General features: G+C 32.9%; 4 protein-coding genes and 1 pseudogene across 6 annotated transcripts; 3 read left to right on the forward strand and 2 right to left on the reverse strand.

The window, feature by feature from the left end:
* The first annotated feature begins 14,399 nt into the window (after window positions 1-14,399).
* Window positions 14,400-15,542, forward strand: LOC108472827 (chitinase 10). Its single transcript, XM_017774386.2, has 2 exons — window positions 14,400-14,950; window positions 15,046-15,542. The coding sequence occupies exons 1-2, from the start codon at window positions 14,424-14,426 to the stop codon at window positions 15,410-15,412; spliced, it is 894 nt and encodes a 297-aa protein (XP_017629875.2). The 5' UTR covers window positions 14,400-14,423; the 3' UTR covers window positions 15,413-15,542.
* Window positions 15,543-16,137: 595 nt separating this feature from the next.
* On the reverse strand, window positions 16,138-17,230 carry LOC108472376 (auxin-responsive protein IAA30-like; annotated as a pseudogene).
* A 2,404-nt stretch (window positions 17,231-19,634) lies between these two features.
* Window positions 19,635-23,786, reverse strand: LOC108474049 (protoporphyrinogen oxidase 1, chloroplastic). The gene is made up of 9 exons (XM_017775934.2): window positions 22,965-23,786; window positions 22,602-22,787; window positions 22,381-22,465; window positions 21,708-21,855; window positions 21,558-21,638; window positions 21,267-21,438; window positions 20,606-20,765; window positions 20,398-20,501; window positions 19,635-20,117 (listed from the first exon to the last, which is right to left on the reverse strand). The coding sequence occupies exons 1-9, from the start codon at window positions 23,346-23,348 to the stop codon at window positions 19,818-19,820; spliced, it is 1,620 nt and encodes a 539-aa protein (XP_017631423.1). The 5' UTR covers window positions 23,349-23,786; the 3' UTR covers window positions 19,635-19,817.
* Window positions 23,787-35,523: 11,737 nt separating this feature from the next.
* Window positions 35,524-42,693, forward strand: LOC108471231 (meiosis-specific protein ASY3-like). Of its 3 annotated transcripts, none has more exons than XM_053022353.1 (11): window positions 35,524-35,891; window positions 36,264-36,506; window positions 37,015-38,703; window positions 38,792-38,951; window positions 39,617-39,751; window positions 39,841-39,913; window positions 40,013-40,162; window positions 40,236-40,294; window positions 40,888-41,022; window positions 41,739-41,830; window positions 42,265-42,693. In XM_053022353.1, exons 2-11 carry the CDS (start codon window positions 36,474-36,476, stop codon window positions 42,328-42,330), a joined length of 2,592 nt encoding a protein of 863 aa, XP_052878313.1. In that variant the 5' UTR covers window positions 35,524-35,891; window positions 36,264-36,473; the 3' UTR covers window positions 42,331-42,693. The 3 variants fall into 3 exon arrangements, with proteins under 3 accessions (XP_052878313.1, XP_017628339.1, XP_052878314.1); XM_017772850.2 differs by having other exon boundaries at window positions 35,524-35,826; XM_053022354.1 differs by having other exon boundaries at window positions 35,815-35,915.
* Window positions 42,694-65,880: 23,187 nt separating this feature from the next.
* Window positions 65,881-68,488, forward strand: LOC108474109 (uncharacterized). The gene is made up of 6 exons (XM_017776017.2): window positions 65,881-66,203; window positions 66,298-67,285; window positions 67,387-67,485; window positions 67,572-67,637; window positions 67,763-67,828; window positions 67,919-68,488. Exons 1-6 carry the CDS (start codon window positions 66,133-66,135, stop codon window positions 68,327-68,329), a joined length of 1,701 nt encoding a protein of 566 aa, XP_017631506.1. The 5' UTR covers window positions 65,881-66,132; the 3' UTR covers window positions 68,330-68,488.
* The last annotated feature ends 3,601 nt before the right edge of the window (window positions 68,489-72,089 follow it).

The following is a 72,089-nucleotide window of genomic DNA, read 5'->3' on the forward strand; positions in this document are numbered from 1 at the left end:
TCCACTCACTCTCCCCTACTATGATGTTCGCTCTCTAATTACGACCATTTAATAAAATTTTAGTCTTTTTTATAAAAATCCAATTTATAAAAATAGTAACAATAAATATTTTATAAAATCATTTGACTAATAATTTTCACCAGACAAAACAAGGGATTTTAAGCAAAATAAATAAAATGATTTTTGTGGCCTTTTTTGAAAAACGCCAAAAAGATAAGCAATAGTGGCGTTTTCATAAAAGCATACAAAAAATCATTTTACTTAGAACAAAACTACTGCTTTTACTCTACTAAAACCTATTTTGTTTCTCCTAAACCACAACCCCGAAATCCCTTATTAATTTTATCCCCAAATTTTACCCATTGGAACGTCTAAAATTTCCCCCTAAAATTTCCCCCTAAAATCGGTATCCCCAAAACATATCTAATTTTTCCCCCAAATCGAAATCCCCAAATCAAAATCCTTCCACCATTTCCATGTCGCCATACTGATCCCTAATCCTCAGCATCTCTCTCACTGCATTTCTTGCTTCTTTAAATCTCCATCTCTAAATCTCCATCCCTTTGATTTTCGCCGAAATCTAGTAAGTCTAAGTTCAAATCTTGTATGGGTAAGCTAATCTTTTTCCTTTTTTGGGTATTTGTGGGAGATTTATCTTCAATACATTCAAACTTTGACCTTTTTATTTAATCTATTTCTGTTATGGATATTGCATTTTCTCCTCATTTTGTAATCTTTTACCTTTGGTTTTTGTTATCTGTTCTCTTCTCAGATAGTTTCATGATTGCAGATTTTAAGAAATTTAAAGGATGCTTTCTGGCCATTTCAACGTGGTACTGCTGATAGTTTATTCTTAAGGCAGCAAATGCTGCTAACTGTATAGATAAATTTAATGGCTTTGAAGATAGGTATTTTATCTATATTTCAATTCAATCTGTATTTAGATGTTATTTTGGTGTTCTAGGTTATGATTTCACATTTATTTCATGCAGTGGGTATCGGCTTGCATCTGCAAAGGCTGCTCAACATAGGCTAGATCGGGGTGTCTGGACCAGTGTTCATTTTGGGGATATGAGGCGTGCTTTATCTGGTATGATTAGATGGTGTTGCATGAGTAAATACTTTTTTATTTTAGGTATCACATATCAAGATCATTAAATGTAAATATAATTGAAACTTATTATTGTGCCTTCCTTCTCTCGTTCTCATTCCTTGCAACAGAAAGGGTTCAGAAAATTATTTGCACTATTTCCAGTTTTAGCATTCGATCTTCAGTTCAAAGCTTTTGGTTTCAGCTATTAAGTTCATTATCCTTTTTCTCCGCTTTTGAATTTCCTTTCTCAAACCTGCTTTAGGTAAAATTTCGTCTTCTTTTTGCTCATGAAGTTGTAGGGCTCAATGCATTTCTGATGTAATGTCAAGGTTTATGTACTTCTATTATGATGAAATTGTTACCATATTTCCAGCATGTGAACGCTTTATTCTTCTAAGAACCAATCCGAAGGAAATGAGAGATTATAGCATTCTCCTCTATCATTGTGGATTGTACGAGCAGGCTCTGAAATTTCTCAAATTGTATCAAGACATGAAGGTAAGTTTCATGGTACACCTTAATATGCAACTTCGAACTCTGTTTGAAGAATTGGGACAAACATGTTTAGTGAACTATTTTCAGAGTTCTTCCGCACAAAATCCGTCAACAGATCCAGTTAGCAACCCAGAAGAAGATGCTGTGAAGAAATTGATTGTACGTCTCAATCTCATTGCAATGGAGGAAGGTTGGACCCGGCCATGGTATGTCAGAAATTATCTTGGCAATAACTCTGAGCCATGGTAAGAGCTTCATACATTTTCTTGTGGTGTTTTGAATTTCAACATTACCTTCTCCGAGCTGGATGGTCAACTTAAGAGTGAATTTACAGAAAATGAGTTCACATGTCCCTTAACTGTGCAGTTTAGGATCATAACACGAACCTGCACGTAGCATAAGACAGATTGATCCGTACTTAGGATTCGACCTAGGCATATTGCAAAATGATGAAATAAGGTAATAGATAATTGCATTTGGCCTTGGGTTCTAACATATGGTTAATTTAGTATACGAGTTTTTTAGGCTGCCTTAGTAGTATTATCTTATCCATGTACAGTAACAAAGATTTTGTTGTGGCTTACCTTAAATGGTTGTAAATGATTGTTATTTGGACCTGTTGTGTATTTAACAGTGTATGAAAATAGAAAATATGAATACACCACAAGCTATTAATATCAAACCTATACAGTAACCACTATCAAAAAAATTGAATAATAAGGTCATTGATTTCATGGCAAATATGAGCGTAATGCTCCTTTGGGTCCGATTGTGTTTGTTGAGTAGTAGAGTCGATTTTTCTCCATTATATTAATTGGAGTTCCTATTTAGACTTTTCGGCTGGATTACTATTTTCTTTTATAATAAAAATATTTTACTTAAAAGGAAAATTGTTTTATAAGTCGTGGAATTTTTAACTTCATTAGAGAGTTGACAAACATCTACAAAATTTTGTTTATGGACATGATCACTCATTTATCGTTTTCCAGCTTTGGTCATAGTTGATGAGATTGACATGTTTGATAAAGCAGAGGTATCAAATTTCCATCTAGATTTTTATTCTTTCACTTTGTTTTTGAATGATATTTTGAAATGATTAAAGCTACTGTTGGTATGGTTCGAAATCCGTGTTGTTCTTTGTAGAATACAAGGCCTTATTCAGAGGTAATTCCTTTTAGAGTAGTATTATATTTGTTTGCATGTCCTTATTGTGTGGTTGTCTATGTTTTGTTCAATGCTGCCAACCAGATTTAGTATTGTTAGATATGGCACATAAGAGTATTAGTTTCAAGGTTGTATCTTTGGCTTGGAGAGAAATGATAAGTTTGATGTGCATCCCCTGAACAAGTATGTTGTTCAGGGGAATTAATAGCTAAGTGATATCTTTCATGTGTATTTGGATGTGATTAAATGATTAGAGAAATTATTTTTTATACAGTATCAAAAACCCTTGACAACATAACCACTATCATTTTGATGTTTAAATTACATTTTAAGCTATTAATATGCTTAAATTATATTTTGATGTTTTTAAAATTAGCTAATAATTTATGAAACTGGTAATTTTAAATTAATTTAATTTAATTTAATTTAACTAATAAAATTAAATTTAATAAAATTAAGTTTTCATTGTTTTACTCACTCTCTTCACATGATGATCCTTTTTTTTATGCATTTTTTAACTGTTAGATAATTTTTATTTGTAATTCTTTTACTGTTTTTACTCATTTTTTCAAGTATTTGAATTTAATGTGTTATCCAATTTTTTTGTTATATATGTTTATCTAATATTAATTATCTTATACAAAGTATATAGAAAAGAATAAAAAATTTATTTTTAAAAAATTAAAAATGAATTTTGAATTTGGATGAAAATGAGTCGAAATTGAGATTTAAAACAAAAAAAGCTTGCAAGTTTAGGTTTTGTTATTGAAAAGTAGGTTTGGATGAACTTGAATTTTCTATAGCTAAGTTGTTGGGTGGAGAAAAAAGAAATGTATATATTTATAAGTTTTTTTTTTAGAAAGAAGTTTAAGGAAATAAAATTATTTTTCAGTTAAATATTATCATCTATCACAAAATGATTAGATAAGTGAATTTTTTAATGAATGGGTAATTTGAGTAACATAATGTAGTTTATAAGTTACTTTGAGTAATGAAGTTTAGCTTAGGTATCAATTATGACCAAAAAATTTCAGTTATTTTTTGTGGTTTAAGCCAAAGGATTTCAATTTTCATTTTAATAAAAAATTTCCAATTTCCAAATTACAAAATAAAAGTTAAATTTTATTAATAAGAGTTAGTGTATTTGCTTTTGATTGGTCCTATACAGAAGTTGACTTTCTAACTCTCGTGGTACCAAAGTTGGTTGACTAATGGGCTAAATGTTTATCTTCTTTCTATGATTATATGTGCTTGTCAACTACTAGTTTGAGTGAAAACAAAGACATTTTGTGAGCAAAGTGTCCTTTCCTTCTAAGATGTATTTTAGTGGAGCTATTAAACTTAGTTTGACATAGTGTTTTTAATTGCAAAATTTTGATAAACTTTTTAGTGTTTTGTTTTAGTCTCGATCTTGTATTTGATGGCATGGCAAAACACATTTATCCGAGATGGGAAGGAGATGGCATCGATTGCTTTATACTTATCGCAGGTGTGTCAAAGCACTTCCTCGTATTTTAGCCTTAGTTGATTCTAATTTATACATATTTTTAAGGTAAACAATGTTCTAATATAATCTGCTAGTTTTAGTGTAAAGCAATGTTCTTTTTTATGTGGTGTAGGGGATATGTTGGAATTCACAGTTCGGGATTCAGAAACTTGATGCTAAAACCGGAGCTGCTTCGATCTATTGTGGATTCTGGTTTTGAACATCCTTCCAAAGGCAAAGTTTTAAACTCATGTCTGATGTTAACATTCGTGAATTCTATGAATTAAGTCATTTTGTTTTTCTTGCTTTTAGTGACTTATAATGGTGGGCAGTATACAAGTTTGGTGCTTTATTATTTTGATTCTATATTTATATTTAATCTAATTTTTATTATTTATTTTAGTTTTGATTCTATATTTTTATTTTAATTTTAATTTGATAACGAATTTTAATAGAAAATTTTTATATTTAAATCTTGGACATTATTCTTCTCAATATTTTGATAATGAATTTTAATTTTTTTATATATACATTTTTTTTTAAATTTCATGACCTTTAGCGGCGTTTGTTGGAAAAGCGCCGCTAAAGGTCCTGACCTTTAGCGGTGTTTTTTCAAATAAACGCCGCAAAATTTTGAGACGCCGTCTATAGCAGCGTTTTTTGCGGCGCTTGCAAAAACGCCGCGAATAGTTTTAGTGGCGCTTAAAAGCGCCGCTAAAGGCCTAAAAAACGTCGCTAAAAGTCAGTTTTGCTGTAGTGAACTTTTTTAAAAATGTGTACACTATTTTATGCAATCAACACCGGTTCCAACAAGTGTTTGTAATGAGATAAAAATTTTGCAATCAACACCGGTTCCAAGTGCTTGTGAGAAAAAAAAAATGTCAGAAACTTTATTTAGGGTTCAACAAGTGAGAAATGGAAGCCTACTCTCATTATATAGGATAATTGTTGGTAACCCTTGGAGAATGGGGTCCTTGGTATGAGGAAACTAAAGGCACAAAACAAGTCTTTCATGATGAAAATAGGCTTCAATACATTTACTGACAGGGATTCTCTAAGGGTTCGAGTACTACGGTCCAATTACAAAGTGCTAGAAGGCTTTCCGCAAAGCATTGAAAGATCAAATTGTTCCTTTGTGTGACATATTCTTTGGGAAAGATTTATTAGAGAGATATAGCTGAAAGTATTTTCTGGTCTATTGATGATGGAAAATCTACACGATTTCGGAAAAGATACTTCATTTTTGGACCTTGTATAGATATTTCTTAAACGAAAGCATGCCCATGATTACTGTTGTGTGAGGCAGATGATTGATGTTGTAGCTAGATGGAAGTGGGATAAATTTGATATTCGTCTTCCACAAGAGGTGATCTTGAACATTGTGGTATTTACCCCTTGCGAGAGGGAATTGAGCTGGATAAATGCTTATGGAGATGGTCCACCAATGGAAAATTTTCCTTTAATGTAGCTCAAAAATTCTTATGCAAGGATAGTTGGAATCCTAAGGAGGACGCATGGTTTAACATATGGAGGATGCATGCATATACCTCAAAGAGTTTGAAATTTTCTTTGGGTTTTGATGCATAATAAATTACTCACCAACACAAAAAGATGCAAGCGTGGCATTAACGATATAGAAGCCTATGAAGTATAAGGTGATATATAATGCAATTAGACATTGTCAAGTGACAAAATTGGTTTGGTTAAAACTAATTCATTTTGATAATGGAGGTAGACTTTTCTCTTTACTCGAGAATATGCTTAATAAAAGTTTCATTTATGATGGGGTTGAATGATTCTTTTGGACTGTGATGTTGGAATTTGTGAAAGGAAAGAAATAGTGAATTTTTAGAACAAGAAGCTTTTTACCTCTATGGATATAATTAACCAATCTTATGTATCGTCTAAGAATGTTAAGGTAGCATGGCAAAAAGAGCAAGCTAAGAAGAGAAAAGTTTTGGAATTTCAAAAGCATCCCACATCATTTTGATAAGTTTCTTGTATTCTGTTTATAAAACATAATAAGGCTTTTAACGGCGAAATGAATCACATAGTCATTGCAATAGTACCAATAAATATCATGCTATTTTTAGCACAATAAAAATTAAGTATTGTGTTTTTTTTTTTTTTTATTTCTTGTTTGTTTCTAAAACTATACTTCGGATGAGTTATTTTAAAAATAATATTACGCAAACTATAAAAAGTGATTCTTATAATCGACATTGGTTATTGTAGATAAAACGATGAATGGAGTATCGAATTTCATGATCAAATATTCTATTAGCAATGAACCAGGTTTACATATTTGTTATTACCGTCAGGGGTGAAATTAGAGGGTTGACAGGGGCCCGTCCCCTCTAAAATGAAAATTTTTTTATTTAACCCTTTTAAAATTTTTAAATTTTAAATTAGTAAAGGTAAAATTACACTTTGACCCCCCTTAAAAATATAAAAATTTAATTTAATTTTTTAAAAATTATAAATATATAGGCTATTAAAATAGTGAAAATGCATTTTTATCATCGTAAAAATTACAATTTAATTTCGAACCCCCTAAAACAAAATTTTGATTTCGCCCATGTTTACTGTGACGACTAGTAAACTGGATAATTAAGAAAGATTCGATGAGAATTACTACAAGGATTATGTCTTGTAATAACTGGGGTCTCTTAGTTGCCCTCCTTTCTTTTACCCCCCAAAAAAAAAAGTCACTGATAACAAATTCAATGAGATTAAATTATTAAGGAATTGAAGTTATGGTAATGGTGCTAAATTTTCTTCTATAAACCAATATTCCATTTTATTAATAATAACTAAATTAATCATAAAAAGATATTAACTAAATTAAAAGGATGGTGGAAAATGTAATACTGCTAATTTGGAGAAAAGAATGCTCAAAGTTGCTGGTAAAATACCAGATTGTGAAGCTATGGTTTCCTATTGGATAGAATTAAAATAGATTGTGGACCATTCACTCACCTAATTATGACATTTCATTCAAAAAGTTCATTAAATATTTCTTCAATGAAAAAGATGGCAAAAAAGAGATATTAAAAACTATACTTGTAGCTATGAATCATAAAAATTAGAGAAGCTAAGACTATCTTCCATCCAATCTATAGATATCATCAACATATTATTATATTTTGATTATAATATTTTTTTTTATTCCATTTTGTACATAGAGAAGGCAACTAAGGCTGAGCCATATTTAAGTATTCTATGTTCTTGCTAAATATGTTTATATCCACTCTTTCTGTAAGAAATTATTTTTGTTTTGATTAGAGATTCATATATTTTGATTTTTCAAATTCTTTTTAGGGTGAATTGGTTGGTGGGAATTTTAATTTTATTAGTAAAAGTGAGATTTTGTTACATGTGCTAGTTTAATTTTTTTAAAAGGGTGATTAAGGTACTTAGTTGGATCTATTTATGGAGGAGTGTCGTCTCATTTTTTGAAGAACCGACATGGAAGAAAATTAAGAAACTTCCAATAAAGATCTTGATTAACTTGTCATTAAAAACATGCTCTCTTTTAATTTGATTTCAAGAGAATCATGATATTTTAAATTACACAGAAGAAAATGATTGTCATTCATAATCAGATGAATCAAACCAAAGACTTTCTAAATTTTTTATTTATTTATTTATAATGTGTAATGTCCTATTTTTGCCTGGCCCGAAATGAACCCAGAAACATAAATTAAAAATCAAAAGTCCAATGTTCGTTTACAAATATTTAGGCTTAAACCAAACCAAACCTAAACATTAAATTCAAATCACTAACCCAATACCCAAATTAATACCCTAGCCCAAACCTACTACAAGCCCAAATCTAGACCCAAAGGTTCAAGGCCCAAACGGCCCAAAATTCCTTAGCAATAGAAACCCTAGGGTTCTCTTCCTCGCGCCGCAGCCAAGCCCCAGCCCTCGCTCCGTACGACCGCCACGCGCGCCTCCTTACGCCAAAGACACATTTCAGACTAGCGCCACGCACACCCTGCACTGCAAAAACGATTTAACGACAAAGAAAACAAAAACAAATATTGTATTTTTTATTTATTTTTAATCATTTCTATCTCTTCGGCTATAAAGCCAAGAGATTTCATCATTTGTAAGGTTACGGAGGCAATATACGCACAAAGAATAATAAAAAAAAAAGCAATCAAAATAGCAGAGGTGATTTCTTTGTTCTCCGAATCGCTTTAGCTTTCTATGAACCATTTTGTTTTCTCATTGAGTTATTGGTTGTTGTTTTTGTTAAAAAAATAAAAAGAACAAGATAGTAGAGGGCTTACCTCGCGAATAGGCCACAAATCTCTTTTTTGCTTCGTTGAAATCGAAGCCAAAAGGGGGATCTCAAGGCTGAAAAACCACCTCCCCTAAAGCCCAAATACGCTGGTCGCCGACTGTGGTGGCGGATCGGCGTTTGCACAAAAGGGGATTAGAGTTCGGCCGAATGAGAGGGGAAGGGGAGAGCTTTAGGACTTGTTGGGTTCCTTTTCAAATGGCTAATAGTTAACTTAGGTTTTTTTTTTTAATTTTGTTTTATGAAGCATATGAAACGACGCCGTCCAAAGGGGGGAAGGATCTGCGTGTTGACCCGATGGGTAGGTCGGATCCGCGTTTTTTGTTTGAAAGGGTTAATTGCGCGCTAGGTCCTCTCCCTTTGCGCGGTCGTTCAATCGCATGGTATTTTTTTTTAATTTTTCCTGTAATTAGCGCGTGTTTACAATAAGGCCCGCGTTTCAACACTGCCTTTTGGGGTATGGATTATTTCCAGATTTGGTCCCTGCGCATTAGCACATGTTGCGCGCTGGTCCCTATTTTGGGATTTCTTCCATTTTCAAACTATCCCTCTTATTTTAATTCAATTTTAATTTATTCTTCTATTAGTATAACCTATTATTTTACAATATATTTAACGTTTATACATGTGTTGATTCACTTTAATATTCGTATAATATTTCTTTAAATATTCTATATATATTTGTACATGTATTATTTTAATTAAAGTTTGTAATTTGTAATGTTCATTACGTTAAAGTGCTTAATATTTTATATGTGTGTTGGGCTATTTCAATAACTTTATTTTGTTTTTTTTAATATAAAATCACCATTTTGTAGTTCATTTTATACCACATTATTTTAAATATTTATATCACACTTGTTCAAATTTTTCATGTATATTTGTACATGTATAATAAAAATAATTCAATTCTATGTATATATTTAGTCCCATGCTAAATTATTTTATGAACTCTTTTAAATTTTTCTCTCTATATATATTTTTACGTACATAAGTCATTCTTTAAGAACATATTTTACTAAATATTGTTTTGATTTAAAATCTCACATTTAAATACTTTTTATATGTATATACATCTGTCAACTTTAAATGGAAACATCATCTTTAAAATGTTTTTGTACATTATTTGACTCAAATTTCCTCTTTTATAATATCTATTTCAATAATAAGTTATGTATATACTTAGTTTTTATATATATAAATTATTTCAAATTTTGCATGTGTTATTCACTTATGATTTTTATATGTAGTTTTTATATCGATTCGTCTCATAGTAGTTCTTAATTTCTATATTGTTTTGTATGTTGATATTTTTTATATATTATTCCATAGATTGTTGTTGCATATCATTTATTCTTTTTTTTATTACTATGTCAATTTATTCTCCATACATGTTTGGAAATTGGGTTATATTTTTTAGACTAATTATATTTAATTGTTTATTTTGTTAGTTGATTAAATAAGGCTATTTTATCTTCATTCATCAAGTGTTGTATTTTATGTGTGTATATCATCCCATGTTCATTGTTTTCCTTTTGATTTATGAAATATTACTTTATAACTTCCATTTTTTTAAAACTAAGTATTCCATTTTATTTCAAGTCGAGCTAGTTTTATAATTATTCATTTAAAATATTCATTTAAAAAATTCTTTAAAACGAAGGCAATGTTTGATGTTTGGCAATTCGGGGAATCGTGCCCTATCGTGCTGGGTTGCAATTTCCCGTTTGTTCAAAATAATTGAATATTCCTTTGGAATTTCATTCATGTCTTTAAAAATTCTTTAAAACGAAGGCAATGTTCGATGTTTGTCAATTCGAAGAATTTTGCCCTATCGTGCTGGGTTGCAATTTCTCATTTGTTCAAAATAATCGAATATTCCTTTAGAATTTCACTCATGTTTTCTAAATTCTAAAAAAGGCAATGTTCAATGTCTAGAAATTTGGGGAATCGTGCCCTACTGTGCTGGGTTTCGGTTTTTTCGTTGGAGTAAATAATTGGACATTCTTTTGTGATTTTCAACATATAAACTTTTGGAAGTTGAAATTTATCGGGTTTTCGAGGGTATAAAGGATCATGTCCTATCGTGCTGGATGTGATGTTGTATTCCTCTGAAACAAGAGAATTTTGACGACCAACTTGGGCTATTCAAAGGTTTATAAAAGGGACCACATTTCAAAAAATATTTTTAAATCTCAGACATAAGGACAGTATTTAATCAATTTGGTATCAATTTTGGGCGTAGTGAGGGTGCTAATCCTTCCTCATACGTAACCGACTCCCGAACCCGTTTTCTCAAATTTACGTAGGCCAAAATTGGTTTAAATGGAATAAAATATTTTATTAAGGTGATCCAATCACATCGAAACAATAGATTGGTGGCGACTCCACATTTTTGGTTTTAAAACGTCGATCCTCATTGTTTATTTTCAAAAATAAAAAGGTGATTTTGACATAATGTTTTGTAATTTTTATATTAATTTTGATCTTATATATTTTTAACATTATATATATTTATTAAAATAAATGATGACATGGTATAACAAAAAAAACCTAAACAATTTGATAAAATCCCAATTTAGAAATAAATATGGCTTTATCCTTAAAAATTTTCATAAAGAAATCTAAATTTTGTGATTGAAATTTAAAAAATGAGTATAGACCTGGGGTCTGATATGTTGTGAGAGAATTGATGACATATTTTCATGGAAAACTAGAGAATTAGTTTCATCATTAACATTTAAAATAGCAACTAGATAATTTTTTTATCCAATTAAATAAATGAAAATGTGATTATGGGGATCTCTGTAATTTTTAGAAGACTTGTACCATCATATAATGGAAGTCTTGTTTTTATACACAAAAGTCCCATCTTAATTACAAAATATATGGGAAACTTTGGTCAATGATTGAAAGATACGCCTTTGACACTGATTCTCTTTTGTTTAATTAATAACTGATTACAAGTTGATTTGTGATATATATGAACTATTACTATCCCAAGGGTAATTTTCTAGGCTGAATGTTTACAAGGCTGTGGCTTGGCTTCATCACGATTGGGAGCATGGTATACTATTACTATCCCAAGTTTTAACCTTTTTTTGTCAACAAAATTCAGAAACCCAAAAATCAAACCCATCAAATTAATAATGAATCAGATCATGATTAATGTGTGGTGGGGAAGTTACATGCATGATGCAACGTGAGAGTGGCAGCCTTTACCCTTTTGTTTAACGGTCAAAACATGAAAAAGGGTACAAAAAATGGAAGCCATGCATGGCTGAAAGGGCATTCTTTTTTATTAAAATATAAGGAGGGGTTGTTTAGATTTAGACTCCAACCGAAATGAGATCATTATAATTGAAAGCCAAACCCTAAAGACGGTCCCCCCAATTCCCCAATTGGGAGAGACGATGGATTAACAGCTAGCCCCGCCTACGTTTGGCTCAAATTTAGGTCAACTCACTACACGCTTGGCTCTTAAGTCTTAACGAAACAAGAACTTGTAAATGTCATTACTTATCTTTGAGGATCTCAGCTGATGTCATATTTATATTTGTAATATTAATTTTTCTTGAATATAAAGTAATTTCAGCTTGAGAATAGCTCTTGGGTTTTCATTTCTTTATATGCAGTTGCATTGACCCAAAACTAGGATTTATAAAATGAAACTTTGGTGACTTCATAGTAAATGAAGAATCAATAATTAATGACATAAGTCAACAGAGGATAGATATATAAATCTAATTTAACATTGTAAAGAATTATAAAAATGTTGGCTGGACTTCATCATTTCCCTTTTTTTTCTCTCCTTCCCTTTTTCCTTGTTAAAAATGAGGATTGAAGCTAATTAAGTTGTGACATAAACTCTTCATATTATAAAAACTTTATATTATTATTTGGTACAAAATTTTAAAATTAAGGTTTAAGTGATAACATGTCATTTGAATTAAATTTTAAAATAAATAAATATATACATCATTATCTTAATTTAATTTTTTTTCTTTTAATAGCAACTAACAATATAAGACAGAGATTTTTGAAAATCACTTTCTTTTCATTGTGTATTCAAGGGCTAAGTCAAAAATTTTTTAGAGGTGACGAAATTGAATTGTAATTTTAAAATGGTAAAAATATAATATTATCATTTTAATAGTCTAAATCTTTACAATTTTTAAAAGATTAAATTAAATTTTTATCATTTTAAGGGACCAAAATAAAATTTTACTTTTATTAATTTAAAATTTTAAAAAGTTTAAATGAAATTTTTTTGTGCATCTATTTAAATAACATATTTTTGTGTTTATTATCAAAAATAGAATAAAGTTTAGGTTGTGCTAACAAATACTAGAATTATAAAATTTGGGTTAAACATATAGAAATGTGATGTGTAAATTCTCCAAAATCTTACTACAGACCGTCCGAATATATTTCTGCTTTGGGAACCAATTTTCTTGGGCTATAATAAGTCTTCCCTAGTCTACTTTCACCCTACCTCTCTTGTGAGTTGATAGTACCATGGTGAAGATTCCTACTAGATAATGGACATCATATAATACTTTGGTCTGAGATGATACCCATTTCAGGGCCTATTAGATGTTAGGCTAAGTGATTTCAGCCCCCTCCAAATGGCTTTAAGAAAAAAGATAGCAGATATGAGAGACCCTTTACACCAAAAATATGGGCTGGGCTACCACTTTACAAAAGAAAAAGTTCGAACTTTAACATAAACTGTATTTGGACAACTTAATTAGTGTGAGGGCTACGTTTTTTTGTTGAAAAGTGTAGGGGCTACGTTTTAATCCATGGAGAAGTAGAATCATATTAGCCGCCCCTTTAAGGCCTCGTTTGTTGTGATTTTGAGAAATTATTTCAGATGATTTTGATTGAGATTTAAGTAATATTTGTTATTTTATGATATGAAATTATTGGTATGGTTAGAAGAAAAAAGTATTGTATGAAATTGTAATTTTATGTCATCTTTATTTCTTTTTAATAGGAGAATAACAAATCAAATTTTTTTAGATGAAATTTATCCCCCATTATGTCACTGGCTGACATTAACCCTTGTTATTTTATTGTCATATCTAATATTTAGAATTTGCCTTGATTTAGTAATGCTCTTGTGGCCCGTACCAAAACAATACTTTACCTCTAGATGTCCAATCAACTGTTGTACCCCAACAACTTTCGAGGAGAACCAAGAGAGAATTAACTAACTTGGGATATCACTTAGTTTAGATTTTAACTACTACGGGTTTTATTTTCCTCCAAAGTATTGTTCTTTTCCCTCCCAAATTGACGAATGGTAACTTAAATAAAACCTCTGATCATTAACGACTAATTCCAAACTCCCACCAAATTATTTTTAAAATATAGATTCCAGTACTAGTCAATATAACACCAAAAAATTGGTTGAATCACATATATAGTGGACCTTTGTCACTGTGAATACATTTGACAGAGTCCTCCCAACCCCTTTTACCGATTACATTAACTTGGGTTAATTAGGCAGAATTAGGTTTCCCAGTACCCATCTTTTAATTTCACGATATATTAGAAAACGTAATGAATAGACATTAAGCTTCCCTAGCATTTGCATGTTCAACCTGGAACTGGGAAGAAAGTCATCGTATGTCGACATTTCCACTACATATAGAAATGAGGAATAATTAGTTGCATCAAACCTATCTCTGGAAGTGCTTGGGTCAACTCTTTACATATTACGACCATCTCAAATGGATTGACATTGACTTGTCAAAATATGATTTTAATGATTATTTCTTTTAAGTTTAAAACAAAGTCAAAAGCTCGACATGGCTGGCTGGCTTGTTTATGGGGTTTAATAACCCCCTCCATCTTGTCCGCATGTTCACATGGGACGTATAGTGTGTATAAATAATAGGAGCTGCCTTCATCATCTTCATACAACAAAAACGATTATGGAATCCTCTTCTCTTATTTCCTTCTCATTGCTTTTTTGCTTTAGTATACTATTCTTTGGTTCAAATGGAGTCGAAGCTCGAAGAGCCCCTCCGTCCATCTCTTATTTGATTAGTGAAAATCTGTTTAATTCCATATTTCTACACAAGGATGATAATGCATGCCCTGCAAGAAACTTTTACAATTACACCTCCTTTATTCAAGCCGCGAAATGCTTTCCAAGCTTTGGCAACACAGGGGATAAAGCTACCCGAAAGCGTGAGATTGCAGCTTTTCTTGCTCAAATATCCCACGAGACCACCGGCGGATGGGCCACCGCACCCGACGGACCATACGCTTGGGGCTTGTGCTTCAAAGAGGAAATCAACCCTCAAAGCAACTACTGTGACTCTACCAACACACAATGGCCTTGCTACCCTGGCAAATCATACCATGGAAGAGGCCCCATTCAACTATCCTGGTAATGATATTGCATTTTGCGTGCGCGTGTGTTTTATTGGAAGCTATTAAGCTAAGGCAAGGTTTAACCGAATAGATTGGTGTTATTGATAACAGGAATTACAATTATGGACCAGCCGGGAAGGCAGTGGGTTTTGACGGGCTAAGGAACCCAGAAATAGTAGCCAACCACTCCTTGATCGCATTCAAAACCGGGCTTTGGTTCTGGATGACGGAGCAGAGCCCAAAGCCGTCTTGCCACGATGTCATGGTTGGTAAATATGTCCCGACGGAAGCCGACTTGGCAGCTAATCGGACGGCGGGATATGGTTTGGTAACCAACATAATCAACGGTGGGTTGGAGTGTGGAATACCCAACGATGCACGTGTAAATGACAGAATTGGATTCTTTCAGAGATATGCTCAGTTGTTTAAAGTTGATACAGGGCCTAACCTAGACTGTGCGAATCAAAAGCCGTTTTAACAAAAATGGGGTTCCCTACCTTTGTTTTCTTCTTGTATAATAAAACAGGGCGTGCTTGTTTGTTGTGACCTTGTGATACAATTGTAATTTCTATAATAATAGTAAATGTTTATTCTGACGGAAGAGCAAAGGGTTTTTCTCAATGGAATTTTCTTTTTGTTTTGTTTTAGGGTTGATTCTCTGTGAGATTTTATGAATAGATTATTCTAAAATCTGACGTTAATGATCAAGGCTGAAACTTGCAGGAAAATAACATGGCTATAAGAAGAAAACGTCAAAGCATAAACTGACAATGACGTTCAAATCAGCCAATTTATTTGGTGCAACCACAGCCCAAGAACTAAAAGTTTCCAGGCCTTCACTCTCCTATTCCTTCTAAGTGGACTATTGGGCTGAAGAGAGAGGAATAGAAGACAATTCAGAGGACAAGCAGCTAGTGAAGACTTTATTGTAAATACTAAATACTATTAAAGAGATTGTACACAAGAGACTTATAGGTAAGAATATTAAAAGGCTTTCCTTAAGTAAAACATAACAATCCATCACCAATGAAAGATTTACAACCAAAAGACAAGACTGATGCTTGTTACTCAATCATTCTAGTATGTCCATGATACTTTTTTTTTTCTAAACCCTAAACATATCCCACCATATATTTTATGCATACGCATCTCCTATTGATTTTCACTCCACCAAAAAGAAAAGAAAAGAAAAACAATTTTTTATCAAAGTTCAGCACTTGATCTACTTATCTTCAATCTCCTCACAACTGACAAGAACATCCTACAGTACATGCATATATAGAACAGCTTCAGCTGTGGTGTACTATAAGGAATGACCATCATCACCATATATAAGACATATGGAAATGTTGTTTACTTACTGCCAAGGAACATCACCAACCATCATCCAATCCCCTTCCTTGTCTTCATATGTTAGTACATGATATTCCTCGAAATGATCTCCATTCACCTCAGCCTCAGCCCCTGCATGGATTCGTCAAAACTTCTGTTCAGGGGGAAAAGAAAAAACAGCTGTTGCATTTTTAACGAAGGAAACAAAAGAAGTAGAAAGATGAAACTTAACAGATGAGGTTTGTATTAAACATATGTTCAAGAGTTTTTATCAGGTCACAGTAACTCCGGCGAGCCAACAGGTCTACTTTTCTACCAATAGGAATTCCTTCCATGTAAACTTTGACATAAAAAGTAGCACTGTTGCACTCATCTTGTTCGGCAAGCTCCAGCCTTAGCAGCGGCTTTATTGGCGATCTTTGCTTCCTGATATACATGTATACGTACCAATTTACCCAAAACAAATGGTAGTGTTTCTTTTGAAGATGATGGTGAGTAAATAACTAAACACGCACCTTGCATAAAGAGGAGAGGTTGAAATGCTAAGACCAAGGCTAAGATCGGTGTTATGGTCCCTCTACGAAGAGGAAGAAGCAGCAGTAGCAGTGCTTGAGGAATCAAAGTGGTTGCTGCTCCCTATAGAAGATGAACAATAACTAATTGCCCTTCTCATTTTCTGAGATGTGGGAACTAAGACTGAAGAACAAAAGCCGCCACCTTTGGTTTAAATAACCAGAAAGAGAAGGAAATACTGTATATATAATGGAAAACAGTGGTAGTAAGTATTGGTAGAGAATCAAGAGAGGCAGTTCTTTCATATTCCTCGCCATGGTTGGGATGATATGTCGTCAGAGCAGCCGACATGTATACGTCTTATCTCATGATTTTAACTTTTTGTTTCTTGGGAGTTAAATTCAAGGAGGCTCCATGTGCGGGTTCTGTTTTGCGTTTGCTTCTCGTGTGCAAGTTCAAGGATTCATGCACAACACACGGGTAATTTTATAGCCTTCCGCATTTATATTTAGTCACCACCTCATGGCATAAATGTTTGATTTGTCTTTTGGTAAACCATATCTGAATTGAAATATTAGTAATTTTATATGGTAAAATAGTATTTATTATATAATTTATTTTAATAAAAGATAATTATTATTTATATTTTCCATAAAACAGAATTTAAAAGATATCATGATGAAGTTATGCATTAAAACTCAAATTGTTGTTCTTTTTAAAACAAAATCCTTTTTCCTCACGTGGAAAGGAAACTCTTGTTTTACCTTAAAAAGAAAAGGCTTGGTTATCATCGTTGTGTATCTATCACCTTAATAATTAACTCTAAGAAAAAGGGGAACAAGAAAGATTGGCTTGCACCAAAAGAAACGCCAATTTTGCGAGAAAGAAACTACAGGAAGGAAGATCTAAGATGAGAAAAAGCAAAAGCTGATGTCCCCCACCATTTCTTGCCCAAATCTATGTTAGCTTCGAAGGGCCATGGGATGGGAAACCTATTGTTTTACTGTTCCAAACACTTTTTTTTTTTTGTCCCTTTAAACACAGTACTGTTTGAACATAAAGTTTTTTTAACATGCCAACGAAATAGTGACATCTAAATTCGAATTTTAAAATTTCTAATTATTATTTAAAAAACATTTTTCCTCATTTACAGTAATTTTTTCTAATTATTATTATGGGTCAAACTTGCTATTGCTTTATATTTCAGAATACCAAAATTGTCAAGGATAGGCCCGGGTGAGGGCATTTTCCCATTTTAGGGGTTGCGCTAAAACTTTTTCTTCCCTGGTTTTTTCCCTATAATTTTTTTCAATGACTTATATTTTGAAATTATTACTCCGTTTTTAAAGCGTCGATAAGTTTAGGGGCCTTTGCTAGCGATGACACCCCCAAAAAAAAAAAAAGAAATCTGCCGCCCAGTCTCAGGCTAAACATGAAGCTTTCCTTAAAAACCTAACTGGAAATTTAGGTAATTTCCATGCAGAAGGGAAGTTTAGGTGAGAAATAAAACATAAGGCATGTTCTTCTTGGCACTAATTTTAGAATAACTCCTTATTCGACTCCTAAAATAACAAATATTAAACAATAAAATGGTACTTAAATTATATTAATTTTCTTAAATTAATATCTAAATTATTAAATCGTTACCTATTTTACCCCAACTATTAGCCCATTAGAATATAAAAATTCAGCCAATCACAATTACTGCCCATGTATTGCCAGATTTTCTTAGATGTTATTCCCGTCAAACAATTTTTATTTTCTCATCAACCAAACACCCAACAAAAAATCTATTGCTTCTTGTACAAAGCTTCCACCATTTATTATCTTCAAGTTTCAACTACTTCTACCATTTTCAAGCTTTCAATCTTTTTCTTTCTTCACCTTTCGTTTTGGGGTGTTCTTATTTTTTAAGTTTTTTTTTACTAAAACATTAATGGAATTAAAGGGTCAGATGCTAAAATGGCGTTGACATTTGAATCTATTCAAAAGAATCAAGTTAAATAGCAATAATGAATCGATTCAAACATAAAATAAAAAAAAGAAAAAAAAATTCGAGTCAATCAACAAAACAATCAATTCAAGTAAGCAAAGAATCTATTCAAATGAAATAGCAATGCTTTTGGTGCTCAAGCAAAGAAAAGAGAGAGAAGAAGAAGATGAGCCAAAAATTTTATTTGAACAAATCTGCAAATTAATCTCATTTACTTTTTTATTCTTCAAAAACTGCTTTGTTTTTTTTTGTTTTTTTTTTTACTTAGGAAGTCATTGTATGAAAGTGAAGATTTGACTATTTTTTATACATTCTCTTTTATTAAAGATCTTTTTGGGTTTTGTACTTCATTGTATAAGGAAAGAATATGTGAGAAAAAAAATATAAGAAAATATGATAAAATCAACACTATGACAAATGGGGTAAATTGAATAGAAGTTTACGTGACGAGTTATAATTGTCAGAAAAAATTTTTCTAATTGGATTAACAATTGGGGTAAAATGGATAACAGCTGAGTAATTTTGGTACCAATTTTGACCAAAAAAAATTTAAGTTTCAATTTGGAAAAACTACTATAATTTAGGTATTATTTTGTTGTTTAAACCCAATTAAGGGACTTGGGTGTTAGGATTGCATGAAACGGAAGAGACCAGCAGCAAGAATTCGCTATTCAAGAACCAATTATGACCTATTGAACCTGTCAGCCTGACTTATTTTAGCCCTAACGCAAGCCCTTTCAAGAGGAACAGGAGCAACCTTGATAAACAGCATGTATGCTCAACGGTAAAAGAGCATGTTAGGAAGATGAAATGTTTTGATACGTGATGCCTCAAATGCCTAGTATCGGTACTGATCATGGGATGAGATAATTAACACTGCTATCAAGTATGATATTGCAACATGATATACAAATATGAAGTTCTAATGAAAACCCCAAAAAGTGGTCAAGGAACTAACAAAAAAAAACCCTACCCAATTTTTTAGCTAAAGAGATACTATCCAATAACTGACTTCTACATTTGCAGCCTGACAAGCATTTCAATATTATTTGTATGCATATTGTGACAGGAATTCCTTCACTTCAGCTGCAACCTCGTAAGCACCTTCCACACACCGTCCTAATGCCACACCAGATACATAGTTGCCCCCAAGAAACAGTCCATGAAACCCAGAATCCCTGAGAGCCATTTTTGCAGTATCAAGGAGATCCAGATGACCAACCAAGAACTGTGGAATGGCTTTTGGCCATACTCTTACACCCAAAACAAGAGGATCCTTTGCATTAGGATTTATAAGCATTTTTCTCAAATCACGATCAACTGCTTCTACAAGTTCCCCTTCAGTCTGCAGGAAAAATACAGCATCAGCAAGTATCATGCAAAATCATGGAAAACATTATTTGTAGGTTCATGTGACAAATTATAGTTGGTGAAAAAAATTTGGACCTTCAATAATCTTGACCATCCTATATTTAAAGATTGCTGGCAGACCGGGTAATTATTCCATGATCATACAGGTCTTTAATACCCTCTAAAGGGAGTACATCTACCACAATCTCCGTCCTCATCCAAAATTGTGTTGTCCTCAACAAAAACTCAAATTATAGATCTTAAAAGATGTCTACCTTGGACAAAATTCCAGTGTTGGTAGCTCCTCCTATGTAGTTCAAGAGCAACACCCTGCCAGATGGAGCTCGATTCGGGAAAAGTGATGAACTGTATATCGTCCCTGCAAGTTGTTTTGTTAATTAATCAAATTTCTCAAAGCGAACTTTTACCGCAAACAAGTTCAGTATGATACTAGATATGTTACTTTAGGAAGAATGGAGTTACCTAAAGTTTCTATTCCTTGGCTGCGTGGGTGCAACTGGCCAAACCCCTTAAGTTCACCATCAATCAAACATTCTTTTCGAATGGCTTCTTTTGGATAGGAGACTGTGACTGATGCAACTGGAGGATAATAAAATTGGGATAATGCATCTGCAGCAGCAGCCTGCAAAGAGGACACAAAAATGGATCAAAGAAATAATAGTAAAACTCTGAAGTCAACTAAACTAGTTAAGAACGAGAACAAGGCCTCAATAACTCTTTTAGAGAACAATTTCCTTCAGACATTTTCCCTTGTTGGGAAAAGTTACTTTTAGGTATGAATACACATTACTAGTATACCAAGAAAGTATAGCAGATCCATAAACAACATAGAGTACATGGAACATTTTTCAAGAAAGTGGACTTGCACAAAGTAGAATATCTTCAATCATTCAGCATACTGACACACCACATAAAAGACGCCCAATTCAGTAGTCCAAGCCTGGCCAAGAGTGTGCTCTATCAAATTTAGGAGAAGAACTATATAGATAGAGGCAGACGAACTTGCTTTTTAATAATTTAGCATCCTAGACATTGCAACATAAATGAGTGAATCCTCTATGCTAGATGCTAACAACATCTATAAAAAGTTGTCTAGCAAGGAGTAGGAAGATATGAAACATACCGAGAGAGGATGCAACAAGTTACTGGCAACATGGGATGGAATGGTCATGACAACACTTCTACTCTGAAGAGATACCATTCCTTCAGGTGTTTCAAATGTCAAGTTATACCCTCCATTACCCAATTTGGTAATACTGGAGAGCTTCCAAGATAATTTTACATTGCTACCCAAACTGCCAACTCAAGACAACTAATTAGGACCCTCATTCCTGAAATGTAAAGATGGGCATAAAAGCATATTGACAATTTAGAACCACTACAGAGGCTAAAGCTATTATAGAGACAAGGCCACCTGTTAGCAATTGCCTCAGGCAGCATGGTAAGTCCCTTCCTAAAAGATCCAACTGTTTGGCCCTTCGGTTTTGGCAGACGCCTGCAAGATAACCATTCAGGGTGATGGAAATAAATATCACAAAAGAAGCATCAGTATATTCAAAATTACGGGTCTCTGGGTGGCTTAGGTGTCTTATTTCTCTCCTGGATTGTCTTGAAAGTGCCACCAATGATGCTACCACCAATCTCTTCTAGCTTCCATACTCTTCCAAATGCTGCTTTCATGCTTAATTTTGAAGGATCCCCTGCATAAACACCTGCAGCAATAACAACTTTTCAAGTATAACAATTGAGAAGTGGTTAAAGAAAACAAGACCTTAAATATCAGTTCCTAGGTTCAAGAAATTCTTGATCAGAAAATGCTAAATTGAAGGTGGTTCACTATTGTACCAGTAGTAAACTGAGGGTATAACTTATTGATTGAAAATGTCTTAAGAAAAACAAAATATTAAGTACATCATTACAGATAAGGGAACACATAAAAAGAATGGAATCAACATGCATCTGAACAAGATCCCATGGAACTAACCCAAATATATATATGATAACTGATAACAATGCAAATAAAACAGAGAAATGTCCCAAATATTTTATATGAAAGGACCAGTAGAGCCCGTAGATATTAAGGACAATTAACAAGCCATGATGACAAGGTAATTTAGACTGAAAAGAATATAATAATTGGCGCTCGGCGCAGAAGTGATTAAATAACAAATGTTTCCTACAAGAAAAAACTTGAAAAAAATAAATAAATAATAGAGAATAAAGATATCAATCATCACCTGAACAAAATGGTTCAATAAAGCGTTCAAAAACCTCAGCACCAAGATTACGGCGCACAAACTCCTCCACCGATTCTTCATAACCCTGTCACCTTTGTCAAAATTCTGCTATATTAGAACCTTCAATATATACAAACATTATGCATATACAAGAACGTTATACTTTTGATGCATAACCAAATAAAAGAAAAAAGCTTATAAGAAAAGTAAAGTGGACAAACCGGAGGAGGAGACCGAATGCCAATAGCCCCGAACCCAGCCCTAAGTTTTCCAGCAATGCTCATCAAGTCAAAAAACGGCAAGTCGGTTGGCTTGGAGGGCACAAGCCTTAGTTTTCCCTCCCACAGTACAAATCGCGGTGCATTAGGGTCACCTAAAACTAAATCGTCCTTCAATCCACTATCCACCTACAACAATAAACACACATTCATATGGACACTAACATAATTAGTGACCTGAAATTCACCGTTTAATGAAGTGCGATTGAGCAGCAAAATATAAAACAAATCGCATAATTAATTACAGTAATACGAAAAGAATTACGAAAATGCAATTCGGGAAAATGTGGGTTAAGAGAAACCTACGGCCATGGTTAGAATAGGATCGGAGGGCTGAAAACTGTTGGGTCCTTCTTCCCACAGATATCCATCTCTCTCAACGGTAGTGATGTTGCCACCAACACGGTCTCTGGCTTCCGTCACAATCACATTGGAAGCGACGTCACGGTGCTTGGTGGCGAGAGCTTGAGCAATGCAAAGTCCACTGATACCACCTCCAACGACGACGCAATCCGCGATGGATGATTCTCCCCCGTCGATTTTAGATGAGGAAATCGTGGGACCCTCGGCGACGGAGCATCGGAGCCTGAAAGGTTTACGAGAGCGGGGCGGAAGCTGGTGGTGGGGTATGGAGAAAGGGGAAACGGAGGGCGAGGAGCGGAGAAGAGAAAGGTCGATTAGAGCCATCATGATTGGTGGTGGGGCCAGGCGAGCGAGAGGGATGGGAAGAAAAAGGCGCTGGAATTAAAATAACTAGCGATTGAAAGTTGAAAGTAGGGAGGTTAGCGAGATTGTGTTATCTTCAAGAGGAAATATCGAGTGTGATTACTCGCACCTCTGAGCTGGTAATCAGTCAAATTCTGTGAGTAACGGCGTACGTATTATGGAATTTGTCTTGTGGTTGTTAATGATTTTTTCAGAAGTTGAATTTGGTGGTGCTCGAGTCGACGATAAGATCGATCATAAGTTTCAATTTTCCTTGTTCATCAGATCTGACCAGCTTTCATAATTTGAGTCAAGCACTTCAAAATGTTTTTCTCTCCCCTGCCTCATTAAAAATGATAAAACGAAACTTTGTCGTGATGAAACGATTTCTAGTTTATTATGAAAATGAATTGATACAAGGGTAAACTATATTATTTACTCTGCTAAATTTCATTTTTATAAAATTTATAAAATATAATTTAATTATTTAATTTTATCTTTCCTTACAAAGACGATGGGTCAGTTTTTAAAATTGGTATTATAATAATTTTAATTCTAAATATTTATGCATTGTGTAAATTTAGTTTTAATTCTAAAAAGTTAACTCTAAACATTTACATACAGTGTAATTTAATCCTTTTATAATTTTTCTTTCTTTGTAACTCTTCCATCTAAAAGCTAAAAATATAAATTTATCAACTGAATTTGATAAAAATATACCAAAAATTGAAACACAAAAGAATCCAGTACAATAAATTTCATTTTTTCTTATTGTTTTAAATTCATTCCAGATACTTTAAATGTTCAAGAACTTAATGTCTCTCGATGTTGATTAACTCATTTTTTGTTTGGTAAACTATTAAAATATTTACTTTCATTTGACTTAAGTTACATTATAGTCACTTATATTTAAAATGTTACGTTTTTGTCACTTATGTTGTCGTGTTATAACATTTTAATTACTGAACCGTTAATTATCGTTAATGGTGTAACAGTAAATTAATCTGACACGTCAAATTATAATTTCAAATGAATTTTTTAGGTTAAATTATGTAATAGCTTGAATTTCAACGATGTCAAAAATAGTGATTCGAGACCATCAAATCCGACAAATGAACTCGTAGATTATATTATTTAATATTTACGAGTCAAATGTAGTTTTTAAAAGATTTTTGGAATAGTAAATTGTGTTTTATAAAGATTTATTTGGTCAAGAAATTGAGAAAAAGAGGTATCGAGATCTCGATGTTATAAACCGAGCCATAAATATTTTTATAAATATTTACGGAATGTCAATAAGGTAGTATTAAAATTTCATTAGAAAATTTTGACGTTTGGGTGGTCAATTAAATAAAAATGATTAAATTGGAAAATGTGTAAAAGTTGCTAAAAGGATTAAATAGCTCAATTGTCAAATGAGGAAGGACATAAAGTGAAAATAAGCCCAAAGGAGATATTTTGGGCGGCAATAGCTGAGAAAAATCAGGAAATGGGTGAAATAAGGGCAAAATTAGAAAATTGCCAAAATTAGCTAAATAAAAATAGGACTAAATTGGAATATCTAGAATTCTCTTCATTTCTCTTCATATTCATCAGCTGAAAAACAGCCATGGAAGGGGGTTCAAGCTGGTTTTCATGCTCTAGCTTCATGTAAGTTTAATTCTTGCTTTCTCCTTGAAATTTCTATGTTTTTGGAATTTTACAATTGGGTCCAACTTACTATTTCATTAGTTTTTGATTCCATGGCTAATTTTTAAAGTTTTTATGGATGAGTGCTGAAATAATATGATGAATAATCATATAATTGAAGCTTTACTTTTGGTATATGATGATTTTATCAAGTAAAATTGATGGAAATTCATTTTAGGACCTAATTAAGAAAGAGTTTGGAATTAATGTCTAATGCTAAAGTTCTGATTTTTAGGGGTTATGAAGAATTTTAAAATGATAGACTAAAGTATTAATTAAGAAAAATTATCTCAATTGAGGGGTTAATTGAGTAAGGACTGAATTGTATAAACTGTGAAATTTGGGGCAAAATGGAAATCAACATTTTTCACTAAAACTGTTTTGGACAGCAGCAGTAGTGTAACTTTGGAAAATCACCAAAAATTTTATAAATCGAATTAGAGGATGAATAAAATATGAAATTAAAGTTTATTGAGTGTAATTTCTTATAAAAGAAAAGATGTAAGCAATGGAATTGTGAATCATGAGATATAATAAATTTTATGAGACAAGGTCAGAATGATTTCGGGTTCCCCTATTTTGACTTTAGAAAATCATAAAAAATTGGAGAAAAATAATTAGTGGCTTAAATTTATATGTTTAGAATCCTTAATTATCCTATTTTCCATAGAAATAAACGACAACATCATTTGAATCTTGTACGAGGATATAATTAATTTTTAGTGAAGAAGAGTTGGAACTATTAGACAGCAGAACAGGGGTAACTTTAAAGAATAAACTGTACTTATTGGCTAAACCAAAAATTCTGAAAATTTTATGGTAAGAAGATATATGAGTTTAGTTTCAGGGAAAATTATTGGATCTTAATTTGGAGTTATATAGCTCCAGATATAAATAATTTAGTGACTATGACACAGATGGACAGATTGAATATTTATAAAAGTAAATAATAAAGATTATAAATAATGTTACTTACAATTGTGTTATATACATTAAGGGTGTGGAATGGAGAGGAGGAGGAGGAGGAAAATATATATGAATATCCAGCTAGCATGGCTAATTTGCATGTTTTAGGCTTAAGGACTGAATTTAATAAAAGTAAAACTTCAGGGGTAATTTTGTAAAAATGTCAAAAATGACCAAATTGAAGGGAATGAATTTTTTTTATTATCTAAATTAATAAATTGAATGAAAATTTCAATTTAATATGGGGTGAAAATTGGGAAAATGGTAAATTACCAAAATGCCCCTTAATCTTGATTTTTTTGCAATTTCGCCAAGTAAGTTCGTGTAACTTGAATTATATTCTTAAATGCTTGAAATGCATGTTTTTTTTATATGAATATGATTTGAATGTTCATTATATGGAAATTTATGAAACATTGATATATTTGAAAAAAAAAAAAGGGGAAAAAAAATCCCGGTTGAACGGAAGGAAAATTCGATGGATCTCTGAAAAGGAATTGACGGTAAAAAGGATCTAGCTCGGACGGGTGATCCTATCTTGATATAGCCCTCCGAAGAATATGTGTAAAATAGATTTAGCCCGAACGGTAATCCAATTAGGTCTCAATTTAACTCGACCGGCAATTCGATCCAAACTCATTAGAGTAATTGTCGTTGCAGGGGATTTAGCCTGGACTGGTAATCCCACTATAAGGATGAGGTTCGCGGGAGTGTGCTCTCTGATATGGAATGTGTAAGACCATGGTTGAAAGATACCATGACAACCTGATATGAAATGTGTAAGACCATGGTTGAAAGATACCATGGCAACCTGATATTAAATGTGTAAGACATGGTTGAAAGATACCACGGCAACGTGATATGAAATGTGTAAGACCATGGTTGAAAGATACCATGACAACATGATATGAAATGAATAAGACCACGGTTGAAAGATACCATGGCAACCTGATATGAAATGAGTAAGACCATGGTTGAAAGATACCATGGCAACATGACGGGAAAATGAATAAGACCATGGTTGAAAGATACCATGGCAACGTGATATGAAATGTGTAAGACCATGGTTGAAAGATACCATGGCAACTTGATATGAAATGAATAAGACCATGGTTGAAAGATACCATGGCAACCTGACATGAAATGAGTAAGACCATGGTTGAAAGATACCATGGCAACATGACGGGAAAATGAATAAGACCATGGTTGAAAGATACCATGGCAACATGACAGAAAATGAGTAAAACCATAGTTGAAAGATACTATGACATCATGTCGAAGATAAATAAGATTGAGGAAGAGAAACGCCAAGATATCTATTGAACAATCGATATTCAGGTAATATGTATGAGATGGAATGGTTATATGAAATGGTTGTGTGAAATGTTTACAGAATTGGTCATATGGAAATATATGTACAAAATAGTTGTATGAAATAATTAAGAAGATAGATAAATAAAATAAGTATAGGTACATGGAATTTAATTTATGTTAAGTTTAATACTAACTATTACCAAATAAATATATACAAGATATAAGGAAATGATGGTGCATGAAATATTGATATAACGAAATGAATGATATATGCTTATGAAGAAACAAGAAGAGAATAATATATTTTGTGACATGTACATATATAATTATCTTTGATATGTTGATACAAGGAAATTATGTAAGTTGAGACTATTATTAAACTCAAGTGTGATATGTTGAGAAAATAGGTATATCAATGTTGAATTTATATGAAATATGTGCAAGTATACTAACAATGTTGTTGTTTGACGCTAGACAAGTGCCAAGCTATTGACTGAATGGTAACATGTTTAATTATAAGGAGCATTGAAATGGTAAGTACTTAGATGAAAATATAATTTAAGATTTTTGAATTTTTTTATGATCTCGATTTTATTTCAGTTGGTTTCTAATGTATGTTTTGGGCTTCGAGGGCCCAATAGAGAGACGTTATGATTATTTCAAAATATGAATAATAAATGACTCAAAATTATCTGAAAATATTCAGTAAACTCCTGTAATGCCTCGTACCCTATTCCGGCAATGAATACGGGTAGGGGGTGTTACAAATTATACAATTAATCCCTATTTTTTTTTATTTTAAGCATTTTTTTCTTTTATGTTCTTTTGAGTTTCCTTTTTTTTTTCCATTCTCTTTTACTTTTCCATTTGTTTTCCTTCCTTCTCTATCTCTTTTAACGTGATTTTTTTATGTTTACTATTTGTTAAAACATCTGTTCCGAGGGTTACCATAGTCTTGCTGATGGTGAAGAGGTGGAGTACGTTGTCAAGTCTTTTGAAGGTCGCCCCAAGGCTATTGAGGTTACTAGCCCCAATGGCAACCCTATTCGTTGCTCCTTCAAATTCGGACAAAGCGGCGGCAGTGGTGGATCGATGGAGGGGAAAGGAAAGGCGGTTACGGTGGAGGTGGTGGCGGATGTTATAAGTGTGGTGAGATAAACCATTTAGCATGGGAATGTAGGTAAGGTGGCGATGGTGGTGGAGGCAGATATGACGGCGGCGGCAATGCTTAAATGTGTCCCAGTAGTAGCCACTAATTTTAATTAGGGGTTTAAATGTGTCATTCACATTTCTCCGGTCCATCCTTTTCCTTTTCTACTCATCTGCTTCATCGGTTTCGTTATTGTCGATAGTTTGCTTTTTATGTTTTTTTTCCAATTTATGCAAAACGATTTCTCTTAGTCAATTTGTTTTTATTTTGAAGTTGGCAATAGTTGTAATGGGTGCTTTCAGAGTGGTCTTACAAAGTGAGGGTGGACATTAGTATCGATGGAAACAACGATAAAGAATAAAATGATGTTAAAACTCATCGTCATAAGTGTTTATATAGATATCATATAAAAAAGAAAAAAATAAATTGTTCAAAAATAAAAGTATAGGGTTAGTTTTAACAAATGAAAAACATAGAAAAACTACACAAAGAGAAATGGAGAAGGGAGGAAAGCAAAATGAGAAATAGAAGAGAATGGAAAATGAAGAAAAAAAAAAGAAAGTTAAAAGAACATAAAAGAAAAAAATAAATTGTTCAAAACGGAAAAATATAGGGACCAATTGTATAATTTAACCTAAAATTTTCATTTGAAATAATGATTTAATATGCCACATCAACTTATTGTTACACCGTTAACGGTAATTAATGGCTTAGTGACTAAAACGTTACAACTCGATGATGTAAGTGACTAAAACGTAACATTTCAAACATAAGTTACTAATATGTAATCTGAGGCAAACAAAAGTGACTAGTTTGGTAGTTTACCTTTTTTTTTTAGTCTAATATGACCATGTATATCATATCTCGAATGATATAAGTCAGTACAAACCAAAAGTTACACTAAAACAAAAAGTAAAGTTAAGAATTGTTTGGACAACACAGAGTAATTGAATGATAATTACTAGAGTAGTAATTACAAAAAATTGTAATTCTCTAGACATGTTTATCTAATAGAGTGTAATTACATTGTAATTCTCGTGTCATGTTTGGTAGTACAAATTGTAATTACATAGTTACATAATTTATATTATTTAAAAATATTAATTATTATAAAAATTATTAGCATGATAAAATAATTTATAAGCAAGTAACAAAAATTAAAATAAAATACTCATGGGCATTATTTTAGCCTAAAACAAGAGTTGATAATATGATACTATAAAATAACAAGAAAAATACACATTAGATGCAATTTTATCTAATTGTTTTGGTGCATTTTGTATGATTGTTTCCTTTTGTATTTAACATATGCTCAATATTATCATCTATTGATCATTGGTTGAGTTTATCATTATCTAAATTTGAATCTGCATCATTAATATCATCAAGATTTCCTTCTTCCATGTGCTCTACAAAGTATAGATCTTCTCAATTTCACTTATACTTGAAGTTGGCCAAACCACCTAAGCTCTAGGTCCAATGTGAGTAGGATCACTAAGCCACGCTTCATAACTGGAAATATAATCATCGTGGAAATACATGTTGCTCGTGCAAAGAAAGATGATGGAGAGTTAACCAAAATGGGCACTCAATATTTTAGAGATCTTTTCCAAATCACCGGTATGGCTATCGAAATCGTGAGCATCAACATGTAGGTTCTAGATCCAAGTGGTAGTAGCAGTCCCTTAACTATTGTTCTTGAGAAGTGGCTTGGTCTAACCTATTGCTCGAAAGAAGTTTTTACGATATCCCTATTTACCAAAATTATGAAATATGCAACATGCTAGTATGATTCAACATTTTTTCATGCTATACTAAGGTAAAGTTGTTAATATGAGAAATATTTTCCTAGAACAAAAAATATATTTTCAACCACATTTCAAAGTCTTGAATGTCTTAAATTAAAGAATTTATGAGTTGTTTATGGTGTTCCTACTTGGCACTATTATCTCAAATAGTATCATACTCCATAATACGGTACAAGAAAACATTTTTATTTGCACAATCAATATCGACCTTATAATATAGTTCAAATAGTTTGTAGCTTTAATTATAAAAACTTATATAAATTTAATTTAGAAAAACACTTATAATTATATGCCTTTTATAATACCTAAATTAAATTAAAAATATAAAATTTATAATATATATAACCTTTATAAACTTTCATAACACTTATTATAAATAATATAATTTTTGTCATAATTTTAGAAAATTTTTTTTTATAAATAAATTATGATATAATATCTTTTATGAATAAGTATATATATATTTATAATATATAACAAGGATACATAAATAAATTATGTCCTTGATAATAACTTTTATAAATAAATATATTATAACATTTTTATAACAATTAAAAATAAAAATTTTGACCATAACTTTAGAATTTATTTTAGGATTTAAATAATATATATTGTTGTTATAACTTTATAAATACACACATTATTTTTATAATATAATTATTTTTAAATTTATAATATAATTTTTTTTGCTATAACCCTTCTAAATACTTATATGTGTTTATACTTATAATATAATTTTTATAATTTGCATAAAATAATTTTTAAAATCAGATATAGATGTAATTAGCTGTTTAATTATACTTAAATCAAATTATTAAGTGATTTTCTCAACCCTACTCAAATCTAATTATTACGATGCTTTTTAAAGAAACAAAATTTAGAAACCCATATAGATTATCAATGTAAAATTGGCTTCTTTAATATAAACTCGATTAAATAAAACATCAACGTGTGGAGAAATGAGTAGTTGAAAAGTTAGGAAGAAATGGAGGCTTGCACCAATTGTATATAAGATTGATCGGTTAAAGACAAGTTTTCAGTATTGTAAATTGAGTTTTGTACGCAGGAGTACTAACCAGGCTGCAGACTGGATTGCATCCAGGTATAAAAAGGATATGTGTATTGATAATAGTGGGAATTTGGTCTTCATTCTTGATAAGGATGGTTTACCGGCGCCTCCTGAGAATGTTTGATTCTTTGGTATAGGAGAAGCTTGTTGTCTTTCTCTAGTGTACTTGGTTGTGGTGAGAGTTTAGTCTGTTACTCTGTGGAGCGTTGTTTTCTCTTGGTAATTTTTCAATACTGTGTACCATCGATGTTTGATGATCAATGAATTCTGATTCTTTACTGTTTTGATGATCAATGAATTCTGATTCTTTCTGGCAAAAAAAAATCAACTTAAATTTTAATTCTGAATCTTGATATTTTATGTCGATATTCAGTACTCCCATTTGCGGAGATAAATTAGAATACAATGCAAAATTTCCATTCTCTTTTACTTTTCCATTTGTTTTCCTTCCTTCTCTATCTCTTTTAACGTGATTTTTTATGTTTACTATTTGTTAAAACATCTGTTCGAGGGTTACCATAGTCTTCTTGATGGTGAAGAGGTGGAGTACGTTGTCAAGTCTTTTGAAGGTCGCCCCAAGGCTATTGAGGTTACTAGCCCCAATGGCAACCCTATTCGTTGCTCCTTCAAATTCGGACAAAGCGGCGGCAGTGGTGGATCGATGGAGGGGAAAGGAAAGGCGGTTACGGTGGAGGTGGTGGCGGATGTTATAAGTGTGGTGAGATAAACCATTTAGCATGGGAATGTAGGTAAGGTGGCGATGGTGGTGGAGGCAGATATGACGGCGGCGGCAATGCTTAAATGTGTCCCAGTAGTAGCCACTAATTTTAATTAGGGGTTTAAATGTGTCATTCACATTTCTCCGGTCCATCCCTTTTTCCTTTTCTACTACTGTTTCTGTCGGTTTCGTTATTGTCGTATAGTTTGCTTTTTATGTTTTTTTTTCCAATTTATGCAAAACGATTTCTCTTAGTCAATTTGTTTTTATTTTGAAGTTGGCAATAGTTGTAATGGGTGCTTTCGTAGTGGTCTTACAGTGAGGGTGGACATTAGTATCGATGGAAACAACGATAAAGAATAAAATGATGTTAAAACTCACTGTCATAAGTGTTTATATAGATATCATATAAAAAAAGAAAAAAAATAAATTGTTCAAAAAATAAAAGTATAGGGGTTAGTTTTAACAAATGAAAAACATAGAAAAACTACACAAAGAGAAATGGAGAAGGAGGAAAGCAAAATGAGAAATAGAAGAGAATGGAAAATGAAGAAAAAAAAGAAAGTTAAAAGAACATAAAAGAAAAAATAAATTGTTCAAAACGGAAAAATATAGGGACCAATTGTATAATTTAACCTAAAATTTTCATTTGAAATAATGATTTAATATGCCACATCAACTTATTGTTACACGTTAACGGTAATTAATGGCTTAGTGACTAAAACGTTACAACTCGATGATGTAAGTGACTAAACGTAACATTTCAAACATAAGTTACTAATATGTAATCTGAGGCAAACAAAAGTGACTAGTTTGGTAGTTTACCTTTTTTTTTTAGTCTAATATGACCATGTATATCATATCTCGAATGATATAAGTCAGTACAAACCAAAAGTTACACTAAAACAAAAAGTAAAGTTAAGAATTGTTTGGACAACAGAGTAATTGAATGATAATTACTAGAGTAGTAATTACAAAAAATTGTAATTCTCTAGACATGTTTATCTAATAGAGTGTAATTACATTGTAATTCTCTGTGTCATGTTTGGTAGTACAAATTGTAATTACATAGTTACATAATTTATATTATTTAAAAATATTAATTATTATAAAAATTATTAGCATGATAAAATAATTTATAAGCAAGTAACAAAAATTAAAATAAAATACTCATGGGCATTATTTTAGCCTAAAACAAGAGTTGATAATATGATACTATAAAATAACAAGAAAAATACACATTAGATGCAATTTTATCTAATTGTTTTGGTGCATTTTTGTATGATTGTTTCCTTTTGTATTTAACATATGCTCAATATTATCATCTATTGATCATTGGTTGAGTTTATCATTATCTAAATTTGAATCTGCATCATTAATATCATCAAGATTTCCTTCTTCCATGTGCTCTACAAAGTATAGATCTTCTCAATTTCACTTATACTTGAAGTTGGCCAAACCACCTAAGCTCTAGGTCCAATGTGAGTAGGATCACTAAGCCACGCTTCATAACTGGAAATATAATCATCGTGGAAATACATGTTGCTCAGGCAAAGAAAGATGATGGAGAGTTAACCAAAATGGGCACTCAATATTTTGCGAGAGATCTTTTCCAAATCACCGGTATGGCTATCGAAATCGTGAGCATCAACATGTAGGTTCTAGATCCAAGTGGTAGTAGCAGGTCCCTTAACTATTGTTCTTGAGAAGTGGCTTGGTCTAACCTATTGCTCGAAAGAAGTTTTTACGATATCCCTATTTACCAAAATTATGAAATATGCAACATGCTAGTATGATTCAACATTTTTTCATGCTATACTAAGGTAAAGTTGTTAATATGAGAAATATTTTCCTAGAACAAAAATATATTTTCAACCACATTTCAAAGTCTTGAATGTCTTAAATTAAAGAATTTATGAGTTGTTTATGGTGTTCCTACTTGGCACTATTATCTCAAATAGTATCATACTCCATAATACGGTACAAGAAAACATTTTTATTTGCACAATCAATATCGACCTTATAATATAGTTCAAATAGTTTGTAGCTTTAATTATAAAAACTTATATAAATTTAATTTAGAAAAACACTTATAATTATATGCCTTTTATAATACCTAAATTAAATTAAAAATATAAAATTTATAATATATATAACCTTTATAAACTTTCATAACACTTATTATAAATAATATAATTTTTGTCATAATTTTAGAAAATTTTTTTTTATAAATAAATTATGATATAATATCTTTTATGAATAAGTATATATATATTTATAATATATAACAAGGATACATAAATAAATTATGTCCTTGATAATAACTTTTATAAATAAATATATTATAACATTTTTATAACAATTAAAAATAAAAATTTTGACCATAACTTTAGAATTTATTTTAGGATTTAAATAATATATATTGTTGTTATAACTTTATAAATACACACATTATTTTTATAATATAATTATTTTTAAATTTATAATATAATTTTTTTTGCTATAACCCTTCTAAATACTTATATGTGTTTATACTTATAATATAATTTTATAATTTGCATAAAATAATTTTTAAAATCAGATATAGATGTAATTAGCTGTTTAATTATACTTAAATCAAATTATTAAGTGATTTTCTCAACCCTACTCAAATCTAATTATTACGATGCTTTTTAAAGAAACAAAATTTAGAAACCCATATAGATTATCAATGTAAAATTGGCTTCTTTAATATAAACTCGATTAAATAAAACATCAACGTGTGGAGAAATGAGTAGTTGAAAAGTTAGGAAGAAATGGAGGCTTGCACCAATTGTATATAAGATTGATCGGTTAAAGACAAGTTTTCAGTATTGTAAATTGAGTTTTGTACGCAGGAGTACTAACCAGGCTGCAGACTGGATTGCATCCAGGTATAAAAAGGATATGTGTATTGATAATAGTGGGAATTTGGTCTTCATTCTTGATAAGGATGGTTTACCGGCGCCTCCTGAGAATGTTTGATTCTTTGGTATAGGAGAAGCTTGTTGTCTTTCTCTAGTGTACTTGGTTGTGGTGAGAGTTTAGTCTGTTACTCTGTGGAGCGTTGTTTTCTCTTGGTAATTTTTCAATACTGTGTACCATCGATGTTTGATGATCAATGAATTCTGATTCTTTACTGTTTTGATGATCAATGAATTCTGATTCTTTCTGGCAAAAAAAAATCAACTTAAATTTTAATTCTGAATCTTGATATTTTATGTCGATATTCAGTACTCCCATTTGCGGAGATAAATTAGAATACAATGCAAAATTTGAAGGAAATAAAAGAATACGATGATAAATTGGAATTTTGTTATGATAATATAACAGATTTCCACGGAGGGGATGAAATCTGTTAGGTGGGCCGCCCCATCATCCGTTGGGCATCTAAACCTCGGTTGTAATAAGAAAAGGATTACAGGGACAGTCTAGACAATTGACTGGCCTCAGAAACAAGCGCATTACGCACCATGCATACGATAATACTTTCTAATACGTTGCAATTTTGGCGTTTCCAGTTCCAAGAAGCCCACAACAAGACATAGATTTCCCTTTTCCCGCTTCTTTTCCACATTTGCAGAAATTTACTCGAAAACTGACCATTTTTCCCCCTCTCACCCTACGAGTATTACTCTGCCAGTCCACTTTTCTCTTCGCTTCTTTCAACTGTCGTTCAAAGTCGCCGAGCAAAATCGAAAATCCAGTGCACTTTAATTATCCGCTGAAAAGTGAGCCGTTAGAAATTACATCTCTCTCAATTTCAATTATTCTCGGATCGGATACCCTTCTAAATGTTATTTCACGTTTTCTTTTAGATGTAAATTTAATTATGTTGTGAATCTATGGCGGTGATCTCTCATGTTTTTCTTTTTTCTGTTTATGACTTTCACCTTTTTCCTTGATTTTACTTCATACCTTTTTTTTTTTTTATCTTTCTTATACTGTTTGGATTCAAATTTATGCTGTTGATTTTTCTTTTCTTTTGAATTTACTGTTCATGATCTTTTATTGTGATTGTGAACAATTAGAGTTGAATCATTCGCGTTGTATATTTTTTCTGGTTTTCTTGTAGTATGGGATGATCGATTTTGAGTTAAATATCTACTTTTTTTTTTAATGATTTCCTTTGAGACCTGACGATTTGGTGCTTCTTCCTTTGCTCTAGGGTTTGTTTGGTTGGAGGGAGACAACAAAGTCAGAGAAAAAAACAGCTAAAAGCTTGACATCTCACGAGAAAATAGAGAGATCTCCTAAGATTATATCTCGAACGGAGTTGAACCATGAACTTGAAATTTGCATTTTCTCAATTGCTCACTCCACAGGTTGCTTCTAGTAGCAGTGTCTGAATTGTTCATATCAAGAGAAAATTGTGAGAATGGAAGTAGACGTGAGGCAAAGCTTACGAGAAGTAAGTAGGAAAAAGTGTCAGTTTATTAAGCTTCATTTTCCTTTTATTGAACCATGTCGCCTCTTTCTTGCTCCAATGGTTTGTACTCAATAACTTACAGATCTGCAGTTTTTGTTGCTAGAGGGCCTGCTTATCATAAGTGTGACTGGATTAGAATGTTAGTTTTAGAATATCTATTATTTTATTTAAATAGAATATGATGGTACTTAATTAGTTCTGCTGTTCTATTCAATTACGTGCATTGTCTTTCATGAGTAGATTATTTTCCAGTTATTGCAGTTTGTAGGTCTCGTTTTCCTGGAATGTCTAAGTTACTTCATTTTGACACTTTTGAATACTATTTTAATTTTAATTGGTCTAATTTATAGTTTATAGAGCAAAATTAATAACAGTGAACTGGTATTCTTGTTACTGCATTAAGATTCCAGTAAATTACGGCAACTCCAATAACTGCTGCAAGAAAGTTTGTGTCTGAATTCTGATGCCTAGAAATTTTTTTCCCTTTCAGGATCAGATGAGTGACTGTCGAAGTTTTGGCAGCAATTTTCATCCATCCAGCCAATCTAGAAAGATTTCGATAGGAGTTATGGTAGATTATTTAGCTAAGAGAAAACCTGGACGCACCAAGGAAGATCAGGATAAACGGGCAAATGCAGAAAGAATCAAACCTAGCATTGGAATTTCCTTAGAGGGAAAAAACAAAGGGGACGCTGTCACAACTTCTGAGGGGAAGCAAACTGAAGATGCTGGGAAGGTGAAATCTCCATGGATTACTCCCAGATCCTTGCATAGAAAGGCTCTTGCTCCAGAGACTGCCTCCTTACGGGAAGAAACTTCCAACCCTAGACAGAAGAAACTTAATACAGCGGAGGATGTGCCAGAAACATATTCATTTCCTTGTTCTCCAAACCAAAACTTTAATGCACATAATATTGGTAGCAAGCAGAATAAATTTGATGGCCTCATTAATGGCTTTGCCAACCAAAGGAAAGGCAGGAAGGATGGCAACTCACAGAGGGTGGAGGAGTTAAATTTTGCAAATGCATCAAAAGATAAAGTGGAGTTAAAGCACAAGGCAGGTAACACTCAAAACATACAAACTGAAACTTTGAAACAGAAGCTGCAGGAGCTGTTTGGCACTGTTTCTTCACCAAAAAGTCTGCAATCTAGTTTACAGTCTCATAAGGTCACCGCCAATAATTCAAAACAAGAGAGAAGTGCTGATCATGTGGTGGACACAGCTGTAAAGCCGAGACAAAATTCAGTTACTGTAGAAATTGTTTCAGACAATCCTAATAAGACTGTTAAGACGCCAGTAACCTGTCCCTTGATCCAAAAGCGATCTCCCGCAAAAGTGCAGCTTGCCAACACTAAAATTGGTTTATCCTCCAAGCAGAAACATGGAGATAGCATCTTCTCTGTTGGTGTAGGAAGATCTGCAAAGCTAGATGGTACTGTCAATGGTGGTTCATTGTTGCCCCGGAAAAGGAAAACTGCGAAGAAAAGTTCTAAAATTGATCCACATCAGGTCTGTTTTCCTGAAGAAAACACTGCAGATGAGATTAAGCAAACGACATATAGGACTGAAACTCCACCGCCTGCAAAGCTAGCTGGTACTGTCAATGGTGGTTCGTTGTTGCCCCAGAAAAAGGGAACTGAGAAGAAAAGTTCTAAAATTGATCCACATCAGTTCTGTTTTCCTGAAGAAAACAATGCAGATGAGATTAAGCAAACAACATATAGGAGTGAAACTCCACTTCCTTCAGAGAAGACTTCTATACTTGGTAATAAGATCGAAAGCCTTCTTGATTCCTTTAGTGAGAAGGGGAGTGAAAACTTTGAGAAGGTTCAAGAAAAGGACACTTTTCATCCTCCATTGACCAATGAGAGAAATCAGCAGAGTAATTTTGACAATCCACCATCACCAGAAAAAGGGGATAAACAAGAAGATGAGGGAAATACATCCTTGACGAATTTTGTACAAACACAAGATGATATCCGAAGTCCAACTTTTGGATTCAAAACACCCATTCTAAATACTTCTGCGAGCCCAACACCAAAAATTGTTGAGATAGAGCAAGGTACTTGCAGTCCTGTACCCTTTGAGAGAGGACTTACCATTGGAAATTTTGGGAGCTTCAGGACTTTCCAAACTTCTGGACCTTTTAGTACATCCAATGCAGAATCTCAGTCACCTGTATCCTTTACTAATCTTTCAGGATTCTGATATGGGAGTTGAATTTATATATCTAAACTTGAGTTTGTGCTTCCTTATTGAGATCCAGGAAGATACAGGGAAGCATACTAATTCTTCCCTCGGGGAGCCAATGCCTGGTAAGGAAACAATTGATGCAGTAAATGAGCATTTTGAATCATCATCGGCATCAGAACAGCAGTGGTCAGGAAACTTTGAAGAAGGATCACCCATTATTAAAAACTATGATTGTAAGTATATAAAATGCTCCTCTGAAACACAATATATGCATTTCTCCTAACATTTATTAGGGAACTCCATTTGGGATATGACTTACCAGTAATTACTTCTCAATAATAAATTAATTGGATGAGAAGAATTCATATGTGCCCTTCTGGCTCACATGCTAGACATTCTACCTGATTTATTACTGCTGACTGATTCATTATCAGTTGTTTATTTTCCATAAGTAGAAAGATTGGAAAGTTGCAGTTTAATTTTGGCCTCATTCTTGATATCACACCCTCTGCATGTCTTTATAATTGAACGTTTGTATTCTCTCTAGGGAAACTGTTTAGAGCAAAAATCATATCATAAAATACTTCACCCTTGGGATTGCTGTTAGCTATTTTTAATATCGTGCCATGAACGATTAAACTATTAAATTCGTGGTAACTTATCCTTTGGAGAAGAATTGTTGGTAACCCGTCCCATAATTGCTCCAAGTTTTCTTAGGCTATTTGGCTGTGTTTCCCAATATGCATGCTTAATTAACTTCACATGCTCAACCCACTGTTCATTGTGTATAGTGTTATGCATCAGCATAGATTCTTCTTATTTCTTCTTCTTTTCTGATTTCGAAATTCTCCTTCTTAATGGGTACTCCTTCGATTGTTTATCTGATGATGTTGTCAAGGTCACAGAGAAAATCTGACCTCACCGGAGACTGTTATTTCTGAGAAACCAAATTTTGTGTATTGCCCAATCAAGCGGCTTCGAAATGAAGATGTCAAACTTAGTCAATTGAGTCCCACCTCATCCTCCCCAAAAGGCACAACTTCTTAACATTTGAACATCTACCGCTCTTCCTATCTACCCATAGCTTTCTTTCTAAAGTAGTTCTTCTCTATTTTTCTTCAGAAGGGGCAGGAATTGGAGAAAGCTATTGGTTCCAGGAACACTTGGAACAAGACCAAGAAGATGAATTGACAAGGTCCTCATTTATATCTAAACAAAGATTAAGAAATACCTGCTGTTAGTATATGTGGACCATCTTCTTGATTGAGTTGACTTTTGCTTGGTAATGTTTCAGGGCTATTACATTGTTAGCTTTGGCTTTAGAAACATTTAAACGCAAAATAGACTCATCTACTACAAAGAAGTCCACCGAGATTTTGATGTCCATTTCTGAGGAGATGAAGTCAATGTTGCTGAATGCTGAGGCTCAGATTGAATCTGATGTGTATGTATTTAAAGCTGAAAGCTTTGCTTACCCACATTTTGATACTTAACCTTTGTTTTTCATAATCTTTCAGAGGGAAATTGACTAGTCTCAGTAAAACAAAAAGGAAACGCCTGGAAACAAGATTGCAAGGTGACATTTTTTTTATTAACTAATTAGCTTGATTGACCTTAATAAGATTCCATTGGCTCCTATTTGTATTGAAAAAGTTCTTATATGTATCATGAACTAAACTATTTGTTTATTTTACCAATCTCGATGTTACAGATAAGAGCCCCAAATATATGCCTTTCCACTTGTAGTTCACTGGTCTGGCACAATGAGCTACATTTAGCCTTGGTGTTTGAATGTCTACTTTGGTCGCACACATATGTGCCAATGGATTAAGCATGACATACAAGGTTTTGTATCAGAGGCATGCTATGAACATGCAGTCATGTTTTTATTGAGAACGCACATGCTTTTACCAAAAGGCATGTATGGGGATCCTACTTTCTGTGAGAAACTTGATTGCTGGTATATGGTGGAAAGCAAGTGATGCTAGTGTATCCGTGCTAACACAGTTTGACCTTTCTTTTCTTTTCATTTGCACTTGTATTATAATAACCTTGAGACAGGAGTGCTATCGGTCTTATGGATTCTCTTATTTTATATTTATCTTAGTAAATTTAACTGTCAAGGAGGCATTGATGATTTTCTTTTTGATTTGCTTTATTTTCTCACAGAGCAACAAGAACTATTGAAGCTGATACTTGAAAAGTTCAAGGAGGACATTCATCGTCATCTGTTGGATTGCAGTAGTATCCTTGAAGGGATGGAAGCTCACCAAAATGAACTAAAGGGAACCATGAAGAAACAAAGTATGGCAACTTTTAATTATTTTGAAGAAATTCCTTAACCATGACTGCGTTATTGCATATTGTTTTTGTATATGTTTCCTTTTTTGCTTAAGCAAAAATGTGATTCCATTTGCCCCATTACGAGACAGCATGCTTTCCTTGTTACTGACACCTGGTGGTGAAGCTATTTCCATTGAACTTTTCGTTGGTGGTTATGGAGTAATTTTATGTGGGATATTTCTTGGGACAATATCTGCGATTCATTGGGATATTGATTGATTCTGAATGCATGGCTATTTCGTTTTACATAAATTACTTTTATTTCAGTGTTTCTTGGACATGACCTCATCTAGGGTATTGCGATGCATCCCAATTATGAACATTGGTCTAAAGGATTAATAAATTCCATGGTGTTCTAGGTCCCATTAATACTTACGTTTTGAAAACTCAGCATTAGTGGTTGCATTCAGGAATATAGTATTTATGACTTTCACCGCCATATTCTCATATTTTAGAATTATTTATTGCAGGCTGTAACATTTTAAAAACTGGCTACACTGCAACATTAAACCGCTTACTTAGATTTAGAAGCAGCTAACAGTTCATTTGAAATTAGAATTCGATGTATAGTCATAGAATTATGTTTGAGTTTGACAGTCTTAGTGCATGTATATAGATAGTATTATGATCAAACAATATTGTGCATTTTGAATGCCTGATGTATAGTCATATTACAGAAGTGTCACACCAGAAGCTTCTCATGCATGCGGAAGAAACAGCTAAAATCCAACTCAATAATGCTGAAAAAAGAATCAAAGCTGTCCGTGAGGCAAGTTTTTCATTTCTGTTTATATTAGTGCTAGCGTTTCCACAATTCAGGCACATGTGTAATCCACATATTACGTTGGGCACCCACTGCCCAAATGCTTGGTTCTGGAAATATGGTGATACGGTTACCAAACCTTGGCGAGAGGTTTAGATATATTAATTGGGTGCCACTAGACCGTAAGATTTGTGTGGGCTTGGTAATCTATGCTGTTGGGTATACAGCACGATTTTATGGAGTTCCATCACTAAGTACTGATGGTTAACAAGTTTATGCTGGAATCTATCAGTTGGTACCCACTTTCTGCTGAGTCCTCATACTTAGGATATTCTTCATAGACCATTCATTTTTAGCACTCAAATTCTTCATTTGTGTTTTATAACTGAATGTTTTATACCCTGAATAACATACATGTTTATCATCCTGATTTAATGCAGTCGGCGAGGGAAAAGATGCTCCAGCTGAAACATGTAATAGCTGAGTGCTTGAACGGTATATGCTAAACTGAGAGGCCTGAAGATTGACTTGACATCCTATGACATATGAAGTTTGACTTGGAAAATTTTGCATGTCCATATATTTTCCTAATACCTTATTCTACTTTAGCTCCTTGATTATTCACTTTAGTTTACCCAATAGAATTAGAACCTTATCTGTAATAGTGGACAATCACTTTTTGTTTGCGTGGACTGTACTTCCGTTCTTGATGCCTATGGTGCTGGAGTAGTGATAGATTTTTATTATTTTAGATAAAAAATGTAAAGAATCTCTGTGACTACGGATAATTAGATTTATGGCCCGCAAAGATGAGACTTTTCCTCCCAAGCATTTTTAGAGGATTTTGAATGCAGAAAGCATTTTGGAGATTCCAATATTGATTATAAGTACATTATATCTGTAGTAACTCTTTTGTTGGCTGTCATCTGCGAACTGAGATGGAGCCACTGGTATTTTGGTCGGTTATCTTTCCAAGTTCATCATAATGAAGGAAAACGATGGTACAATTTTATTGGTTGTAATGTTGTTTGCCGCTGCATATTTGCAGACATTAGCGGGAGCGATAATCCCGGTGATCTTATCCTTGGCATTATACTTGTATTGAATTATTTAACTTAAAAAGTATGTTTGTGTCCAGGGGCCGGTTATGGAGTTAGTTTCTTCATATTTCACGCAAGTCTCTATTCCCCACAATCACAGCAAGAGATGTCTTCAATTTTCTTTTTCTTTTTCCCCTATTCCACCACTCCTTTTTCTATGCCCCACCATCCGCTGTTCGGTGTGATATAACGAAACTAATTTGCCATTGTGGTCTTTTTCATCAGCATGGGTGATGGGACCAAAGAAAAAAGCAAACCCAAATAAAATAAAATAAAAATAGAAGACAATATGGTCTTTATTTGGCGGAACACTGTTGCAAGAGACCAGGTGAGGAAATTTCTGGGGTTTCTCAGGCAGACACGCCAGTCTTGAAAACGAAAGACTTCGAAAATCGGGCGTATTGAATATGGGATTAGGTTCTCCAATTGACATGCATTTAATGTTGGTTGAGTTTGGGGCTTTCATCGTAGTCATGATTGTGGTGGCCTGAGACCCTCCGTAGCACTGTCGCTCTCTATCTATCTGTCTGTTCTCTCCTAGAGGATTGATTGGTCATGGTTTTGCTTCGTCGACCCTGTTAATTTCTGCCTGAAAGACGAAAATGTCCATCTAAAGAAAAAGGAATAGAAAAAGTACAAGGCAAGAAAACATAGGGGCACGTGAACCATAGGGTTGATCACGTGATGTACACGCTTTTTTCTTCAATATTTGTTCAGTTATACCATGAGATGCGAGGGGAGGATTTGATTCGATGCTAGTGAACGCGACTAACTATAGAAATGGGTTATTGGGAGGCGGTGGCTCCACTTGGGACTGTGGCTACTCCTGGTCCTGACCCCCCATCCACGTGAGTGAGTGTCATAGATTCCTTGGTGGGGCTCCCCCAAATATGTTGGCCGATGTCTTCGTCACGTTTTGAACCTTCGTTTTCCATTTCAAGATAATGAAGATAATGAAAATGATCGCCACTGTTCGTTCATTGGCATTCTGCTTATTCATGCTGATTGTCAACTCAATTACCATTTTGGTGTGGTTTTCAATTAATCACCTACTAACTGCCAACTCAATCACATTTTGGAATGGCTTTCAATTAATCACCTATTTCAAGTTTTAGTAATAATTATTGTATTAATGCTTCATCCAACCCTTCTTGACCCAGCAACATGCACTCCATTCTTTTTTTAGACATTCCATTCTTGGTGATATTTTTAGGATTGATGTATTAATTGGGGTTAGAATTTTGTAGTTAATTTTATACTAGAGTATAATTTTATTTTAAAATTATTCTTTGAACTTGAAAATTAGTCTTTAAATTTAAAAATTACATCAATATTGAGACTTGGACATTTTTTCTGAATTAACTTTTATATATCTTTAAAAAGAACTTGAATAAATTAACATTAAATGTAAAATTAACTTAGATTTGAATAAATTCAATCTTAAATATAAAAAAAACATTAAAATCAGTTGAATGGGTAAATTTAATCTATTACTATGTTGAGGCTTAAAAAGGATTAACCCATGTAAATTTATTTTATCTTACAAGAAAAAGAAATCTGTTTGGACACTTTAAAGTTTTCGGGTACAAGTATATATGTGACATATGAACGGAAAAGTCAAAGAATTAAATATACCCTTAGATACTTGCAAATATGTATCTACTTAGATTCTCATCTAATATTTTATTTGAAAAGCTTTAAAATATATTATTTGGAAAGACCACGGAAAATTTTCTCTACCAAAAACAACATAAAATGATTAAAATATGCCATATATTCACCTATTCTAATTCCTATATTTTTATTTTTTAAATTTCAGATTTAATTATTAATATTGTTAAAATTATTTTATTAAATTCATGTTCATTATAATATTATTTTTTAATTACATTGTTGTTAAGTGAGTAATTTTTTATTTTAAAATATCACATCAACACTATGATAAATAATTGCAGTGTATTTTCTAGAGGCAATGACGATGCATAATACAATATTTTTAATGCAACTTAGTATTAGTTAAATGTTAGGTAACCAGTATGTCGATATTTGCTTACATTTTGTTTTTGAGTGCAAAGAACATTGAGAACAAATACAAATGCTATTAATGTAAATAATAGAATCTTATTAAATCAATCTATTTAAAAAAATTATAAATACAAATGATAAATAAATTACACTTAGAGCACTAAATCCTAACATCATCAATCCCAACAACATATTATCTGCCATCACCGTCTCTAGCACCAAATTATACACCACTCATAATGAACACATTATGGTTTGTGGCATGCATTCGGCATGACGTTTTTGGTGATTTGCCTTTTTTTACATTTGTAATGATGTTTTATATATTTTATTCGTTTAATTCAGGAAACTTATAATTTATTCTAAATGTATTTTGTTTGTTTAATTCATTTGAGAAATACTTAGTTTTTTTATTTATACTATTGTTTAAATTTCTAACCGAATTGGAGTTATAAGTCAATTAAGCACTAACTCAATAAGAAAAATTCTAAAAATGTCATTTCGTTTTTAAAATATGTTAAATTGTTCAATGACACTTTAGTATTTTATTTAAAAAGGAAATAAAAATTTACTTAGAATGGGATTTAAACTCATGCCATTTTTATTAAAAAACTTAATTTTACCTCACAACTCCTTAAGGTACTATATTTTATACATTTTATTATTATGCATGTAGACACTAAATTCAATCAGGATCTAAAAAAATCAAATTTTTCTGATCGAATTAGACTATTTAAAAATGGGTGATTTTAAAAGTGGTTTGCTCTCTGTAGCATGTATATGTTTGCTATCTGTAGCATGTTTTTGTGATTTATGTTTATTTCATTATTTTCTAGTTTCGATGGTTTACATCGGTGTTCTTTACTAGTTTTGTTTTCTACATGGAAAGGGAAATTGAGAGTCTTAGCATAGAGGATGGAGAAGAAGAAGAAGAATGGTTTCTTCCAATTAATGTTGAATTGCGGAAATCAGTTCACGAGCTTTTTTTGGTAGGATGTTTTCAAATGAAGAGTGTGGTGCACTTCTCGATTATGAGAAACACGATGGCTAACCTCTAGCACCCTTTGAGATGAGTTTAGATATTAGATTTGGGAGAAAAACGCTATTTGTTCAATTTTTTTCATGAGTTGGATATTGAGCAAGTGATTAATGGGGATCCGTAGACTTTTAATAACCATTTATTGTTTTTTTCACCGCTTATAGGAAGATGAAGAATCGATAGAGGTTCCTCTTATTTTCTCATTGTTTTGTATTCAAGCTCACGATCTCCTCCAGGTTTCTTTTCAGAAAATATTGCGAAACAATTTGGTGATTTTATTGGAAAATTCATAGAATATGATACGGAACAATTAAATTGAGGGATGAAAAATTTTCTTCGAATCTGAGTGTAGATAGATGTCTGAAGACCTTTGAAGCGAAGAAAGAAAATTATGATCTCTCAATCGAAATTTACTTATGTGCAATTTCGGTATGAAACATTAACCCTCTTTTGTTTCCTGTATAGATGTTTAGGTCATGGAGATAATATCTGTCCAATCAAACTTAATCAAGTTATGAAGGAAATAAATATGGGTTGGGTCTTGTCTTTGAGGGCATTAATGAGAAAAGCTACAAGTGTGAATAGTGTTTGGTTTCGTAAGAAAGTATACAATTTGGGGAAAGTGTGATATGGGGTAGAATTCAAGGGATACGATGAGTAGAGAATAAGGGAAATCAATAAATTTCATATTAGGATTTAATTTAGAAGGATTCAGAAATCAAGCAGTTAAAGTTAAGGCGGGACCCTCTAGTGGGATGGATAGGGTTGATATGGAAAAGGACATGGAAGATAGCTTGATAGAAAATGGGGATGGGAAGAAAAGGCTAAGGTTTGAAAATATAGTTTTTAGCGTTTTCGTTTCTGTAGATTCATTAAGGTCCACTAATGAGTGGATTATTGCTCAAGTACAACAAAGATTGGTACCTGTCAATAGGCAAGCAGGCCAGGAGTAATAAAACTCTTAACCTGGAATGTCCACGAATTGGGAAACTCGTGTACTATTAGAAGGCTTCAACATATGTTAAAGAAATATTGTTCCTAAATTGTCTTCTTCAAGAAAACGAAGTTAAATATCCCTCAGATGGAAATGTTGCATAAAAGATGTGGGGTTTAAAATGGTATTGTGTTTCTAGCTGAAGGAACACAATGGGGTCTATGTTTAGCTTGGAAATAAGGTATCAATGTTTAACTTCGAAGTTATTCGAAGAATTATATTGATGTGATCATTAAAGAAGAGGGAGAGAGTCTTGAATGGAGGATGATAAGGTTTTATGGGGCACCGATATTTGTAACAAAAAGGAAAACATGGAATATCTTGATGCAGTTAGGAAGGGATTAAAACTTTCAGTAGATGGTTTGTGAGGATTTTAATGAAATATCATATGCTTATAAAAAAATGAGTACCAAGGGAAGAGAGACGAATGGATGAATTTCACAAGAGAGACGAATGGATGAGTTTCACATTATGCTTGAAGAATGTTTTTTAGTGGATGTTGGATATTTGGGGTCTTGGTTCACGTGGGAGAAGGGAAACCTTTTTGTGAAAAATAAAATAAAATAAAATAAATAAAATAAAAAACACACAAATTTTACGTGGAAACCCTTTCGGGAAAAAACCACGGGCAGAGGAGAAGAAAATTCACTATATCGAAAAATTTGACTCAAATACAAGAGGAATAGACTATGTCTATTTATAGGCTTGCAAAGCCATATTCTAGTAAGATTGAAACACCTTATCCTAATCAATATAAAATAGATGGAGTTTAATAAGGTTTAAAAACCTTATTCTAAAATAAAATAAAAGAAGTCTAGTTCTATATGGATTTTACTTTTATTTTATTTTCCATCGTATTTTATTTAAATAAGAATTTGGGTCACTTAATTCTAACAATCTCCACCTTGACACAAATTTTCAATGAACAAGTTCTTCATCGCGAACTTTCAATAAACAAGTTCTCCACCTCTTCCATAAAACCCCTTAAGGGTTTAACTTCAACAATGAACACCAACCAAGTCTAAGCAATGCTCAAACTTAGTTATAGGAAGTAACTTAGTCATCATATCTGCAGGATTTTCATGAGTACTAATTTTGCTCACAACAATATCACCACGAGCAATAATATCACGAACAAAATGATACCGAATATCAATGTGTTTTGTTCTCTCATGAAACATTTGATCTTTTGTAAGAAAGATGGCACTCTGTTGTCACAAAATACTGTGCTGATTTGAAGGTCTTCATTGAGTTCACTAAATAGTCCCTTCAACCAAATAGCTTCTTTACAAGCCTCAAGAATCGCCATGTACTCACCTTCATTGGTGGACAAAGCGATCGTAGTTTGCAAAGTGACTTTCCAACTAATTGCGTAACCTCCGATTGTAAAGACGTAACTCGTGAAAGATCTTCTTCTATCAAGGTCTTCAAGAAAATCAGCATCAACATACCCTATAACTCCATCTTTAGTTCTTCCAAACTGTAAGCAAACATCGGTAGTGCCTTGTAAGTATCTTAAAATCCATTGAATCGCTTTTCAATGTTTTTTACCGGGATTTGCCATATATCTGCTAAGCTGACCGATCGCATATGATAAATCTGGACGTGAACAAACCATAGCATACATGAGAGATCCCACTACACTAGAGTATGGAACATGTGACATGTACTCAATCTCATCATCTGATTGAGGAGACAAGGCCGATGAAAGTCTGAAATGGGCTGCTAAAGGAGTACTAACAGGCTTAGCACTCTGTATATTGAACCTGCAAAGAACTTTCTCAATATACCCCTTTTGACTTAGGTACAATTTACTTGCTTTTCTATCTCTGAGAATCTCCATACCAAGTATCTTCTTTGCTGGTCCTAAATCTTTCATCTCAAATTCTTCACTTAGTTGGGCTTTAACCTTTCTTATCTCTTCTTTATCTTTTGCTGCTATCAACATGTCATCAACATAAAGAAGTAGATACACAAAAGAACCATCACTGTTTTTCTTAAAGTAAACAAAACTGTCTAAACTACTTCTTTTGAAATCATGAGAAGTCATAAATGAATCAAACCTCTTGTATCACTGTCTTGGTGACTGTTTCAAACCGTAAAGGGACTTTCTCAGAAAGCAAACATAGTCCTCTTTTTCTGAGACTATAAAACCCTCTGGTTGTTGCATGTAAATATTTTCCTCAAGTTCTCTATACAGAAATGTAGTTTTTACATCTAACTGTTCAAGCTCCAAATCATGCATGGCCACAATACTAAGCAAAGCTTGAATCGAACTATGCTTAACAACTGGAGAAAACATATCTGTGAAGTCCACTCCTGGAATTTGACTGTAACCCTTTGCAACAAGCCTTGCTTTATATCTGGGTTCTTCAACTCCTAGAGTCCCTTCTTTCTTTTTAAACACCCATTTACAACGAACAACCTTTTTACCTTTAGAAAGTTTCACAAGGTCCCATGTTCTATTTTTGTGGAGTGATTCCATCTCTTCTTGCATAGCAAACATCCACTTTTCTGAGTCTTCACAGCTAACCGCCTCAGAATAATTAGATGGCTCTTGATTTGTATCTATATCTTTAGCCACATTTAAAGCATAAGCAACTAGATCAACCTCGGCATACTTCTTTGGAGGTTTAATTTCTATTCTAGTTCTGTTTTTGGCGATAGAGTATTGTGGTGAAGAAGCAACTCTATTCTCAATTTTTGTTCTGGCTTCAGGAGTTGACTCTGTATTAATCTGATGCTCCATCTGCTTTTGATTTTCTTTATTGGAAGAGTCTTTAAGAGATAAGTTAGGTAGCATAGCAGTTTCATCAAAAACATCTCTGCTAATCACAACTTTTCTATTTTCAGGACACCATAACTTATATCCTTTTACACCAGCTTTATAACCAAGAAAAATGCATTTAATAGATCTCGGTTCCAATTTTCCATTATCAACATGAGCATACGCAGGACACCCAAAAATCTTTAAATCAGAATAATTAGCAGGATTACCAGACCATACCTCTTGTGGAGTCTTTTTTCAATGGCAACGGATGGAGATTGGTTGATCAAAAAACATGCAGTAAAGGCCGCTTCTGCCCAAAATGCCTTCGGTAAGTTGGCATTTGACAACATACATTGAACCTTCTCCATGATCGTTCTGTTCATTCGTTCTGCAACGCCGTTTTGCTGTGGAGTATGACAAACTGTCAAGTGTCTTATGATCCCTTCTGACTTGTACAATCTATTAAACTCATCAGAACAAAACTCTAAGCCATTGTCTGTGCGGAGGTATTTTATCTGTTTTCCCTTCTATTTTTCAATCATAATTTTCCAAGACTTAAATGCGGAAAACACATCGCTTTTCTGCTTCATGAAAAAGGCCCAAACTTTTTTGGAAAAATCATCAATAAATGTTAGCATATAATTAGCTCCACCTCTCGAAGGCACTCTGGATGGCCCCCACAGATCAGAATGAATATACTCCAACGTTTCCTTCGTGTTATGGATTCCTCTAGTGAATCGAACTCTTTTGCTTCCCAAAACACAAGGTGCTCACAGAAATTCAGTTTGCAAATTCCTTGCCCATTAAGAAGTCCTCTTTTGCTTAATTCTGTCATGTCATTCTCACTCATATGCCCTAGGCGTATATGCCAAAGTTTAGTAATATCATCATCTGGCAAGGAAGAGGAAGCGACAATTGCATCACCGATATGAGAACCACAGTAAAACATATAACTTGGAAATCTTTCTCTGCCGTTTCATCACAACAAGGGACCTTTTGGAAATCTTTAAAACCCCACTTTCAGCCGTGTATCTGTACCCTTTTGAATCATGAGTACTCAACGAAATTAAATTTCTTTTCAATTCTGGAACATGCCACACGTCACTAAGTGTTCTGACAACTCCATCAAACATCTTAACTTTAATTGTTTTAACACCTGCGATTTTACACGAAGCATTATTTCCCATCAAAACAACACCTTCAGATACTGTTTCGTAAATTGTAAACCAATCCCAATTGGGACTCATGTGGAAGGTGCAGCCTGAATCAAGTATCCACTCCTCGCTTACTTTAGAATCATTAACAGAAGCGATTAGAAGTTCACCATCGCTGTAGTCTTCTACAACATCAGCTTCACCGGAATTTTCTGGTTGTTTTCCTTTGATTCGCAGACCTCCCTTTTAATCTTATTTTGTAGCTTATAGCACTTTCGATTTAATGTGCCCTTTCTTTTGCGAAGTTACAAGTTTTACCTCTGTTTGAAGACTTCGATTTACCCTTAGATTTACCACGAGGATTCCGTTCCTGTGTCCTACCACGATCATTATCAGCATTTCAATCTTGTCTACCACGAACAATGAGACCCTCTCCCTGAGAGTCGGGTTTAACCACAAGATGCTTCATCTTATCATACGAGGTTAGAGAATCATAAACCTCATCAACTGTGAGAGACTCGCGGCTATATAAAATCGTGTCTTTAAAGGTTGAATAAGATGGAGCAACGAACAAAGTTGAACCAACCCTAGATCTTCCTTATCATACTGAACCTCCATGGCCTCCAAGTTTGAGAGAATTTCTTTAAACACTGTTAAGTGTTCGTGTACAGACGCACCTTCCTCCAAACGATGAGCATAAAGACGCCGTTTCATATGCAACTTGCTTGTTAGAGTTTTCGACATACATATTTGTTCTACCCTCTTCCATAATGCAGTGGCAGTTTTCTCTTTCATCACATCCTGTAAAATTTCATTGGACAAATGCAGATGTAATTGTGTTAATGCCTTTCGATCCTTACGCTTCTTCTCTTCATCTGTTAATGTCGAAGGCATCTTATCTATCCCTAGCAGGGCATCTTCCAGATCCATCTGTGCAAGAACTGCTTGCATCTTAATTTGCCACAACGCAAATCTGGTGTTGCGATCCAACAGCGGAATTTCATACTTCAAATACGCCATTACCGTGATCGAGATGAATAACCCAGAAGCTCTGATACCAATTTGTGAAAAATAAAATAAAATAAAATAAATAAAATAAAGAACACACAAATTTTACGTGGAAACCCTTTTGGGAAAAAACCACGGGTAGAGGAGAAGAAAATTCACTATATCGAAAAATTTGACTCAAATACAAGAGGACTAGATTATGTCTATTTATAGGCTTGCAAAACCATATTCTAGTAGGATTAAAACACCTTATCCTAATCAATATAAAATAGATGGAGTTTAATAAGGTTTAAAAACCTTATTCTAAAATAAAATAAAAGAAGTCTAGTTCTATATGGATTTTAATTTTATTTTATTTTCCATCGTATTTTATTTAAATAAGAATTTGAGTCACTTAATTCTAACACTTTTGAATACGAACATTAGAGAAAGGTTCAATGGAGGTGTTGCTAACGTTGAATGGATGGCTTTGTTTCTAGATTTTTTGGTTACTCATTTACCTCACTCTTTCTCGAATCATTGCCTCTTATATATTCAAACAATTTAGGACGATATAAGGCGAATAAAGAAAATTTTTTGTATTGAGGCTTAATGGATTTTAGAGGAAACATGTAAAGGGGAAGCCGGAAGATTATGGGAAGTTTAGGTAATGCAATGGAAAAGCTGACTATATTGCAATAGGGTTTGAAATATTGAGAGAAGAAAGTCTGAACAAAACGAGGCATGCTTATGCAAGACCTCACAAGGAAGTTAGATTATTTAAACAATTAAGAAAGGGATGAGGAAAAGCTTGCGGAATTATTGGAAGTCAAGTTACACCTTAATTCGAAAATTGAGAAAGAAAAGTTTTATTAGAAACAGGGGGGCATGGGCAAATTGGTTACAAAAAGGGGATAAAAATACAATGTTTTTTCATAACTTTGCTTCTCAACGTCGATGAATGAATAAAATTCGTAGTCTGCAATATGAGAATGGTAGGGAAACTTTGAAGGGTGGAGCGATGAGGGAGATTGCGCGAAATTATTTTCAAGCACTTTTTATCATAAAAGGTACTAAAAACCCAGATCATATTCTTTCTGGAGTAAAGAGGTGTATCACTGAAAGCATGAATAGGATGATGACTGCAAAATATAAGGGGGAGGAATTATATGTGGTGTTGAAAGGAATGAGACCAACAAAGGCATTAGGAGCGGATGGATACTCGATACTATTTTTTCAAAAGTTTTGGCATATTTTGGGACGAGATGTCAACTCTTACTATCTGGAAATCTTAAATCGAGGTATGTTATGGGAACCTATTAATATTACAAATATTGTATTGATCCCGAAGATTTCCCACTCGAAAAATTTAACAAACTTCCATTCTATAAGTTTATGTACAATTATTTATAAAATGATCTCTAAGACTGTTGCTAATAGGCTTCAAAAAGTTTTGGAACTTTGTATTGATGAAGTGCAAAGTGCGTTTGTTCCTAGGTGTTTGATAACTGATAATGTATTGCTTGGCTATGAGATTTTACACACTTTAAGAAAAAAGGACGAGTCGAATGGGTTTTTTGGCTCTAAAGTTGGATATGAGTAAAGCCTATGACTGAGTTGAATAGAGTTTTCATAAGAGGATCATGTCAAAATTGGGTTTTGATGAAAAGTGAATAGACTCCATTATGCAATGCATTTCCACAATATCCTATACAATAATTACTAATAGAGAAGCGGGAGAGTTGTTTCGTCTAACGAAGGGGCTACGTCAAATGTAACACCCCTAACCCTTATCTGTCGCTGAAATAAGGTTATGGAGCATTACCAGACTTTACGGACTAATTACGAATATTTCATTACCTTCATTATACAAATAAAAAATAAGTCATATAACACTCATACTGTCTATTAGATGGGTCCTCGAGGCCTAAAATACACCTTAGAAGTGAATCAGGACAAAACCGGACACTCAGAGAATTTTTCACAAAACTTTAAAATTTTTCCTAGGTTTAGGGGACACACGCACGTGTGGCCGACCATGTGACTTACACGGCCAGGAGACACGCCCGTGTCTTAGGCCGTATGGACATTTGATGTGAGGCACACAGCCGTGTCCCAGCGTCCAGATTAGGGTAGCTATTGACTTGGGTCACAAGGCTAACCATACAGCCGTGTGCTAGGCCGTGTGCGAAGTGCAGGGATTACACGGCCAAGCCATACGCCCGTGTGCTAGGCCGTGTGTAAAAACTTGGGCATTCTGTTTTGAAATTTTAATGTGCAGGGGACACACGGCTAGACTACACGCCCATGTGCTAGGCCGTGTGTCATACACGGCTAAGACACACAACCATGTCTCTGCCCGTGTGGATGAAAATAGGCCATTTTAAGGCTACTTTTCTCACCCTTTTATAATCCACCTGCACATAACATTGAAATACACTAATAAATCTCAACCAAGCAACCAATTCAAGCCAAAACATGTATTTAACATAATATGTTAACACAAAAATCAATTGTCTAAGTTTGCCAAACTAACTTCATTTATTGATTTACCAAAACCTACTCCTAATTATATACTTACAAACACACACACACACACACACACACACACACACACACACACACACACACACACACACACACACATATATATATAATTGTCATTCATAATTATACTTCAAGTTTACCCCTTTTCAATCTATCTCTATACATGCCATATAAACCATAAAATGTACAACAAAATCTACTGGAGTAATCTGGATTGTGTGGCCCAATGTGTTGATCCGATCCTTCAAACTTCTTGAAAATCTACAAAGAACATTGAACAATATAAGTAAGCTTAATGAAGCTTAGTAATTTCGTTGGCTTTAAATATAAATATCACTAAACATACTATAACAATTCATTTAAGTAAACCATTCAATATATTATTCCTGCCAATCACAACTTCACTCCATGAATTCACTTATTTGAGCTCAACATTAATAATAAATAAAATTCTTCCACATTAATTCTATATGGCACTTACCAATCCTTGTCAAATCAGAGAACGTCTTACGGATTTGAGTACATTAAAAATAGAAACCCGAGGGCTGCACAGAAGCACATAAGTGCTAAATGGAAACCCATAAGGGTTGAATGGAAACTCATTGAAGCTGAACGGAAACTCATAAAAGTTAAACTGAAGCTCAAAACAGCTGAACTAAAACCCAGAAGGGTTAAACTAAAACTTGTATGAGTTAACTGAAGCTCATGAAAGCTAAACGGAAAGTAAACACGAGAGTTCGCAACAAATGCTGAACCTTGGTTTACTTGGATAATTTTGCTGTCAATTCCTCTTTTACACTGAACGATTGTATTTAATCCTGCATTCCGTTCACTACGAATATTTGATCCAATTTCATAATTCTTACAATGGTTTTATTTTCAACAAATAATAGGAATAAATACGTATTACGATTCATCAATTTAACAAATAACATTAAAAATTTAACCATACAAATACCTGGGTTATATGGTGAAATTTGTAGTAGTTTTAGGGGCTATTCTGCTATTTTCTCTTTTTCCCTTTTGTCAACGGGCTCTTGATCTAAAACGTAAAATTATTTATTCATTAGCACATATTTCAATTCTAATTCACTTCACAATTTATACCCTTAAATTTTAAAAATTTCAAAATTACCCTAACTTTTACAATTTTTACAATTTAGTCCCTCATTAATAAACCTATCAAATGAGCTAATTTTTCTCAATTAACACTTTATCTAATTATTTTAGGCTATTATACAACTCTTAACCTTTTCACAATTTGGTCCTAAAATCAATATCTATCAAAATTACTTAATAAAATCATCATATAACAAAATTAAAGCTTCAAATCCATGTTAATTCATCATAAATATCGAGAAATCATCAATGGTAACTTTAAAAATTACCCATAGAATCAAAAACTAATGAAATAGATAATTAGACCTAATTGTAAAAGTCTTAAAAACACAAAAATTACAAGAAAAAAGCAAAAATTGAACTCACATGGTGAAAATATATGAAAAACCAGCTTAGAGGAACTCTTTAATGGCATTTTTGGCTGAGGAATTGTGAAGAAATGTCTAGATTTCTTTTAATTTGTTGTTTTATTTACTTAATTTTGTAAAATTTCCAATTTTACCCCTATTTCTCCTAATTTCAGGTTTTTTTCTTTTTAATGCCGCCCCAGCCATACCCCTTTGGGCTAATTTTCTCTTTTAATCCTCCCTCATTTAACACTTGAGCTATTTAATCATTTTAGCAAGTTTTCCACTTTTTTTAGTTTAGTCCTTTTTAGTTAATTAACTAACAAAACGTTAAAATTTTCTAACGAAACTTTAATACTAACTTATTGACACTCCGTAAATATTTTTATAAATATTTACGGCTTGGTTTATGAAATCGAAATCTCGATACCTAGTTTTTGAGAGTAATTAACCTAATAATTCTTTTAAATCACAATTTCACTAATTCAATAATATTTATAAAATCATATCTGACTTATAATTATTAAATAATAAAATTTTCAAACTCACTCATCAGATTTAGTGATCTCGAATTACTGTTTCCGACACCACTGAAAATTGGGTTGTTACATCAAAGAGACCCGTTGAGCCCTTATTAATTTCTGTTATGCAGTGAGGGCTTGTCGTGTAACACTCCTAACCTGTATCCGTTGCCGAATTAGGGTTACGAGCTATTACCGATCAAAACACAGTTCAAAACAGGCATTTATTACAATTCATGCTTCGTGATTCAACCACATGAATACTCTTATCCTATTTAAAATTTCAAGTCCTAAATATCAATTCATATCATATACCGAACATATGTCAAAGCAACTATTTTATTAGATGAATATCAAAACATTTCATAACTTTTGCACATGCGCATACTAAAAAAAAAATTGTACATGCTCCATAGTTACCAACATTCGAACCATATGATCATCAAATAACTATGGTATTCGAATACCTAATTAAAGATCAAGCATATTTTATTTCATATATCAATCAAATAAAAAATAATTTAAGTTAACTAACATACATCAAAATCATATTCCACTGCTCGAATTATGTGAGCATTTCATTTATGGCATTCCACCAATCAAATTATAACTAACTTATTACAAAACAGTTTCATGTGCACTAAACCTTAGTATCAATAACCATTTCCAAGCTCAAATGCTGAAACTAACATATCAAATTATAACCTTTGCACAGTTGCATATTAAAACAATTTGGCCATATTACACGACTAAATATCCATTAACAATAATGAAAATAGCTAGCATTATCACATGACCAAATATACCACTTTTCACATTACACAAGTTTATGCGCATATTACAACCATTCAAACATCATCTATTCGGTCATTAATACAACATACAAATGATTCATACCATTTCTATATGACTTAATAAATTACCAATTGATCAAATCTCATTTATAAAAGAAAATAACCAACCTAAGCACTTCTCACTTGATTAATAATAGTCATTTCATAAGTATTAATGCTGAATCAAGACATGCCAATTTCCCATGTTATATATCATATTAAAATGTCATATACAAGACCAATTCGTCTCTTATCTATTCAGCTAGCAAAAATTAACTTGTACACATTTGTTGATTGTCAATTAACAATCGAATCTATATAGCCATTTCACATACAATGCATACTTATTATTTTACCTTTTACTAAGCCAAATTATAAAATCATACTAAACCTTTTTCATTGCCGAAACATATAATCAACACCTCAAACATATATACCTTGAGATATACTTTCAATATAAGCTTAAATCATGACCGAATACACACAACTATTAACATCAAGTCAAGCCATTTTCGCATGGCTATAAATACAAACTTCAATACCAACCATATCAAAACTAGCCTATACATGCCACATATCCAAATCTCAAAGCATTTATTTACCAAAATGATAACCAAATAGTGTGATGACGTCTCCAACTACTTCTAACCCGAGCAAAACTCCAAAACTTTATAAACATAGGAAAAATACACAGAATAAGCTTTTGAAAGCTTAGTAAGTCATAAGCAAATAAATCATTTCAATGATATTTATAAATCAATATCACTAAACCGAATTAACAAATCTTAATCATATATACATTCATTGTACCCATAAATTCATATAAACATATTAAATGACTTTACTTATCTTATTTATCAATGAACGTATAACCATGCTTTCAAATCCGAATAACAATCGTTAGCTCAATCATATAAATCAAGCTAGCACATGTTCAATACATTACCAACCAAACCATGGTCATTTATTACAAATGATATACAAAGTTATATCAACTTCTTTATAAACACTTCCAAAATCGAACATCCATAATTCCCTTATTCACATAAACCAAATTCGCATGCATAAATTATTTAGCTAACCAAGATAAACTTTATTTTAATTTCATTGTCTGTTCAAGTTATCGAACTAAGCAATCATACATCAAAGCCATGTTTTATGTTTCTTAAATCTCATGTCCGAAACATAGGGTCACAATTTCATATAACAAGCATATATAACACATCGTTTATTATCATAAATTTCACATATTGTCATTTGAATTATACTCACATTTCATATTAGAATTTCATAAACAAATCACATGTACCTAAATCATATATGGCAAAACACAATTACAATTCCACATTTCTCATATAATTCATTTGATCATAGTTCACTTGCTAGTATCCACATCTCATTTTCACATAAATCATATATCAACTGATCATAATCATACTCACTTTCATTGCTTAATTATATATACATCACAACATACCTGATTCGGATGCACATTCACATACTCATTTATTTCTCGAAATGTCCGTTGAACCGTCTGAAATCTATGAGGATACTCGAAATACTCATAAGCTCGTACAATGCCAACGTCCTAGACGTGGTCTTACATGTAATCAAATATCGATGCCACTGTCCCAGATAGGGTCCTACATGAAATCATATACGATGCCAATGTCCCAAACATGGTCTTACACGTAAATCAAAAATTGATGCCAACGTCCCAGATGTGGTCTTACACGACAACACATATCGGAATCCTATGTAATGACATATGTATCCTAACTATTCCTAAGGTTCCTACGGGGCTTTCGGACGTCGTAACTCGATCGATTTAAGCTCATAAATATTGCTCCCATGCTTAATTCAATTTGGCATATACATATACAAAATTAATAATTCAATTCGGCACTATTAATATATATACAATTGAATTTAATGACATTTATTTACTTATGAACTTACCTTGTTCTAACACGAACGGACCGGAACGACTATTTGACAATTTTCGACTTTCCCAAATCCAAATTTGATTTCCATATTTCTTGATCTAATTCAATACAAATTCAACTTATTTAATCATATATTCAATAAAATTTATCCAAAAACACATAAATGGACTAATTACACTTTTACCCCTGACATTTCACGATTTTTACAATTTAGTCCTTATTTCACAAAACACAAAATATTCAAAATTTGACGACACCCATGCTTGGCCAAATTTCACTAAGGTCCCTAGCAGCCCATTTCTTTCATTTATTTCACATTTTGACCCCTCAATTTACAAATTTCTCAATTTAGTCCTTAATACACATTTTTATCAAAAATCACTTAATTGAACATAATAATCTATCAACAAAGATTTATTTTTCATCATCAAACAAAAAATTCATCACATTATCAACAATGGAAAATCTCAAATTCTTCATTAAATTTGAAAATTAAGGCATGGGTTTACTACTATTCAAAGCATCGATATCAAAAACGTAAAAATTATCAAAAACCGAGCAAAACACATACCAGAATTAAGCTTCAAGAGTGCCGAACCTAAAACAACAAAAATGGCTTCTTTGTTCTTCAAGTTTCGACAAAAAAAAAAAAAGAAAATGCATGGCTATTTTATGTTTTATTTATTTAATACATAATAATACATCATTTACATTTTTAACCTTTATAAATTAATATGAAAACTTTATAATGGTTGTCCACAATCGTCCATGCTATAATTAAATGGCATAATTTCATTCTAAGGCCTCCACCTTTAAAAGAACATAGCAATATAGTAATTTAACAAATAGCAAGTTATTTTTGTATTTTACGCGATTAAGCCTTTTTATAAAATCGAGTACACAAACGATAAAATTTTCATACGAAAATTTCACATATCAATTCACATACTTTAAGCATAGAATATAATATTAAAATATTTTTCTGACTCGAATTCATGGTCCCGAAACCACTGTTTCGACTAGGGTCTAAACCTGGCTGTTACATGTCGTCTTTAATGAGATTAGCCCAGGAGGAAGGTTTATTGAAAGGGGTTAAGGTTTGACGTAGAGGTCTGCAAATAATAAATTTTAAGTTTGCAGACGATTGTATTTTATTTGGGGAGGCAAATGAGAATGGGGCCAATGTTCTCAAAATCATTCTGAAGGAGTATGAATGGTGCACCGGACAATATGTCAATTTTGAGAAGTCTACAGATTTTTATAGTTCAAATGTTAACGATCGAGAAAGAAATTTAATGGAAAATATTCTTGAGGTTAGGAGTTTTGAAAATTCAAAAAAATATTTGGGGCTTCCCAACATGGTGGGACAAGCAAAACATGGGGTGTTCCAAGCTTTAAAGGACCGCAATTAAAGTAAAATTGATAGTTGGAGCACCAAGTTTTTATCAAAGGGAAAAAAAAAGAGGTTTATATAAAATCCATATTGCAAGCAATTTCGACATATTCTATATCTTGTTTTCCTCTCCGAAAATCTCTTTTTGTGGGAATGGAAACTCTTGTGGGAAAGTTTTAGTGGCAGAAAAGTCATGGAAAACGTGGGATTCGCTGGTGTGAATAGAGATAATTGTGTGAATTAAAAGAAAGTAGAGCTCTTGACTTTAGGAGCTTAACCAAGTTTAATTTAGCACTATTAGTAAAACTAGGATGGTGATTAATTTATTATCCTAATTTCTTCATTGCGCATTTCCTAAAGGCAAAATATTATCCGTTGACAGATTTTATTAATGCAGGTTTAAGTAATTTACCTTCTTATACCTGGCAAAGTGTGTGGGATGCCAAGGAGTCTCTTATAGGTGTGCTTGTGCTGGCAGGTGAGTACAGGGACTTCTATCTCGATAGTGGAAGATGCTTGGGTACTAAGAAGTGTGGACGACAAAATACAAGATTTGATTAGTCTATAGGATTTTAGGTTAGTAGTTAATATGATAGAGCTTACTACTAGAAGATAGAGAGTTGATCTAATTACCAACACCTTTAGTTAAAGGGATGCAAAAAGAATTCTTCGTATTCCATTGGATAAGGTATGGAGAGGTGAACCATCAAGTGAGTTTTGTTTGTAGTGGTTATAAGCTTCTAGTACAAGGACTCACAAATCTTAATGACAGTTACAACTAGAACACGAAAGAGAATCTTTATAAGAAAATATGGCTACTAAATCAACCACTAAAAATAAAAATTATAACATGGAGAATAGTCTGTAATTTTTTTCCTGCATTTAGTAATCTACGTCACAAAAGGCTGATTGAAACGATAGTTTGTCCTAGATGCGAAGAAGAGACAAAAACAACAGAACATGTAATGCATGAGTGTCGAATTACAAAAGAGGTAGAAACAACAGAAATGTGCTTCAAACTATTGCAGACACGGGAAATAGAGAATGAATTGCCTACATTTTTAACAAATTTGAAAAATCAGTGTAGAGTATTTACATGTGCTCTATATGTAACACCCCTAACCCGTATCTGTCATCGGAATAGGGTTATGAGGTATTACCGTATAATACACATCATTCATATACAATTATGCATTCATAATCAATATCCATTCAACTCATCCATATTGTCCATTATAAGGTCTTACGAGACCTTAAAACATGCTTAAAAGTGGTTCGGGACTAAATCGATAACATTTGCAAACTTTTGGAAGCTTATAAAATTTTCAATCATTCACAGGTCACACGCCCGTGTGAACAAGTCGTGTGCCTCACACGGCCACTAGACACGCTCGTGTAACAGATCGTGTGAAAACAGAGCATACGTACTGAGTTGTACCCCACGACCGATAACACACCTGTGTGCCATGGCTGTGGGAAAACTAGAGGGGTTACTGACTTGGGTCACACAGCCAGTCACATGCCCATGTGCCAGCTTGTGTACCACACACGGCCAATAGATACGTCCGTGTGTCTAGGTCGTGTCAAACCTGTAGGGTATATTGACTTAAATTCGAAAGGTACCCCAGAAGACACACAACCGTGTAGCATGACCGTGTGTCACACACGACTGAGACACACGCCCGTGTCTCTGCCCGTGTGGACAAAAATAGTCTATTTGCAAAGCCAATTTGCCACTCTTTTCGCATATACCTTCATATGCTCATATGGTACCAACTTAAGTCACAATTATGCAACCAAAACTCATCAATCAATACACAAATCCAATATTTCAAGCATATCATTTCACCATTTCTATCCATTACCAAAACAATCTCATAATCATTAAACCATCTCAATTTCCATAATAAACTTGCCAATCACATAGCCAAATATATATATACCACAAACACATATATGAACACATATCATAAGCCAAATTGACATTCAATATTACCAACATTCACAAGTCAACTTATATGACCAAACACACACCAACATTTATAAGCCAAATCAAATGACTAATATCACAACTCAAAGTACCTTAACTAGCCTATACATGCCATATACCAAATATACATATATCAAAAATACCAACTTAGGTGTTTGATAGTACGATGATGTTCCCGGCGACTCTTAGATCTAAGCTAGCTTTAATTATCTATAAAACAAAGACAAATAACACACAGTAAGCTTCATAGCTTAGTAATTTCGTAAGTGAATAACTCAATTTATCAATTAAATATAATTTAACTATTTTCACATTACCAAATCAAATTCATATTAACCACAAACCTTTCTCATGTCTCAAACATGATTAAATATCATCTTATTGAACTTTCTCAATCTAATACTCGAGTAGGTTTCGTACGTACCTGTATCACCTCATACTAACCTCTTTCTCAACCACGTCATTTCTTTTACCCGTTGAACCATTTGGAATAGAAATCAAATACTCAAGATCTCAATCGATAAGTACCTATACAATGGCTTGTGGCCAAATCAAGGTAACTTATCCCGGAATACCTATACCATGGTAGACAAATCAAGGTAACTCCTCATTGAAATACCTATACCATGGCCCGTAGCCAAATCAAGGCATCACTCACACCCGAAGTGCCGATATTATGGCCCGAAGCCAAAACCATAGCCTAATGACATGTCATTAGCATTCTAACTATTCCTAAGGTTCAACCGAGAAGTTTCACTTATCAATTTCATTGTCGAACACATCTGTATAGTCGTATTCACAATTCAAACATTATACATAATCTCACAATCACATCTTAAGCAATACCAAAGCATATAACATACACTTATAACGAAATTATCATATACGAACTTACCTCAGTCGTAGAAACAACGAAACTAGCCTATTAATCGAGTACTTTGTTCTTGCATCGATCTAAGTTCGAGTTCCTCTTTTCTTGATCTATATAATATCAAATTCAACTTGTTTATTCAGCCACACATTCAATTTAATCCAAAAATATCTATTTGGGAATTTTTTCAATTTACCCCCTAAAGTTTCACATTTATTCAATTTAGTTCTTATTTCACAAAAACACAAATTACACCAAATTTGACAAAACTCATGCTTGGCCGAATTACCATAGTGCTCCTAGCAACCCATATTTTACATTTCAACTACATAATTTACACTTTTCACAATTAAATCCCTAAAATGCATTTTTAGCCAAAATCACTTAACAAAACATATTAATCTAACATTTATCTTCCATTTTTCAACATCAACCATCACAAAGCACATAGATTCAATAATGGAACTTCACAAAATTATCAGCCAATTCAAAAATTAAGACACGGGCTAGCTAGAACACGAAGTAACGATCACAAAAATATAGAAATCATAAAAAACCAAGCTCAAAACATGGCTTAATCAAGAACAAAAAACCTTCAAAGCTTCCAAAACCCTTATTTTCTTTCTTATTTCAATTGAGGAAGATGACCATTAAACATCAAATTGTTTTTATTTTAATTAATATAACTTAATTACAAAATGACATAATTACCCTTAATGATTAAACATTAAAATTCCACTAACTATAGGCATAATTGTCCATCCATTATTCAGATGGCTTAATAACATCATAAGGACCTTGCATTTAATTCAACTGTAGCAATTAAACACCTTTATCAATTAGAATACAAATTTTACATTTTACGCGATTTAGTCTTTTTACCAAATTAAGCCCTCAAACGCTAAACTTAGCTCACAAAATTTTCACACATGCGTAATCACATGATATAAACACCAAAAATAATATTAAAATAATTTTTTGACCTCGAATTTATGATTCTGAAACCACTGTTCTGATTTAGCTAAAACCAGGCTGTTACATTATAGGCAATTTGGACGGACATAAAAAAATGGGTGCACGAAAGTGAGAAAAAAGATGGATTAGTCACTGAAAACTTTATTAAGAACTATCTTAAGGAGTTGGATAATCTAAGCAATAAGTTACTAGAGATGAAGGAGGTGACTGAGTGATGGAAGATACCGAAAAACCCATGTGTTAAGTTAAATTTTGATTGTACATACAGAAATCAAGAAAAGAGCTTATGTTCTGGTATTGTTATTAGGAATTCAAGAGGATATGTGATAGACTCAAAAATAGTGATTAACGAAAACATACCTTTGGTGTTTGCGACTAAAGCGTTGGCTTGCATCCAAGCAATGCAGATGGATTTGGATCTATGTATAACGGTGATGGAGGTCGAAGAGGATTTACTGACTGTGGTAAAGAAGGCTCAGATGGATGAAGAAGATAGATATGAAATCTCAGCCTACATAAAGATGCAAAGAGTTTAAGTAAAGAATTTCATACTTGTATTTTTCATGTATGCATCTAGATCAACCAATGGAGTGGCTCATTTGCTGACAACGAAGGGATAGAAAGGATGGAACAGACTTATCTAATGAATGGAGTGCCCAGCATTGACCAACGAGGACAGAGACTCTGGGTTGAAGGGAATAGACTTATCTAATAATAATACATATTTTATTACCTTCACCAATTATAAATCTTTATTATTATTTAAGCTCTTTACTGAATTGGTGTCACTAGTTAACCTTGCCCCAACTTAGGAAAATTAAAAAATATCTTTTCATAATTAAAGTAAGTTTTATTATATGAATGTATTTTAATCTTTTTATTTTTAAAAACCTAATAAAAATTTTACATGTGATTAGATTTGAACATGTGCTATTTACAACAACAACACATTATTTTGCCATTAAATATTCAAAATTTTATTTTAATATAATATTTTACATTTTAATTGTATCATACATATTCTATTACTTTCATTAATTGCAACAACATCATGATAAACTATTGTAGTGCATTTAGCCCTTCCCTAACTTGGATAATACATTTCAGAGCATTCGAACTCACGCCCTTCTACAGTAATAACAATATCGATACCGATTAAATTAAGACTAATTGACAACAATTTATTTTTTAAGATAAATAACAGTATACTTTAAAATAAGTATCATCCTCGACATCTTTTTATTAAATAGTCAAGGATTGAACGGTGAATATTCTAATAAGTAAAAACGGACTATTTCGTAAAAAAGAAAAAAGGTTTTTGTAATGTTTTTTTCTTTTGGCAGTATATGATAATGGTTCAAAAATCCTATCTTTTTAGGTAGTGGGGCACAAAATGTGGGCCAAGAACATATTTAAAGATTAGAGACAAACTTCAATGTTGTGGATGCCTCATCGTCTTATCACTACTGTTTTATAAATATTTTTCTTAAGAATTCCACTCAGTCTATTTTGCAGTATCTGATTTGATGTAATTCTTAACTCAGTGTCGAGTGTTCTTGGTCTAGGTTTAACTTAGTAAGGCTACGTATTCAACTGCAACACCAAAAGGAGTAAATTAAGGACGGGTTAACCTTTGAACTTCTCGGGTTCTCTTTTTTTATCGGTAACTCGAAACGCATTCTGGATATCATCCTCCAATGGCAGAAAAACAGACCCCTGAATCAATCCCTCGCAGGATCACAGCCCCCTTCCCTAATTTATCATCCATGTATGTATATATATATATATTTCAAGCTATAACTATGTATTTTCAAGGTGTTTCTTCTGACGTTATTAATGAAGGTTCCTAAATTCTAATGCAGGTGTGATCCAAATTTCGTGGAGCACGCATGGGAAAATGATCAAAATCTGATTCGAGGTTTGTCGTCGATGATGCCTAAAAAGAATTTCCCAGGCTCTGTCAATTTTTCTCAATCTTCTAAGGCTCGAATTCAACATGAAGGAGAAACCCCTACGGTGAATACATCAAAGCACTGGGTTGCAGATTCCACTAGTACGTATGGCGATCCATTATCCAGTATCGCTAAAACGAATCGCCTTAATCATCATCATCATGAGAATTACATAACTTCTCTGCAAACTGGGTACCGGGAACTACTATTCGAGGATGGTTTCAATGTTGCCTTGGAAGCAGACCAAAAATGCTACGATCAGCAACTCCTAGATTCCAATATTGGTCCTACAAACAAATACAAGAATTTTAAACAAAGCAACGTGCTGGACGTGCCCGAGCTCGTACACGAGATTCCTCAACAAACTATGAATAACGATAGCCAACTACCACAGCCACAACCCGAAACTTGTATTCCATTTATGAGATCAAAGGACAAATATTCAAGGATCGATGAGCAAAGTGAGAGGGCGAACTGTTCCATCTTCTTAAACTCTCCAGCTCTTCCTAAATCTAGCCAGATTCCATGCTGTGGTGTAACAATACCAAGGAGCACTCCAGGTTTAGCTGTTGAAGAAGATGATGATTTAGAAGCCAACGCCAGATCTGTTCCTTTCGCAAAAGAAGCAAAATCTATGAGGCTAATATTACCAGATTATGAGCCTGAAAAGGAGTGGGTTGTTCCTGATGAGCAGTCCGAAGCCGTTCGTTTTAACGATAATATGAGGCTTCCGTCTTCTAGGGTTGGTGGTACATCTTCAGGCTTGGCACCAAATACAATCATGAAAGGAAAAGTTGTCGAGCAAAAGGTTGCATCGTCTTCAGTGTGCTCGCGTGGGGCTTCAAATTGTCCAGTTAACACTTTTGAAAGGAGATATGAAGATACTGATCTCAGTGATGTATGTAAAGCTTTTGTCACAGATATTTTTCAATTAGCTTTAATTAAATCGATCGCTTTTTAACTGATTCCAAGCTTAAAGGGTGCTCGTATATGGTGCAGAATGATGAATTGGAAGAAGCTCATGAGACGACAAAAGCAACGCCAAGCAAAGGCTCTAAGAGAAAGAGAAAATCTGAACTTCACAAGCTATGTGAAAGGGTATGCACAGCCAACCATTAAAAACAAAAACAAAAGTAATTTAGGACTTTGAAAAAGCAAACTAAAATCTTATTTTTGGGTCACAGAGGCGAAGGGATAAAATCAATGAAAAGATGCGTGCATTGCAAGAGCTCATTCCCAATTGTAATAAGGTCAGCAAATTATCCTTCATCACTCTGTCATTTCCTTAATAAAGAAGGCTTAATGTGTTCCAAAGTTTCGACAATTATCTACCTGGATCTTCCTCTTGATTGCTCTTTGTGACTGGTTTTCTTAGGTGGATAAAGCTTCAGTGCTTGATGAAGCAATTGATTACTTGAAAACGCTTCAGCTCCAAGTCCAGGTAAATCAGTTGTTCGATTAATGTATAAAACATGGTTTCTTTTAGGTGTCAAATAAGACCTTTAACAATGGGATCTTGGATTTGGAACAGATGATGTCAATGGGAACTGCTGGCGTTTATATGCCTCCAATGATGTTACCAGCTTCGTCAATGCAACATATAAATGCACGACAATTGGGTGGTTACTCTCCCATGGCCATGGGAATGGGAATGGGAATGGGAATGCAAATGGGTCTAGGCTGCACAACAGCAACACAATTTCCATCCATAACTTCACTAATGCCTGGGATCATGCAAGCTAGATTTAACATGCTTGGCCTCCCTCGCCAAGTTTTATTAATGTCGCCTTCACCTTTCGCATCCTTGGCTGCAACATTTCCCCCACAATCGGTCCGAACCTCTTCCGTTTCTCAAGCTCTTGCCGCTGTTCCTCTGTCTACATCAAAGGATTCAAACCCAACACTTCAACTAAAAAAAAAGAAATGCTTAATGAAGAGTTAGCAAATCAATTTGTAAAAAGCCTCAGGTCTCCCCACTCACATCAGACTGACCACCTGCCCATTTTTTATAATTTCATTTTCCTATCTTGATTTGTAAGTAGATTTACGTAAAATTTCAACTAAGAATAAAAGTTAGAAAGAATAGAACAACATATAATAATTCCTATGGGTGGATATATTATGGTTTAAGTCTAATTGAAAGGTAGCAATCCATACAAGTAGGGAGGAAAACTAATTAATTTTATCTCCCTTATTAATATCGATTATTTACATTTTAAAGTTTATATTTATAATCAATCATATAATATATGTTTTAACACATTTAGAAAAAAGGTTCAATTTTCATCAAATATTTTTATTACAGTTATCATGATATTTTCACAATTTAAAAGAGCAAGGATTAATTCTTTTTGTTCATATAGGGTTGAATTTCCTCTTAAATTATAATATTAGCTTAAAAGAGTAAGCTTTAATCGTAAAAAAAATAATAATTAATTAAAATTATATTTTAAAATGTAAATAATAAAATTAATGAAAGGAAATTTAGTTCAACAAACTAAAAAACCTAGTCATCTTATAATTTCACTTTTCAAGAAACCCAATAATATCATACCACGTCATTTTTTTAAGAATGTATAAATAATATAATATATCAAGAAACTTCAATTTTAAAATTAATTAGTCTAGGATATGATTATTTAATTTTGCTTAGAGTTTGTTATAATGACACTTAGAACGAAAAAGGTTGTGTAATGAAAATTAAGAAAAGAAAAGAAGCAACACAACAAATATTTGTTTACACAGTTCAAACATAAAGGTCTTATGTCTGTGGAGCCTCGTTCAAATCTTTTATTCAATCACCAATTGATTCAATAGTACACTTTCCTTATTAGCTAAAGCTTTCAATTTCTTCTCCAAGTAAGTGTATGTGTCACGGGGCTTGACTTTTAGTCTCGCAATTCATGCAACCTTAGATGTTTCTTTCGTTTCAAATATGACTAAGTTAGCCTAATTCCCACAAAGTGCTGATTCTTGCATAATTCCTCAAAGGCACCAATTTATATAGTGGGAGCAACACAAGCTAAAAGAATATTCAAAAGAACATAATAGCCACAGAAAAACAATGCACGAGAGGTGTTTAAGTAAATGCTCTCAAAGAATTCTATTACTCTAAGATACAATGTATACTTTACAATTGAGGAGGAGACTCTCTATTTATAGTTTAGCTCCCCTAAATCCAACGGTCTAGCTAAATTTACATTGACGAATGAAATGAAGTGTATCCTACAATTATGGGATTTATAAGATTTATACAATCAAATCAAATATAATTTTATCAGATATTATTCCCTTAAATCTTCTCAGATTAGTTTTCCTATTTATCAAGGTAACCTAATTTTCCATATCTGCTTCATTGGGCCACCTAAGCTTCTCCATCAGTTCTTTGAATCTGGCCAGTTCTCGTGAGTCAAATGATCCCTATCTAACCGATAGACCTCCATGGGATACATTTTATGTGATGGTCATGGGCTTTGAATTGCGACCCGTGACATTCTCCCCCACTTATTCTTGCAACGCCCTCGTTGCACTTTCAAAATGGCACTGACTTGATTCACCTTGGAACTTTCTCGACACCTTAGCTTTTTCCAGACTAATCTCACTATCGGGTCGTCCCGCCCCTTGGAAATTTTCCCTCGACTTCTGCTACTTGTCTCGATGCATACCTAATAAAGCATAGATCTAATATCTGCAATATAAGCCTTTATCTCTCTGATCTCTCTATCTTGTTGTTTTGCAATTTCCTCACCACTGATAAAGCATCTCCTTCAATCTCCATCACTAATATCTCTAAATCTAGCCCCATCTTGACAGATTGCAGACACACTATCGCTTAACTGCAAATGGAGTAGGTATATTGTCTTGCAGGGGTATTTTCGAACACAACACCATTCCATTTGACTCTTTAATCACGATACCTGGACAAGATTTATTCCCTTGCCTACTGAAAGTAGTGCCAAAATTTATTTTTGCAGACGACCTTTTCGATTTCAATATAGTGCGAGTAAAGCTCGATTCCACTTGAAGAAATTTAAAAAACTTTTAATTTCAAGTTACTTGAATTGAGTTTTTCATTTTTCAAATCAACTTGAACAAGCAATTCAGTTTTTTGACTTTGAGTTGAGTTGAATTTTTACAACTCGAATAACGTAAATAAAAATTTGATGTATATACCCTTATATTTCATCAATTCGAAAATAAACAAATTAGTCATTATTGAAAAAAATGACAAAAAATCAAAATAATTTTAAAAATAAATATTAAAATTTCTAAAAATATTTCAAAATTTGTAAAATAAAAATATTAAATTCTAAAAATTTCCTAAAATTTTAAATTTAAAAAAATCGAAAATGATAAATTTGAGACCTTAAACAAATACATTATCAAAATTAAATTTACCATACTATTCTATCTCATTTTTTTCTTGTTTTTTTGAGAGAAATTTCAAATATATATGATGTCAATTTTATATACTTTATTGAAATTTAATTATATTATCAACAAAATTTTAATTTGACTTATTTAATTATTTTAATTTAAAAATATTTGATATGAATTTAATTTCACTGGATTTATTTAAAAATTAAAATTAAACTAAAATGATAAAATAAAATTCACTAATTCGATTAAGTCGAAATTACTCCTGATATGATGAAATTTGACGTATAATAAATCAAATTATGGGTAAGCGGAGGAGATAGAAGAGCTTGTGCAACTTAAAATCCAGTGATTCTTCTTGCATGGGCTTGCTTCAATTATATGGGCATCTCGAATCGGCTTAATCCAATGCTCCAATCACTGTATCTTTAAGTAGGAGGGCCCCTTTTTCAGCAACATCAATAAGCTGTGGTGGATGATGCTTCAAAGTTAATTAGCTATAATAGTTGCATGAATGAAAGCAAAATGCACTGCAGTAGTGGTTAATTTGCAGCAGGTTGCTGTTTTTTTTTTCATGGAATTACATAACCAGGGATAATGACACGAATGTGATGCCTTTACTTTTAAAATATTCAATTTGATACTTAGAAAATTTATTCCATTAATCAATTAGGTACTTGACCCTAACCGCGTTAGTTTTTTTTTTTTTTGTGTGTGTGTGTGACGTGGCACAGGAGCCAATCAAAAGAAGACATATATCCTTTTTTTTGACTATAATCGAGTATTTTAGGGGCATGTGAACAATAAATCCATTTTATTTCTTTTCTTTCCAATGACCAAATGTTTAACTAATCAAACCTTTATTTTCTTTTGATTGGTTCAATGTACCATATAAAATAACTTTAAATGTGGTACCGAAAGAAATAAGTTTAAATGAATATTGAAAGCCCAAAATGCTAAAATATATTAAAGGATCATAGCAGTGGCCCAAATATAGTTTATTTGTAAATTATTGCTAAATATTTAATTTAAAAGTTATATAATATAATTTTTAAATATTTTATTTTAATTTTGAATGGATTTTTAAATGCAAATGTCTAGAATTAGGTATATCTCCTTCCCAATCCTTAGATAAGAGAGGATACATACATTTCAATGCGCTTAAACCTATATCCTCTTATATAGACAATAATACCTATGCCAATTCACATTTACTTCATGCTAAATTTTTGAATTTTTATCAGCATTTTATAATTTTTGAATTTCATTTTTTTAAAAATATTTATTAACATGTAGTGGCATATAACTACACCAACATCGTTAAA

The sequence above is a fragment of the Gossypium arboreum genome, chromosome 11 (assembly GCF_025698485.1).
Source record: "Gossypium arboreum isolate Shixiya-1 chromosome 11, ASM2569848v2, whole genome shotgun sequence".
Taxonomy (NCBI): Eukaryota; Viridiplantae; Streptophyta; class Magnoliopsida; order Malvales; family Malvaceae; genus Gossypium; species Gossypium arboreum.

Bases quoted from the DNA above. Each gene is read 5' to 3' on its own strand.
- LOC108474049 (XM_017775934.2), bottom strand. From the start codon at position 23,348: ATGATGGCTCTAATCGACCTTTCTCTTCTCCGCTCCTCGCCCTCCGTT. The intron at 22,788-22,964 runs GTAGGTTTCTCT...TTATTGTTGTAG, and splicing joins ATCCTATTCTAACCATGGCC to GTGGATAGTGGATTGAAGGA. The intron at 21,439-21,557 runs GTGGCCTTGTCT...TTGAGTTGGCAG, and splicing joins CCTGAGGCAATTGCTAACAG to TTTGGGTAGCAATGTAAAAT.
- LOC108472827 (XM_017774386.2), top strand. From the start codon at position 14,424: ATGGGACGTATAGTGTGTATAAATAATAGGAGCTGCCTTCATCATCTT. The intron at 14,951-15,045 runs GTAATGATATTG...TATTGATAACAG, and splicing joins GGCCCCATTCAACTATCCTG to GAATTACAATTATGGACCAG.
- LOC108474109 (XM_017776017.2), top strand. From the start codon at position 66,133: ATGGCAGAAAAACAGACCCCTGAATCAATCCCTCGCAGGATCACAGCC. The intron at 66,204-66,297 runs GTATGTATATAT...ATTCTAATGCAG, and splicing joins TTCCCTAATTTATCATCCAT to GTGTGATCCAAATTTCGTGG. The intron at 67,829-67,918 runs GTAAATCAGTTG...GATTTGGAACAG, and splicing joins CGCTTCAGCTCCAAGTCCAG to ATGATGTCAATGGGAACTGC.
- LOC108471231 (XM_053022353.1), top strand. From the start codon at position 36,474: ATGGAAGTAGACGTGAGGCAAAGCTTACGAGAA. The intron at 38,952-39,616 runs GTAAGTATATAA...GATGTTGTCAAG, and splicing joins CATTATTAAAAACTATGATT to GTCACAGAGAAAATCTGACC. The intron at 39,752-39,840 runs GCACAACTTCTT...ATTTTTCTTCAG, and splicing joins CACCTCATCCTCCCCAAAAG to AAGGGGCAGGAATTGGAGAA.